This window comes from Salvelinus alpinus, chromosome 9 (genome assembly GCF_045679555.1).
Source record: "Salvelinus alpinus chromosome 9, SLU_Salpinus.1, whole genome shotgun sequence".
Taxonomy (NCBI): domain Eukaryota; kingdom Metazoa; phylum Chordata; class Actinopteri; order Salmoniformes; family Salmonidae; genus Salvelinus; species Salvelinus alpinus.
The window spans coordinates 46,399,116-46,471,204 of record NC_092094.1 but is presented as its reverse complement, the minus strand read 5'-3'; the positions used below and the strand labels follow the sequence as shown (position 1 = coordinate 46,471,204).

Here is a 72,089-nt window from a genome sequence, read left to right as displayed (position 1 = left end):
AATAAAAAAATAAAATAAATGAAAATAGAAAAACAACAATTAAAGAGCAACAATAAAGTAACAATAGCGAGGCTATATACAGGCGGTACCAGTACAGAGTCAATGTGCGGGGGCACAGGTTAGTCAAGGTAATTGAGACAATATGTACTGTACATGTAGGTACAGTGGAGTTAGTGACTATGCATAGATAATAAACAGAGTAGCAGGAGCATAAAAATGGGGAGGGGTGGGGGGGCAATGCAAATAGTCTGGGTTGCTATTTGGTTAGCTGTTCAGGAGTCTTATGGCTTGGGGTTAGAAGCTGTTAAGAAGCCTTTTGGACCTAGGCTTGGCGCTCTGGTACCGCTTGCCGTGAGGTAGCAAAGAGAACAGTCTATGACTAGGGTGGCTGGAGTCTTTGACAATTTTTAGGGCCTTCCTCTGATATCGCCTGGTATAGAGGTCCTGGATGGCAGGAAGCTTGGCCGTACGCACTACCCTCTGTAGTGCCTTGCGGTCAGAGGACGAGCAGTTGCCATACTAGGCAGTGATGAAACCAGTCAGGATGCTCTCGAGGGTGCAGCTTTTTTAAGATCTGAAGACCCATGCCAAATCTTTTCAGTCTCCTGAGGGTGAGTAGGCATTGTCGTGCCCTCTGCATGACTGTCTTGGTGTGTCTGGACCATGACAGTTCGTTTGGGATGTGGACAACCAGGAACTTGAAGCTCTCAACCTGTTCCACTACAGCCCCGTCGATGAGAATGTGGGCATGCTTGGCCCTCCGTTTCCTGTAGTCCACAATCAGCTCCTTTGTCTTGATCATGTTGAGGGAGAGGTTGTTATCCTGGCACCACACTGTCAGGTCTCTGACCTCCCTATACGCGGTCTCATCGTTGTCGGTTATCAGGCCTACCACTGTTGTGTTGTCGGCAAATTTATTGATGGTGTTGGAGTCGTGCTTGGCCTTGCAGTCATGAGTGAACAGGGAGTACAGGAGGGGACTGAGCACGCACCCCTGAGGGGCCCTCGTGTTGAGGATCAGCGTGGCAGACGCGATGTTACCTACCCTTACCATTTGGGGCGACCCGTCAGGAAGTGCAGTTGCAGAGGGAGGTGTTTAGTCCGAGGGTCCTTAGCTTAGTGATGAGCGCTGAGTTTTGAACGCTGAGCTGTAGTCAATGAAAAACATTCTCACGTAGGTGTTCCTTTTGTCCAGGGGGGAAAGGGCAGTGTGGAGTGCAATAGAGATTGCATCATCTGTGGATCCGTTGGGGCGGTATGCAAATTGGAGTGGGTCTAGGGTTTCTGGGATAATGGCGTTGATGTGAGCCGTGACCAGCCGTTCAAAGTACTTCAATCAATCAATCAATTTTATTTTATATAGCCCTTCGTACATCAGCTAATATCTCGAAGTGCTGTACAGACACCCAGCCTAAAACCCCAAACAGCTAGTAATGCAGGTGTAGAAGCACGGTGGCTAGGAAAAACTCCCTAGAAAGGCCAAAACCTAGGAAGAAACCTAGAGAGGAACCAGGCTATGAGGGGTGGCCAGTCCTCTTCTGGCTGTGCCGGGTGGAGATTATAACAGAACTATGCCAAGATGTTCAAGAATGTTCATAAGTGACAAGCATGGTCAAATAATAATCATGAATAATTTTCAGTTGGCTTTTCATAGCCGATCATCAAAAGTTGAAAAACAACAGGTCTGGGACAGGTGGCGGTTCCATAACCGCAGGCAGAACAGCTGAAACTGGACTAGCAGCAAGGCCAGGCGGACTGGGGACAGCAAGGAGTCACCACGGGCGGCAGTCCCGACGCATGGTCCTAGGGCCCAGGTCCTCCGAGAGAAAGAAAGAGAGAAGGAGAAAATTAGAGAGAGCCAAGATTTTCAAAATGTTCATAAATGACAAGCATGGTCAAATAATAATCAGGAATAAATCTCAGTTGGCTTTTCATAGCCGATCATTAAGAGTTGAAAACAGCAGGTCTGGGACAGGTAGGGGTTCCATAACCGCAGGCAGAACAGTTGAAACTGGAATAGCAGCAAGGCCAGGCGGACTGGGGACAGCAAGGAGTCACCACGGCCGGTAGTCCCGACGTATGGTCCTAGGGCTCAGGTCCTCCGAGAGAAAGAAAGAGAGAACGAGAGAATTAGAGAGAGCATACTTAAATTCACACAGGACACTGGATAAGACAGGAGAAGTACTCCAGGTAACCAACTGACCCTAGCCCCCCGACACATAAACTACTGCAGCATAAATACTGGAGGCTGAGACAGGAGCGGTCAGGAGACACTGTGGCCCCATCCGAAGAAACCCCCGGACAGGGCCAAACAGGAAGGATATAACCCCACCCACTTTGCCAAAGCACAGCCCCCGCACCACTAGAGGGAAATCCTCAACCACCAACTTACAATCCTGAGACAAGGCCGAGTATAGCCCACAAAGGTCTCCACCACAGCACAAACCAAGGGGGGGCGCCAACCCAGACAGGAAGATCACGTCAGTAACTCAACCCACTCAAGTGACGCACCCCTCCTAGGGACGGCATGAAAGAGCACCAGCAAGCCAGTGACTCAGCCCCTGTAACAGGGTTAGAGGCAGAGAATCCCAGTGGAGAGAGGGGAACCGGCCTGGCAGAGACAGCAAGGGCGGTTCGTTGCTCCAGAGCCTTTCCGTTCACCTTCACACTCCTGGGCCAGACTACACTCAATCATATGACCTACTGAAGAGATAAGTCTTCAGTAAAGACTTAAAGGTTGAGACCGAATCTGCGTCTCTCACATGGGTAGGCAGACTGTTCCATAAAAATGGAGATCTATAGGAGAAAGCCCTGCCTCCCGCTGTTTGCTTAGAAATTCTAGGGACAATTAGGAGGCCTGCGTCTTGTGACCGTAGCGTACGTATTGGTATGTACGGCAGGACCAACTCGGAAAGATAGGTAGGAGCAAGCCCATGTAACGCTTTATAGGTTAACAGTAAATCCTTGAAATCAGCCCTTGCCTTAACAGGAAGCCAGTGTAGGGAAGCTAGCACTGGAGTAATATGATCAAATTTCTTGGTTCTAGTCAGGATTCTAGCAGCCGTATTTAGCACTAACTGAAGTTTATTTAGTGCTTTATCCGGGTAGCCGGAAAGTAGAGCATTGCAGTAGTCTAACCTAGAAGTAACAAATGCATGGATTAATTTTTCTGCATCATTTTTGGACAGAAAATTTCTGATTTTTGCAATGTTACGTAGATGGAAAAAAGCTGTCCTTGAAACAGTCTTGATATGTTCGTCAAAAGAGAGATCAGGGTCAAGAGTAACGCCGAGGTCCTTCACAGTTTTATTTGAGACGACTTTACAACCATCAAGATGAATTGTCAGATTTAACAGAAGATCTCTTTGTTTCTTGGGACCTAGAACAAGCATCTCTGTTTTGTCCGAGTTTAAAAGTAGAAAGTTTTCAGCCATCCACTTCCTTATGTCTGAAACACAGGCTTCTAGCGAGGGCAATTTTGGGGCTTCACCATGTTTCATTGAAATGTACAGCTGTGTGTCATCCGCATAGCAGTGAAAGTTAACATTATGTTTTCGAATAACATCCCCAAGAGGTAAAATATATAGTGAAAACAATAGTGGTCCTAAAACGGAACCTTGAGGAACACCGAAATGTACAGTTGATTTGTCAGAGGACAGACCATTCACAGAGACAAACTGATATCTTTCCGACAGGTAAGATCTAAACCAGGCCAGAACTTGTCCGTGTAGACCAATTTGGGTTTCCAGTCTCTCCAAAAGAATGTGGTGATCGATGGTGTCAAAGGCAGCACTAAGGTCTAGTAGCACGAGGACAGATGCAGAGCCTCGGTCTGACCCCATTAAAAGGTCATTTACCACCTTCACAAGTGCAGTCTCAGTGCTATGATGGGGTCTAAAACCAGACTGAAGCATTTCGTATACATTGTTTGTCTTCAGAAAGGCAGTGAGTTGCTGCGCAACAGCTTTATCAAGAGATGCTTTATCACTGCCACTTTTAGTGAGTTTGGTACACATCCGGTGGATAGAGAGCTGTTTATTATGTTCAACATAGGAGGGCCAAGCACAGGAAGCAGCTCCTTCAGCAGTTTAGTAGGAATAGGATCCAGTATGCAGCTTGAAGGTTTAGAGGCCATGATTATTTTCATCATTGTGTCAAGAGATATAGTACTAAAACACTTAAGTGTCTCTCCCGATCCCAGGCCCTCGCAGAGCTGTGCAGATCCAGGACAGCTAAGCCCTGGAGGAATACGCAGATTCAAAGAGGAGTCCGTAATTTGCTTTCTAATGGTCATGATCTTTTCCTCAAAGAAGTTCATGAATTTATTACTGCTGAAGTGAAAGCCATCCTCTCTTGGGGAATGCTGCTTTTTAGTTAGTTTCGCAACAGTATCAAAAATAAATTTTGGATTGTTCTTATATTCCTCAATTAGGTTGGAAAAGTAGGATGATCGAGCAGCAGTGAGGGCTCTTCGGTACTGCACGGTACTGTCTTTCCAAGCTAGTCGGAAGACTTCCAGTTTGGTGTGGCGCCATTTCCGTTCCAATTTCCTGGAAGCTTGCTTCAAAGCTCGGGTATTTTCTGTATACCAGGGAGCTAGTTTCTTATGACAAATGTTTTTCGTTTTTAGGGGTGCAACTGCATCTAGGGTATTGCGCAAGGTTAAATTGAGTTCCTCAGTTAGGTGGTTAACTGATTTTTGTCCTCTGACGTCCTTGGGTAGGCAGAAGGAGTCTGGAAGGGCATCAAGGAATTTTTGTGTTGTCTGAGAATTTATAGCACGACTTTTGATGCTCCTTGGTTGGGGTCTGAGCAGATTATTTGTTGCGATTGCAAACGTAATAAAATGGTGGTCCGATAGTCCAGGATTATGTGGAAAAACATTAAGATCTACAACATTTATTCCATGGGACAAAACTAGGTCCAGAGTATGACTGTGGCAGTGAGTAGGTCCAGAGACATGTTGGACAAAACCCACTGAGTCGATGATGGCTCCGAAATACTTTTGGAGTGGGTCTGTGGACTTCTCCATGTGAATAATAAAATCACCAAAAATTAGAATATGATCTGCTATGACTACAAGGTCTGATAGGAATTCAGGAAACTCAGAGAGGAACGCTGTATATGGCCCAGGAGGCCTGTAAACAGTAGCTATAAAAAGTGAATGAGTAGGCTGCATAGATTTCATGACTAGAAGCTCAAAAGACGAAAACGCCATTTTTTGGGGGGTAAATTGAAATTTGCTATCGTAAATGTTAGCAACACCTCCGCCTTTGCGGGATGCACGGGGGATATGGTCACTAGTGTAACCAGGAGGTGAGGCCTCATTTAACACAGTAAATTCATCAGGCTTAAGCCATGTTTCAGTCAGGCCAATCACATCAAGATTATGATCAGTGATTAGTTCATTGACTATGACTGCCTTTGAAGTGAGGGATCTAACATTAAGTAACCTTATTTTGAGATGTGAGGTATCACGATCTCTTTCAATAATGGCAGGAATGGAGGAGGTCTTTATCCTAATAAGATTGCTAAGGCGAACACCGCCATGTTTAGTTTTGCCCAACCTAGGTCGAGGCACAGACACAGTCTCAATGGGTATGGCTGAAATTCTATCAGCATATCGATTGTGCTACCAGGGCTGGAAAAACCCTAGATCATTGTTATACTAATTTCCGCGACGCATATAAGGCCCTCCCCCGCCCCCCTTTCGGAAAAGCTGACCACGACTCCATTTTGTTGATTCCAGCCTACAAACAGAAACTCAAACAACAAGCTCCCGCGCTCAGGTCTGTTCAACGCTGGTCCGACCAATCTGAATCCACGCTTCAAGACTGCTTCGATCACGCGGATTGGAATATGTTCCGCATCGCGTCCAACAACAATATTGACGAATATGCTGATTCGGTGAGCGAGTTCATTAGGAAGTGCATTGACGATGTCGTACCCACAGCAACGATTAAAACATTCCCAAACCAGAAACCGTGGATTGACGGCAGCATTCGCGTGAAACTGAAAGCGCGAACCACTGCTTTTAACCAGGGCAAGGTGACCGGAAGCATGACCGAATACAAACAGTGTAGCTATTCTCTCCGCAAGGCAATCAAACAGGCTAAGTCCCAGTACAGAGACAAAATCGAGTCGCAATTCAACAGCTCAGACACAAGAGGTATGTGGCAGGGTCTACAGTCAATCACGGATTACAAAAAGAAAACCAGCCCCGTCGCGGACCAGGATGTCTTGCTCCCAGACAGGCTAAACAACTTTTTTGCCCGCTTTGAGGACAATACAGTGCCACTGACACGGCCCCCTACCAAAACCTGCGGGCTCTCCTTCACTGCAGCCGAGGTGAGTAAAACATTTAAACGTGTTAACCCTCGCAAGGCTGCAGGCCCAGACGGCATTCCCAGCCGCGTCCTCAGAGCATGCGCAGACCAGCTGGCTGGTGTGTTTACGGACATATTCAATCAATCCTTATCCCAGTCTGCTGTTCCCACATGCTTCAAGAGGGCCACCATTGTTCCTGTTCCCAAGAAAGCTAAGGTAACTGAGCTAAACGACTACCGCCCCGTAGCACTCACTTCCGTCATCATGAAGTGCTTTGAGAGACTAGTCAAGGACCATATCACCTCCACCCTACCGGACACCCTAGACCCACTCCAATTTGCTTACCGACCCAATAGGTCCACAGACGACGCAATCGCAACCACACTGCACACTGCCCTAACCCATCTGGACAAGAGGAATACCCATGTGAGAATGCTGTTCATCGATTACAGCTCAGCATTTAACACCATAGTACCCTCCAAACTCGTCATCAAGCTCGAGACCCTGGGTCTCGACCCCGCCCTGTGCAACTGGGTCCTGGACTTCCTGACGGGCCGCCCCCAGGTGGTGAGGGTAGGTAACAACATCTCCACCCCGCTGATCCTCAACACTGGGGCCCCACAAGGGTGCGTTCTGAGCCCTCTCCTGTACTCCCTGTTCACCCACGACTGCGTGGCCATGCACGCCTCCAACTCAATCATCAAGTTTGCGGATGACACTACAGTGGTAGGCTTGATTACCAACAACGACGAGACGGCCTACAGGGAGGAGGTGAGGGCCCTCGGAGTGTGGTGTCAGGAAAATAACCTCACACTCAACGTCAACAAAACAAAGGAGATGATTGTGGACTTCAGGAAACAGCAGAGGGAGCACCCCCCTATCCACATCGACGGGTCAGTAGTGGAGAAGGTGGAAAGTTTTAAGTTCCTCGGTGTACACATCACAGACAAACTGAATTGGTCCACCCACACAGACAGCGTTGTGAAGAAGGCGCAGCAGCGCCTCTTCAACCTCAGGAGGCTGAAGAAATTCGGCTTGTCACCAAAAGCACTCACAAACTTCTACAGATGCACAATCGAGAGCATCCTGTCGGGCTGTATCACCGCCTGGTACGGCAACTGCTCCGCCCACAACCGTAAGGCTCTCCAGAGGGTAGTGAGGTCTGCAGAACGCATCACCGGGGGCAAACTACCTGCCCTCCAGGACACCTACACCACCCGATGTCACAGGAAGGCCATAAAGATCATCAAGGACAACAACCACCCAAGCCACTGCCTGTTCACCCCGCTATCATCCAGAAGGCGAGGTCAGTACAGGTGCATCAAAGCAGGGACCGAGAGACTGAAAAACAGCTTCTATCTCAAGGCCATCAGACTGTTAAACAGCCACCACTAACATTTAGCGGCCGCTGCCAACATACTGACTCAACTCCAGCCACTTTAAAAATGGGAATTGATGGGAATTGATGGAAATTATGTAAAAATGTACCACTAGCCACTTTAAACAATGCCACTTAATATAATGTTTACATACCCTACATTACCCATCTCATATGTATATACTGTACTCTATATCATCTACTGCATCTTGCCATCTTCATGTAATACATGTACCACTAGCCACTTTAAACTATGCCACTTTATGTTTACATACCCTACAGTACTCATCTCATATGTATATACCGTACTCTATACCATCTACTGCATCTGCCATGCCGTTCTGTACCACCACTCATTCATATATCTTTATGTACATATTCTTTATCCCTTTACACTTGTGTGTGTGTGTAAGGTAGTAGTTGTGGAATTGTTAGGTTAGATTACTTGTTGGTTATTACTGCATTGTCGGAACTAGAAGCACAAGCATTTCGCTACACTCGCATTAACATCTGCTAACCATGTGTATGTGACTAATAACATTTGATTTGATTTTTGAGCTGACTACACTGACTGTGCTATTGGCAGACTCCACTAAGCTGGCAGGTTGGCTAACAGCCTGCTGCCTGGCCTGCACCCTATTTCATTGTGGGGCTAGAGGAGTTAGAGCCCTATCTATGTTGGTAGATAAGATGAGAGCACCCCTCCAGCTAGGATGGAGTCCGTCACTCCTCAGCAGGTCAGGCTTGGTCCTGTTTGTGGGTGAGTCCCAGAAAGAGGGCCAATTATCTACAAATTCTATCTTTTGGGAGGGGCAGAAAACAGTTTTCAACCAGCGATTGAGTGCTGAGACTCTGCTGTAGAGCTCGTCACTCCCCCTAACTGGGAGGGGGCCAGAGACAATTACTCGATGCCGACACATCTTTCTAGCTGATTTACACGCTGAAGCTATGTTGCACTTGGTGACCTCTGACTGTTTCATCCTAACATCGTTGGTGCCGACGTGGATAACAATATCTCTATACTCTCTACACTCGCCAGATTTAGCTTTAGCCAGCACCATCTTTAGATTAGCCTTAACGTCGGTAGCCCTGCCCCCTGGTAAACAGTGTATGATCGCTGGGTGATTCGCTTTGTCTAATACTGCGGGTAATGGAGTCGCCAATGACTAGGGTTTTCAATTTGTCAGAGCTAATGGTGGGAGCCTTCGGCGTCTCAGACCCCGTAACGGGAGGAGTAGAGACAAGAGAAGACTCAGACTCAGACTCCGACTCGCTACATAATGGGGAGAACCGGTTGAAAGTTTATGTCGGCTGAATGAGCGACACCGGTTGAGCATTCCAACAGCATTTCCCTCCAGAAGCCATGAGAAAGTTGTCCGGCTGCGGGGACTGTGCGGGGGGATTTATACTAACGTTACTATCTGTCCTTACTGGTGGCACAGACGCTGTTTCTTCCTTTCCTACACTGAAATTACCCTTGCCTAACGATTGCGTCTGAAGCTGGGCTTGTAGCACAGCTATTCTCGCCGTAAGGCGATCGTTCTCCTGTATATTATGAGTACAGCGACTGCAATTAGAAGACATCATGTTAATGTTACTACTTAGCTTCGGCTGTTGAAGGTGTTGACGAACCATGTCCAGATAAAGCGTCCGGAGTGAAAAAGTTGAATGAGGGAAAAAAGTTGCGATGGAAAAACAAAAAATATAAACGGTAATTAAAAACAAAACAAAACAAAAAACGTAAAGTTGTCAGCTAGCAAAGTAAAGTTGGCAGCAAAACGCACAGCAACAAAACGCACAGCAACACGTCTGCAGATTCAACAGGAAGATTCAACAGATTCAACACTTCATGGCTACAGATGTGAGTGCTAAGGGTCGGTAGTCATTTAGGCAGGTTACCTTTATGTTCTTGGGCACAGGGACTATTGTGGTCTGTCTGAAACATGTTGGTATTACAGTCTTGGTCAGGTTGAAAATGTCAGTGAAGACACTTGTCAGTTGGTCTGTGCATGCTACGAGTACACGTCCTGGTAATCCGTCTGGCCCTGCGGCCTTGTGAATGTTGACCTGTTTAAAGTTCTTACTCACATTGGCTTCGGAGAGCGTGATCACACAGTTGTCTGGAACAGCTGGTGTTCTCATGCATGCTTCAGTGTTGCTTGCCTCAAAGCGCACATTTAGCTTGTCTGGTACTCTTGTGTCATTGGGCAGCTCGCGGTTGTGCTTCCATTTGTTGTCCATAATAGTTTGCAAGCCCTGCCACATCCGACGAGCATCAGAGCCGGTGTAGTAGGATTCAATCCTAGTCCTGTATTGACGCTTTGCTTGTTTGATAGTTCGTCGGAGGGCATAGCTGGGTTTCTTTTAAGCATCCGGATTAGTGTTCCATTCCTTGAAAGTGGCAGCTCTAACCTTTAGCTCAGTGCAGATGTTGCCTGTAATCCATGGCTTCTGGTTGGGGTACTGGCGAGTCACTCGTACTTCCAGCTTTAGTGTTTTCTTGTAAGCCGGAATCAGGAGGATAGAGTTATGGTCCGATTTGCCAAATGGAGGGCGAGGGAGAGCTTTGTACGCACATCTATGTGTGGAGTAAAGGTGGTCTAGGCTTTTTTATTTTCCTGTGGTTGCACGGATTTAAGTTTCCCTGCATTAAACGTCCCCGGCCACTAGGAGCGCCACCTATGGATGATAATTGTGTTGTTTGCTTGTGGCCTTATACATCTTGTTGAGTGTGGTCTTAGTGCCAGCATCGGTTTGTGGTGGTAAATAGACAGCTACGAAAAATAGAGACGAAAACTCTCTTGGTAAATAGTGTGGTCTACAGCTTATCATGAGATACTCTACCTCAGAAGAGCAAAACCTTGAGATTTCATTAATATTAGATTTCGTGCACCAGCGCTTACTGACAAATAGACACAGACTGCCACCCCTTGTCTTACCGGAGGCAGCTGTTCTATCTTGCTGATGCACAGAAAACCCAGCCAGATGTATGCTGTTCATGTCGTCTTTCAGCCACGACTCGGTGAAACCTAAGATATTACAGTTTTTAATGTCCCGTTGGTAGGATAGTCTGATCGGAGCTCATCCAGTTTATTATCAAATGATTGCACGTTGGCTAATAGGGCTAATGGTAGAGGTGTGTTACCCACTCGCCGTCAAATTCTTACAAGGCACCCCGACCTATGAGCCCTATATCTCCATCTCTTCTTCATGCAAATGACAGGGATTTGGTTCTTGTCCAGTGTCTGAAGTCTATCCTTCGCGTCCGACTCGTTAATGAAAAATCTTTGCCCAGGTGAGTATTCGCTCTTCTGATATCCGGAAGCTCTTTTCAGTCATATGAGACAGTGGCAGAAACATTATGCACAAAATAAGGTACAAATAACGTGAGAAAACACACACAATAGCACAATTGGTTAGGAGCCCATAAAATGGCAGCCATCTCCTCCGGCGGCATTATATAACACATCGATTTATCCATGCTGTTAACCTACAGTACAATATACTGTACGTACATGACTGTTCCTGTAGGCACAAAACTCTTTCACAGACCTTCTCACAGGCTATCAACTTGCTTGCTGATGAACTTCTCATTGTATTGAAACTGGTTAGGTAGGTTAAGGCCTCAAAAACGTTCCCATCTGGCACAATGCGCAATCAACAAATAGCTCTCTGGACTTCACAAAGCCTTTGAAGTGAGCAGAAAATTAACACCATTGCGATGCAGTGAGGTCAGTGGCCAGGTAAGCACGAGCTATTATCAAAGACAGATTTACTCACAAACCTTGATGAAGTCTAAGTTCACCAAACAACAGATAGCTCCAACAACCAGTGACATAGGCTATTAAACGAAATTGACAAACAATTTCCACCAAATGTACTATAAATATCAATGTACCCAAGATACACAATTGATAGCCTCCGATGGCGGCATATTTAAATTTCATCCGACAAAATGACACACTTCTCAAAACAGTTCAGCCATAGACCGATGTAGCATCCAGTTACAACTGATAGCTGGCACTGAAATACCAACATATGAACACATTTCATCTGAATAATTCAACGCAAACTCCAAAGCCTTTTACCATGGATCTACATTTCTTCCAATGTCCATGGCTATTCCGTGCCACTAGTTTGAAGTAGACTAGCTGGCTAGCTAGCTAATCAGATACATGGCTTTAAGATCACAGACATCAAAAATATAACACAACATCAATGATACATATACAGTGCCTTCAGAAACTATTCACACCCCTTGACTTTTTCCACACTTTGTGTTACAACCGAAATGTAAAATGTATTAAAACCTCTCTGGGATAGGTGGGACATTAACCTGGCCAAAATCCAGTGAAAATGCAGAGCGCCAAATTCAAATAAATGACTATAAAAATTAAACTTTGATGAAATCACACATGCAATACACCAAATTAAAGCTACACTTGTTGTGAATCCAGCCAACATGTCAGATTTCAAAAATACTTTACGGCGAAAGCAAACGATGCTATTATCTGAGGATAGCACCCCAGCAAACAAACACAGACAATCATTTTTCAACCCACCAGGCGCGACACAAAACACAGAAATACAGATATAATTCATGCCTTACCTTTGACGAGCTTCGTCTGTTGGCACTCCAATATGTCCCATAAACATCACAAATGGTCCTTTTGTTCGATTAATTCTGTCAATATGTATCCAAAATGTCCATTTATTTGGCGAGTTTGATCCAGAAAAACACCGGTTCCAAGTCGCGCAACATGACTACAAAATATCTTATAAGTTACCTGTAAGCTTTGTCCAAACATTTCAAACTACTTTCCTAATACAACAGTAGGTATTTTTTAACATAAATAATCAATAAAATTTAAGACGGGATATACTGTGTTCAATACCGGAGGAAAACAAAGTGTAGCGAGCTTTCAGGTCACGCGCCTCTAACAAAGATTACACTTCCCTCTACCCTCGTTCTGAACAGTGCTGCTTCTTCATTTCTCAAAGGAAAAACCTCAACCAATTTCTAAAGACTGTTGACATCCAGTGGAAGCGATAGGAACTGCAAGAAAGTCGCTTAGAATTCTGGATTCCCATTGAAAAGAGTGACTTAAAAAGAAAAATCGGAATGGTTTGTCCTCGGGGTTTCACCTGCCAAATACGTTCTGTTATACTCACAGACATGATTCAAACAGTTTTAGAAACTTCAGAGTGTTTTCTAATAATATGCATACCTTAGTTTCTGGGCCTGAGTAGCAGGCAGGTTACTTTGGACACGCTTTTCATCCGGACGTCAAAATACCGCCCCCTATCTCAAAGAAGTTTTAAAATTAGATTTTGTTTACTGGCCTACACACAATATCAAACTGGGATTATGAAGTGCCTTGAGTCAATAAGTATTCAACCCCTTTGTTATGGCAAGCCTAAATAAGTTCACGAGTAAAAATGTTCTTAACAAGTCACATAATAAGTTGCATGGACTCACTCTGTGTGCAATAGCGTTTTACATGGTTTTTGAATGACTACCTCATCTCTGTACCCAACACATACAATTATCTGTAAGGTCGCTCAATCGAGCAGTGAATTTCAACCACAGATTCAACCACAAAGACCAGGAGGTTTTCCGATGACTCGCAAAGAAGGGCACCTATTGGTAGATGAGTAAATATAAAAAGAATCTGACATTGAATATCCCTTTGAGCAAGGTGAAGTTATTAATTACACATTGGATGATGTGTCCATATACCCAGTCACTACAAAGATACAGGAGTTTAGTTGTCAGAAAGGAAGGAAACCGCTTAGGGATTTAGGGAGGCCATGAGGATAGATCAACAACATTGTAGTGAAAAGAAGGAAGCCTGTACATAATATAAATATTCCAAAACAAGGCACTTTAAAGTAATATTGATTACAAAGTGTTATGTTTGGGGCAAATCCAATACAACACATTACTGAGTACCACTCTCGATATTTTCAAGCATAGTGGTGGCTGCATCATGTTATGGGTGTGCTTGTAATCATTAAGGACTGTGGGGTTTTTCAGGATAAAAAAAAAAATGGAATGGAGCTAAGCACAGGAAAAATCCTATAGGAAAACCTGGTTCAGTGTGTTTTCCACCAGACACTGGGAGATGAATTTACCTTTCAGCAGGACAAATTACAGTCTTGACGTAAATCTCCTTGAAAATCTATGGCAAGACCTGAAAATGGTTGTCTAGCAATGATCAACAACCAATTTGACAGAGCTTGAAACATTTTGAAAAGAATAATAGGCAAATGTTGCACAATCCAGGTATGAAAAACACTTACAGACTTACCCAGAAAGACTCAAAGCTGTAATCACTGCCAAAGGTGCTTCTACAAAATATTGACTCAGGTGTGTGAATACTTACAGTACCTACTCATTCAAGGGATTTTTTTTTTTTTTAAACTATTTTCTACATTGTAGAAGAATAGCGAAGACATCAACACTATGAAATAACACATATGGAATCATGTAGTAACCAAAAAAGTGTTAAACAAATCAAAATATATGTTACATTTGAGATTCTTCAAAGTAGCCACCATTTGCCTTGATGACAGCTTTGCATACTCTTGGCATTCTCTCATCCAGCTTTATGAGGAATGCTTTTCCACCAGTCTTATTAAGAAGGAAAGAAATTCCACAAATTAACTTTCAGCCATGCACACCTGTTAATTGAAATGAATTCCAGGTGACTTAAATAAAGGTTTAATAAAAAAATAAAAAAAGACTACCTCATGAAGCTGGTTGAGAGAATGGCAAGAGTGTGCAAAGGCAAACAGTGGCTACTTTGAAGATTCTCAAATATAAAATATATTTTGATTTATTGAACACTTTTTTGGTTACTACATGATTCCAAATGTGTTATTTCATAGTTTTGGTGTCTGAACTAGTGTTCTACTATGTAGAACATAGTAAAAACATAGAAAAACCCTTGAATGAGTAGGTGTGTCCATACCTTTGACTGGTACTGTATGTAAATGAGATATTTCTGTATTTCATTTTCAATATATTTGCAAACATTTCTAAAAGCATGTTTTCACTTTGTCATAATTTTTTTAATACAAGCTAGCTACACTAGCTAGCTGGCTGCTAGTGTAGTTTGAAAACAACGATCAAAACAAGTAATCCATAGTAGCTATAACACTCGCATACATATTTTTAACAACATAGCATACACAACATATCACTTTATTTAGCAAAATATAGCTATCTCTTACCTTTTCAGCCATCTGGTTTTGAATCTCTTAGCTAGCTAGCAAGTAAACTCCATTCCTTATGTGCACAAAGTAAAAGTAAATGTCCAAGATGTGTAAAAGTCTGGGTAACAAGTTTTAATTGGTATTGACATTTCAGACAAATGGACAGTCCAGTGCTCACTCTGTTCACCTGCCAACAGCTAGCAGTGAAGGAGATGGTGTCATGGTGGTTGCCTCTGGGCAGCTTACCCCAGGGCAAAACCCAGACAACATGTTGATGCAATATGCATCTCAAAATATGTAATCGTCTCGATTTAAGCTACTACAAGCAAGGCAAAGCAGTGATGCCCATGCTGACCCTGTCTATTAACAGTGACTGGAGTCAGATAAGATCTCGCGTCAAGGATTCTAATGGATTTGAATGGATGGATAGAAAGGCATGAACACCCTGGTGCATTTTCTTAGGTTCTGATGCAGTTTTAGACAATTTTGAGATTTTGAGCATAAAATCACCAGAATCATTGAGAAAATACATTGGATAGCAAAACATTTTTTTCATAACAGCTTTTTTTATTTGATTATCACATGGGTACGCCCTGCCTACCCTGAACGCATGTCACTATTGCAATGTTATTTATAAATCTGATATGATATAATTTCAAAAACTGCAACTTACAGTGCATTCGGAAAGTATTCAGACCACTTGACTATTTACACATTTTGTCACGTTACAGCCTTATTCTAATGGATTAAATAATTTACACACAATAATCAATCTGCACACAATACCCAATAATGACAAAGCGAAAAAAGGTTTTTAGAAGAAAAAAACCCTGAAATGCCTTATTTACATAAGTATTCAGACCCTTTGCTATGAGACACGAAATTGAGCTCAGGTGCATCCTGTTTCCATTGATCATCCTTGAGATTTTTTTCTACAACTTGATTGGAGTCCACCTGTGGTAAAGTCAATTGATTGGACATGATTTGATAAGGCACACATGTGTCTATATAAGGTCCCACAGTTGACAGTCCACGTCAGAGCAAAAACCAAACCATGAGGTCGAAGGAATTGTCCGTAGAGCTCCGAGACAGGATTGTGTGGAGGCACAGATCTGGGGAAGGGTACCAAAAAATGTCTGCAGCATTGAAGGTCCCTAAGAAAACAGTTGCCTCCATCAATCTTAAATTGAAGAAGTTTGGAACCACCAAGACTGAGCTGGCCGCCCAGCCAAACTGAGCAATCGTGGGAGAAGGGCCTTGGTCAGGGAGGTGACCAAGAACCTGATGGTCACTTTGAAAGAGCTCCAGAGTTCCTCTGTGGAGATGGGAGAACAGTCCAGAAGGACAACTATCTCTGCAGCACTCCACTAATCAGGCCTTTATGGTAGAGTGGCCAAATGGAAGCCACTCCTCAGCAAAAGATACATGACAGCCCGCTTGGAGTTTGCCAAAAGGCACCTAAAGGACTCTCAGACCAGGATAAACAAAATTCTCTGGTCTGATGAAACCAAGATTAAACTCTTTGGCCTGAATGCCAAGCGTCACGTCTGGAGGAAACCTGACACCATCCCTATGGTGAAGCATGGTGGTGGCAGCATCATGCTATGGGGATGTTTTTCAGCAGCAGGGACTGGGAGACTAGTCAGGATCGAGGGAAAGATGAACGGAGCAAAGTACAGAGATCCTTGATGAAAACTTGCTCCGTAGTGCTCAGGACCTCAGACTGGGGCGAAGGTTCACCTTCCAACAGGACAACAACCCTAAGCACACCGCCCAGACAATGCAGGAGTGGTTTAGGGAGTGGCCAAGCTGAGCCCGTAATTGAACCCGTTTGAACATCTCTGGAGAGACCTAAAAATAGCTGTGCAGTGACGCTCCCCAGCCAACCTGACAAAGCTTGAGAGGATCTGCAAAGATGAATGGGAGGAAGTCCCCAAATACAGCTGTGCCAAGCTTGTAGAATCATACCCAAGAAGACTTAAAGGCTGTAATCGCTGCCAAAGGTTGAATAAAGTACTGAGTAAAGGGTCTGAATACTATTGTAAATGTGATATTTCTGTTTAAATTTCTTATGAATTTGCATAATATTCTTAACATGTTTTTGCTTTGTCATTATGAGATATTGTGTGTAGATTGATGAGTGGGAAAAAATATTTAATCCATTTTTAAATAATGCTGTAACCTAACAAAATGTGGAAAATCAAGGGGTCTGAATACTTTCCAAAGGCACTGTATATCAATACAGATTTTCCATATCAGTGCCCATCACTATAAATAATTGACCTCTCTTTTTTCACAGGGTGTGAAATTAAAGAAACGCCAAGATGTCGGAGTGAGTAACTTAGAACGAACATTGATTATGATCAAACATTTATTATGACGTAAATGACCCAGTCCAACTTTTCCCTTAACCTTTTTTTAAAATCAAACAATATATTATACCTCCACAGGAAAAAGATGTCTTCGAGTCGGAGGCATTACCTGAAGGTAAACATTTTCAAATATCTGATGTTAATCGTTGTTTTATTATATATTTTTTTTTACTGCAGTAGCAACCATGGGAACATTCTTTGAGTTGGGGGTGCTGGTGGGGGGAGGGGGGGGAGAGTGAAAAAAACTCCTTTATCAATACATTGCATTTGCGTACAGTGGTATACAGTTGAGGCGTTTTTCGGGTCTGAAAAAAAGGCCTTTTAAAAACTAATTCCATGCAATTCTACGTCATTTACATGATAGAAGACATTACCAGAATATATTTTTATGTTTTTTATATATTTTTTATACTCTGACCGTGACAAACTGAGAGCAATAAAAACGACCTGGTCTAAAATTCAAACAATAGCTCTGGCCAATGAAGAGAGCCTAGGCTAGTAAACAAACTTTCCAGTGGCACTGACTCACCCAATGGTGAAGAAGAAGCCTAGGCTACTCACCGGTGATGTTTGATGCGCTCGTGCCTATAGCCTGACAGTGGCCAACCAACCATAGAAATAGAAGTTCCCCTTCAAGTCAGGACTGACAGCCATTGCTAGCTCACCCATGAGTTTAACCGTCAAATTTCCAGGGTTAGAGGTTCCAAAACCCTTCTATGGATTATATGTCTATGGCCACAGCGTAACAATCTGTTCCATATTAGGTGTGCATGCTGCCCAAATTGCGGCCTTCCCGTCTGTAAATGCTTGTGATAAAACTTAATCCACAGTTATTTTTAGAAGCATTTGATCTTCTGTGGCGAAATTATGCTCTCTGGTGTAGTATTTTATTTATGTCTGTACAGACAGGAGTAATATAAATGTAAAAAAAAAAAAATTATACAATTTTGCCCAAATTATTTCAATTAATCAGGGAGTGCTGCAGCACCTCCAGCACCCCTACTTCCTTCGGCTATGTCAGCAACCATAAATACAATGGTTATACTGGAGAACACAAGAATATCATATCTTACGGTTAAGTTTTACACGAAAGCCTGTTTACAAAAAAGGTCTACTTGATTCTGGTCGGGCTAGGCTTTTCATAAGTGTAACCTGCATGCTTTCCATTGTCTCCAGAGCTTGATGCTCTCCATTGCTAAAGGCTTACTGGAAGAAGAGGCAAAGGAGAATGAGCAGGAGAGAATAAGATGGATGGAGGAGAACTGCCCTCCCCTGTCCCTACCAGGGGGTACTCAACAGTTAATGGTAAACCAAACAACTAATCAAATAATTACATGATATTCCTCAAGCAAGGGGGGTGGCCGATTTCATCACATCAGACAAACTCCTTGAATGCCCTACTCATTGAAGTTTGCAGTTGTGTAAAGAAAATGTACTTGGGATATAGTTTTCAACAGGAAAGATTAAAAAATATCTGGAGTGCATCTTTAATGTGGCATTTCACTCCACAATCAAAGTTTGGTCTATCCCTAAATCTATTTGGAGGGGGGGGGGGGGGTGGATGTGCCTTTGTATAAAGATGATTACAACATTTGTTGCTGTATTCAAACGTGTTGAATAACGTTTTCACTATTATATAATAAAAATAATAAGAATATTAGTAGTTGTATTATCATTATGATGCTGATTATTAATGTCTGATATTTGTTGATATCACCTCAGGAGTTCTTGAAAGAGTTACACCATAAGATTGACGTGATAGATGAGGAGAGATATGACCTGGAGAGCAAAGTGAACAAAGCCACTAAGGAGGTATATCAAATTCACTTTCCCTCACACCTCCTAAAACTTGAAATCCATTCCATCAGTAGCAACAATGTGGTGACAGTTGTTGTTCTCTTCTTCCATTGACCAGATTGAAGATTTGAACATTAAAGTTATTGACTTGAAGGGCAAGTTCAAGAAGCCAACTTTGAGGAAAGTGCGTATGTCTGCTGATGCTATGCTCCAGGCTCTGCTGGGCTCCAAGCACAAGGTGTCCATGGATCTGAGAGCCAACTTGAAACAAGTGAAGAAGGAGGTGAAAGAAGAGGTGTGTAACTGTTCAATAACATAACACTATATTGTAGAGTTGTCTCATCGACTAACTTTGTTCTGGTGCACTTATTTTGAGTCACTGATCATTTAGACAAATCACAATTTCGGAAGTCTTTCGAATTTCAGAAGGGGAGGGTACATTTGGACCATAGACTTGCCGAAAATTGTCTGAGAGTTTCCGTTTAGAGGGGTGGAGACTTAACTTGTCTCATTAGCACATTTTCTAACACGTCTCCCCCTCAATCGAGCATCTGACGCAATTACACAAGATTTTAGTTCTGGGTGTCCAAGGTGACCCATTGGGAGACATTGTTATTGTCAAACCTGAGGCCTTGTTATTATGTTCTATTGTAAGAGGTTGGTCTTACTGAAATGTGTTCATAGATAAGCTCAGCAGAGGGTGCCTATGTTAATAAGACTGATTGATTTTGTATAGAGTTGCCCCAAACCCCTAATACAGGGTAAGATATATTTTTATCCCCCTACTGTAAGTAGGATTGGGAGAAGGGTCAAGGCTCATCTACAGTAGATCTGTGGTTAGGGATCATGTGACATGACAAACAAGCCGCCTTCTTTGCCTTCACCACTCTATTATCTCAAGGTTTCATGGACACCATTTAGTGAATTCTAAACCCTGAACCTTTGACTATGTTGCTATTACAGGATAAGGAACTGCGTAATGTTGGAGACTGGCGTCAGAACATTGAAGACAAGTCTGGCATGGATGGCAGGAAGAAGATGTTTGAGTCCGAGAGTTAAATTAGTCCACATATTTTCCCTGTATAGATCCCGATAAGCCAAAGTTATTTGTTCGACCGAATGGGAAAACATTTGTGTGAGCATCTTTAATGGCTCATGCTAGCAATGGCTGATAAGCAACACATAGCTCAGAGTTTGTCATATTTATCACCATGTTATAATTTGCACCAGTGTATGTTTCTGTAAAACAAAAGTACATTTACATTTTATTAGTGGAACAGAAAAGTATTAATACATTATTTTCAGATTGCCAAAGACACACAAAAGATACACGTCAAATAACACTATTTGACGTCACAAAATATTTTTATTTGACACTTCAAAAAACACAAGTCTATTATAGAATGTTGTGTGCACTGAATTTGCATGCGCAATCCATTGAAGTCAAGAGCCACCACTATGGTCAGTAGCACTGTCAAAGCTGTAAAAAAAACTCTGCAAACAGGCACACACACCGCACACGATGTGATTACAATACAGCGTTTGTAATAAGCCAAAGTTATTTGTTCGACCGAATGGGAAAACGTTTGTGTGATCATCTTTAATGGCTGATGGTAGCAATGGAACAGTGGGACAGAAACTTATTAATAAATGCTTTTCAGTTGGCCACAATTTCTTGTCCCTGTGTGATCAAGTCTATGTTTTGTTTATGACTTGTCTCTGTCTTGTCTACACTAAGACATGCTGGTTTAAAAACAACCCAATATGGATTATTTGGTAACCCAGTGCTGGGTGAATATAAAACAGAACCCACGTTGGGTTATTTTGATCCAGCCAGTTGGGTTGCGTGAATAACCCAACATGTTGGGTTGTTAAGATTTCCCAAACACGGGTTCATTTAACCATCAGTTGGGTATTATTTACTTTCATGACGGGTTGACCTAGCAGCTTGTTCTTTTTATATTAATCCTCAGGTTATTTTCAGGAGGCGTGGCTTAGTAGTGGCATGGCTTTCAGACCTTATTGGCCACCCGTGAGAGTACATGTAATTCCTGTTCGTCATGTTAAGTTTACATACTGCACATAACATTTTTCTTTGTGTGCATTTGACACGATGTGATTACAATACCGCGTTTTTAATAAGCCAAAGTTATTTGTTTCACTGAATGGGAAAACGTTTGAGTGAGCATTTGACATAAGATCAGGATTAAACTATCAGGATAAAAAATGTTAGCTAGTTAGTCCAACATTCTCTCCGACCATAAGGTTCCTGACATGCAACCATCCCACAGGCAGAGAAGAAAGGATGGTGATCCTGTTGCTTCGAGAGTCCCTGCTGCCAGCCACATCCCAAGCAGTTGCACTTGATTCATCCTAGCAATTCAAAATCCAGAATAATAATCAAGCATTGTGTCAACATTGATGACAGTTTAGAAACTGGAGGTAGGCCGTCTCCCTACTACATTGACTCTGGTTTTCAGTATGACAAAGTCAGTCACAAATATCTTTGATGTTATTAGCAACTTTTGAGGTAGCTAGCTAGCAAGCTTTAGCTTGGTACTTAGCTACTGTAGCTAGAACAATGCAACTAGCCTGAAAACAATGACCAGAGAAGCTGCAATCATTTTCAAAATTGTTAGCAATTATTTAGAAATCAACGTGACTAAGTACTAGCTAGGCAGCCACTTGTTGTCCTACTATTGAAAATAACAAACTAAACAAGCTAGCCAGCTAGGCAGGCCTCTTGCCCCAAGCTAATATTTATAAGCAGCTACATTCAGTAGCTATCTTCATCTGGCTCGTGTGGCTTGACCGCATCGGGTCCGACCATCATCAACCAAATACGGAAACTGTTATATAAATTACGTTTTTTTTAGATGATGACACCTAGCTAGTGAAACAGATGTCATTTTGCTTTGTTTTTGGCGGAGAACATTGTTTGCATCCATCAGCTAGCTAACTTTTTTTCTAAACAGCACTGTCCCAGAGCCTGGGGAAGTGTGTGAGACTAGGAAAACAATTATAGCTCAATAATCACTCAAAACCCACCCAAAAGGCCTGAAAACCAGCCCCGGTTTTCTTTTCATGGAAAGAGAGTAGTTGCCACGTTTATACAGTAAACCCTTTTCCATAACTTTATTGAACCAATTAAGAAGGAATATCGATGTAACTTCTAATGATGTTAGAAGCTAAATTTTGTTTTCATCAAAATAAAAATATTGCAAACTATGACATGAAGTAATACACCATTTTGAATATGTTGCAAGAGAAAATATAATTTGCCCTTGTTCAACTCGCCAGATAATTTCCCATCAATGGATGTCGATTTAACTAATTTGACTGCTATGATTAAGCAAAACGATATAGCACGGCTTTCAGCTAATCAGCATTCAGGGCTCGAACCCAGTTTATAATCATGAATAAATCCCTTTTGAGAATTTGCATAGCTACAGATAAATTCGATAGGAGAGTTTGAGTGATGAAAGTTGGACAGAGGATCTCAAAATCTCTGAGCAGGAAACACTTGGCAAACTATAAAAAAAACTAATGTTAGGCTATCTTCGGTCACGTCTACCGCCGCTCCCCCTCTCTGGCGCTTGACATCGCCGGAGACAGTTGAGGCTCTGTTCCTATTGTGGCCAGGAGGGGCTTCAGCGGTGTCCGGTGCACCCTAACCTGGGGTCCACTAGAGCAGAGAGGCGGCCTCATGACCTTCCGTATAGAGTATTCCAGTATCATTGTTTTCTCCCAAACCCTTTATGGTTCCTATTTCACTGGCTGGCTGTCCCTCAAGTGTTGTCTCTACAGTTATCGTGGACTCTGGTGCCGCTGAGAACTTCATCGACCAGGCCCTAGCCTCCTCCCTGAACTTAGCCTCGTACCCGCTCTCCTTTTCTTTTCCTTTCCTAGTCCTAGATACGTGGCCTTTGGGATCCAGGACTATTATCCACATCACAGCACCACTCACCCTCACCATGCACCAGGAAAGTCTTCCCTTCTTCATCACCACTGCACCCGAACACAAGGCCATCACTAGCACATTAGAGGCTGCTGCCCTATATACATAGACTTGAAATCACTGGCCACTTTAATAATGGAACACTAGTCACTTGAATAAATTTGACATATTTTGCGTTACTCATCTCATATGTATATACTGTATTCTATCATATTCTACTGTGTCTTAGTCTATGCCGCTCTGACACTGCTCGCCCAAATATTTATGTATTTTTAATTCCATTCCTTTACTTTAGATTAATGCACCTCATCACTAGGCACATCTGGACTTCACCACTTCACTGATTACTTCACCTTTACAGTTGAAGTCGGAAGTTTACATACACTTAGGTTGGAGTCATTAAAAATAGTTTTTAAACCACTCCACAAATTTCTTGCTAACAAACTATAGTTTTGGCAAGTCGGTTAGGACATCTACTTTGTGCATGACACTCATTTTTCCAACAATTTTTTACAGACAGATTATTTCACTGTATCACAATTCCAGTGGGTCAGAAGTTTAAATACACTAAGTTGACTGTGCCTTTAAACAACTTGGGGAAATGATGTCATGGCTTTAGAAGCTTCTGATAGGCTAATTGACATCATTTGAGTCAATTGGAGGTGTACCTGTGGATGTATTTCAAGGCCTACCTTCAAACTCAGTGCCTCTTTGCATGACATCATGGGAAAATCAAAAAAAACTGTAGACCTGTAGAACCTAACAATACGTACATACATACATACAGGGCACATTTGTAAAAGAGACTTAGGTCTCAATATGACTTCCTTCTTAAAATTAATATCAAAATGTCACTTTTTCATATGGCAGTGGTTCCACACATTGCCGTGATGCAAGTTGTGTGGGAAAAATATTATTTGTATTTTATTCTGTCATTTTTCATTATTTTCTTAGCCTACGATAAAATAGCCTATGTGTATTGACTGTGATCAAGGTAGCCTAAGTGTGTCTTGTCTGTTTAATTAACAAAATAACTACTGATATCATGTGCATGGCGCCACCATTTAACATATAGGCTGCACAGACCAGTAACATAATTCAATTCAAAATATGCCATTCTAATATTTTGAAAATAAATTTTTATGTTTCTTAGGACCTGCCGAAAACAAATTAATAATGGATTTATTTGTGATAGAGTATATTCAATGTATTTATTAAAATAGAAGTCCACCCACATCAGCCCACCTTAACTCCCACTACTAAACTTGCCGGCATGTGCACAAAGATATAAGTCTTATCCTGCCAAAAATGTGGTTAAAATGGGACTGTATGAATTGGGCTCTAAAAAAACATGGCTTTTTTTTTTTTTACAGGCAACTGTCACGCCCTGACCAAAGTTTGCTTTGTATGTTTCTATGTTTTGTTTGGTCAGGGTGTGATGTGAGTGGGTATGTCTGTGTTTGGCCTGATATGGTTCTCAATCAGAGGCAGGTTTCTGTCGTTGTCTCTGATTGGGAGCCATATTTAGGTAGCCTGTTTTGTATTGTGGGTTGTGGGTGATTGTTCCTGTTTCTTTATGTATGTCACCATACGGGACTGTTTCGTCTTTGTTCGTTTGTCGGTTTATTGTTTTTGTTCTTTTTTTAAGTATTCTTATTAAAATGAATACTCACCACGCTGCATCTTGGTCCTCCTCTCTTTCGCCCGACGAAGAACGTTACAGCAACACACAGTAAGGTCAGTCTGTAAAGGCTATACAGTGGGGCAAAAAAGTATTTAGTCAGCCACCAATTGTGCAAGTTCTCCCACTTAAAAAGATGAGAGGCCTGTAATTTTCATCATAGGTACACTTCAACTATGACAGACAAAATGAGAAAAAAAATTCCAGAAAATCACACTGTAGGATTTTTTATGAATTTATTTGCAAATTATGGTGGAAAATAAGTATTTGGTCAATAACAAAAGTTTATCTCAATACTTTGTTATATACCCTTTGTTGGCAATGACAGAGGTCAAACGTTTTCTGTAAGTCTTCACAAGGTTTTCACACACTGTTGCTGGTATTTTGGCCCATTCCTCCATGCAGATCTCCTCTAGAGCAGTGATGTTTTGGGGCTGTTGCTGGGCAACACAGACTTTCAACTCCCTCCAAAGATTTTCTATGGGGTTGAGATCTGGAGACTGGCTAGGCCACTCCAGGACCTTGAAATGCTTCTTACGAAGCCACTCCTTCGTTGCCCGGGCGGTGTGTTTGGGATCATTGTCATGCTGAAAGACCCAGCCACGTTTCATCTTCAATGCCCTTGCTGATGGAAGGAGGTTTTCACTCAAAATCTCACGATACATGGCCTCCCGGGTGGCGCAGTGGTCTAGGGCACTGCATCGCAGTGCTAGCTGCGCCACCAGAGTCTCTGGGTTCGCGCCCAGGCTCTGTCGCAGCCGGGCGCGACCGGGAGGTCCGTGGGGCGACGCATAATTGGGCTAGCGTCGTCCGGGTTAGGGAGGGTTTGGCCGGTAGGGATATCCTTGTCTCATCGTGCTCCAGCGACTCCAGTGGCGGGCCGGGTGCAGTGCGCGCTAACCAAGGGGGCCAGGTGCACGGTGTTTCCTCCGACACATTGGTGCGGCTGGCTTCCGGGTTGGAGGCGCGCTGTGTTAAGAAGCTGTGCGGCTTGGTTGGGTTGTGCTTCGGAGGATGCGTGGCTTTCGACCTTCGTCTCTCCCGAGCCCGTACGGGAGTTGTAGCGATGAGACAAGATAGTAATTACTAGCGATTGGATACCATGAAAATTGGGGAGAAAAGGGGAGAAAATAAAATAATTTAAAAAAATTAAAAAATCTCACGATACATGGCCCCATTCATTCTTTCCTTTACACGGATCAGTCGTCCTGGTCCCTTTGCAGAAAAACAGCCCCAAAGCATGATGTTTCCACCCCCATGCTTCACAGTAGGTATGGTGTTCTTTGGATGCAACTCAGCATTCTTTGTCCTCCAAACACGACGAGTTGAGTTTTTACCAAAAAGTTATATTTTGGTTTCATCTGACCATATGACATTCTCCCAATCTTCTTCTGGATCATCCAAATGCTCTCTAGCAAACTTCAGACGGGCCTGGACATGTACTGGCTTAAGCAGGGGGACACGTCTGGCACTGTAGGATTTGAGTCCCTGGCGGCGTAGTGTGTTACTGATGGTAGGCTTTGTTACTTTGGTCCCAGCTCTCTGCAGGTCATTCACTAGGTCCCCCCGTGTGGTTCTGGGATTTTTGCTCACCGTTCTTGTGATCATTTTGACCCCACGGGGTGAGATCTTGCGTGGAGCCCCAGATCGAGGGAGATTATCAGTGGTCTTGTATGTCTTCCATTTCCTAATAATTGCTCCCACAGTTGATTTCTTCAAACCAAGCTGCTTACCTATTGCAGATTCAGTCTTCCCAGCCTGGTGCAGGTCTACAATTTTGTTTCTGGTGTCATTTGACAGCTCTTTGGTCTTGGCCATAGTGGAGTTTGGAGTGTGACTGTTTGAGGTTGTGCCATTAATACAGGTAACGAGTGGAGGACAGAGGAGCCTCTTAAAGAAGAAGTTACAGGTCTGTGAGAGCCAGAAATCTTGCTTGTTTGTAGGTGACCAAATACTTATTTCCCACCATAATTTGCAAATAAATTCATTAAATATCCTACAATGTGATTTTCTAGATTTTTTGTCCTCATTTTGTCTGTCATAGTTGAAGTGTACCTATGGTGAAAATTACAGGCCTCTCTCATCTTTTTAAGTGGGAGAACTTGCACAATTGGTGGCTGACTAAATACTTTTTTGCCCCACTGTATGTAGGCTATTACATTATCAGCCACTGTTGTTATTTTGGATGTGCGTAAACAAATGTCAATGTGGGCTACAGTATATGTCATGGAAGGAGAAATGCGATAATCCGTTGACATTTGTATTTAGAAACATTTAAGTTATTTTCCAAAAATTGCTTGTTTTCCATTTACTTTGATTAAAAAACAAGCCCTTAGTAGGCTACCCTTACCCTACTATAACGAAAGCTGGTTCAACAGTAATGCTTCTCGTGTCTTTTGTATCCTGGCCATGCATTAGCCAAGTAGCTTGTCCATAACATGTTTCTAAATGGTCTACTCCTAAGGCTTTTGCCAACATGCTTTTGCATTATTCACATAGGCCTACCTGCAGTGCTTACTCCATTCGGCTTGTATCCATCCCCATTTCCAAAGAGTGCCTCTTGTCCAGTTAAGAAAGACGCACTACTCCAAACATAGGCTATTCAAATTTGTCAGTCCTACACTCTGAAAATTAGGGGTTCAACGAGGGTTCTTCAAAGATCCTCAAAGTTCTTTGAAGAACCTTAGGGTTCTTGGCACTGAAAATTGCCCCCAAAAGGTTCTTTCAAGAACACTATAGGAGACAGGGTTCATTGAGGAACCTCCTTAGTTCGTGTTTTCTTTTGCAGGAACCTAACTGCCCAAGAGAAACATTTGGATTTAAATTTGAAAGGACAGCAGGTGTAGTCACTTAACTGAAAAATGTAAAGATCTCAATTTAAGATAAGGTTTGTCGGTTGTATGATCTAAATTGATATTGATTTATGATGATAACATCTATCTTTTCATATTTGTACCAATCTTTCTAAAGCAGAAAATGGACACAATTCAATGGATATCAATCAACAGAGGTAAGAATATGTAGGCTATAAGAATATGTTGAAGTCTAGCTGTATTGGGTGCAGATGACTGAACTGCTCACTTTTGTGTCTGTGTCTGCAGGTATACAGACGAGGAGGCATACAAAGGCATTTGTAGCTGGGGATTTTAACAAGTCTAATCTGAAAACAAGGCTTCCTAAATTTTATCTTCCGCGACGCATACAAAGCCCGCCCTCGCCCTCCTTTCGGCAAATCTGACCACGACTCCATTTAGTTGCTCCCAGCCTATAGACAGAAACTAAAACAGGAAACGCCCGTGCTCAGGTCTGTTAAATGCTGGTCCGACCAATCTGATTCCACGCTTCAAGATTGCTTCGATCACTTGGACTGGGATATGTTCCGGATAGCATCGGACAACAATATTGATGTATACGCTGATTCGGTGAGCGAGTTTATTAGCAAGTGCATCGGTGATGTTGTACCCACGGTGACTATTAAAACTTTCACCAACCAGAAACCGTGGACTGATGGCAGCATTCACGCAAAACTGAAAGCGCGAACCACTGCTTTTAATCATGGCAAGGTGACCGGAAACATGACCGAATACAAACAGTGTAGCTATTCTCTCCGCAAGGCAATCAAACAAGCTAAGCGTCGGTATAGAGACAAAATAGAGTCGCAATTCAACGGCTCACACACGAGACGTATGTTGCAAGGTCTACAGTCAATCACGGATTACAAAAAGAAAACCACCCTCGTCGCGGACACCAATGTCTTGCTCTCAGACAAACTAAACAACTTCTTTGCTCGCTTTGAGGACAATACCGTGCCACTGACATCAATCCCTATCCAAGTCTGCTGTTCCCACATGCTTCAAGAGAGCCGCCATTGTTCCTGTTCCCAAGAAAGCTAAGGTAACTGAACTAAACGACTATCGCCCCGTAGCACTCACTTCCGTCATCATGAAGTGCTTTGAGAGACTAGTCAAGGATCATATCACCTCCACCCTACCTGACACCCTAGACCCACTCCAATTCGCTTACCGCCCCAATAGGTCCACAGACGACGCAATCGCAATCACACTGCACTCTGCCCTAACCCATCTGGACAAGAGGAATACCTATGTAAGAATGCTGTTCATCGATTACAGCTCAGCATTTAAAACCATAGTACCCTCCAAACTCGTCATTAAGCTCGAGACCCTGGGTCTCGACCCCGCCCTGTGCAACTGGGTCTTGGACTTTCTGACGGGACGTCCCCAGGTGGTGAGGGTAGGAAACAACATCTCCACCCCGCTGATCCTCAACACTGGGGCCCCACAAGGGTGCGTTCTCAGCCCTCTCCTGTACTCCCTGTTCATCCATGACTGCATGGCCATGCATGCCTCCAACTCAATCATCAAGTTTGCAGACGACACTGCAGTGGTAGGCTTGATTACCAACAACGATGAGACGGCCTACAGGGAGGAGGTGAGGGCCCTCGGAGTGTGGTGTCAGGAAAACAACCTCACACTCAACGTCAACAAAACACAGGAGATGATCGTGGACTTCAGGAAACAGCAAAGGGAGCACCCCCTATCCACATTGACGGGACAGTAGTGGAGAAGGTGAAAAGTTAAGTTCCTCGGCGTACACATCACGGACAAACTGAAATGGTCCACCCACACAGACAGCGTGGTGAAGGCGCATCAGTGCCTCTTCAACCTCCGGAGGCTGAATAAATTTAGCTTGTCACCAAAAACACTCCCAAACTTTTACAGATGCACAATCGAGAGCATCCTGTTGGGCTGTATCACCGCCTGGCACGGCAACTGCTCCGCCCACAACCGTAAGGCTCTCCAGAGGGTAGTGAGGTCTGCACAACGCATCACCGGGGGCAAACTACCTGCCCTCCAGGACACCTACACCACCCGATGTCACAGGAAGACGAAAAAGATCATCAAGGACAACAACCACCCGAGCCACTGCCTGTTCACCCCGTTATCATCCAGAAGGCGAGGTCAGTACAAATCTCTAGCCACTTTAATAATAAAAAATTGTATGCAAGAAATGTATCACTAGCCACCTTAAACAATGCCACTTTATTTAAACAATGCCACTTTATATAATGTTTATATACTGTCAAACTGTGTTTGTCTATTGTTGTGACTAAGATGAAAATCAGATCGAATTTGATGACCAATTTATGCAGAAATCCAGGTAATTCCAAGGGGTTCACATACTTTTTCTTACCACTGTAAGTATGCCCCAATGCAATGCCCCCAGTGCGAATTCAACTAACAATTGTATTTTGTTTAATGTATATAACAACACTCCAACCTTGAGTAGTATTATTTAGTCCAATTGTGGCATTTTCTTTCTCACAATTTCTATAGGTTTGCATCAGTTGTAATGGGGGGCTTTTATTTTGAATTCCAAATTCCATTATTGTTGCTCATGCAAATGTTGTTCAAGACACACTGGTGTCAATAACTTACAAAACTTGAGACAAATGAATGCAGTATTAAGCCATGGAATGTCGTGAGTGGACAAAACCGTGTCACACCTCCAACTTGTTTATTGATCAAAACCCAGCCCTTTTGCACCACCTTCAGCTATTGCACTCATGGTAATGGCTGTGAAAATAGCCAAAATATTTGACATACACCCAGACCTATAGTGCTACTGTGAGCGCCTAGATTTACCATTGCATTAGGTTTGTTAAAATAGAGCGCTCAATGTGAGAACTGATTACAAATGTTAGTATTTAGGTAGTGCTGATGAATGTTTCCAAGTAGCCCTCAATATGTTTCCAAGGTTAATTCTTACATCCATAATGAAAACTTGAGTTTGTAGCAAAATAAATATCCATAAATCATCCTTGAAATCCTTGTCTATCTTACTTTTCTTTCAGTAAGAGATCCGAAAGTGACAGAACTGTCATCAGGTCCTTTGGGCGCCTCAGGAAGCACGGACATCAATCCCAGACACATGACGCCTCCGAGGTATGACCAGTTTAATAGTTTGTCATCCTTTTACAATATACAACATGGATGCCAGACAGTTGCACGTCTGGTGTTCTGAACATACTGCATGTGTGTGAATTACAGCATTCTCTATTACTGTTGATGTGAGTGGCCTTTAAAGTTCTACCCCTCTCTGCTTCTTATGGGTGATGGCATATGCTAAATAAAAGATAATGAAATAAGAACAACAATCTTGAAGGACGAGTTATTTATAATGGAGACGCTGGGGAGGGGAGCGAACAGGGAAACACTGTACTGTATTTCATGACCTTGTCAGCCCATTGGTTTGGTCTGTAATCCGCTTCCATAAAGAGAATTTAGGATTATAGAGAGTGATCAGAGAATGCAATATATACCTTCTTAACACTTGAGCTGCCTGCAGTCAGTCAGTCAGTTGGACATCCCTTAACAAGCCTGTGCTGCTCTCCTCAGTTCCAAGGTGAGAACCATCAAGTCTGTCTCTGTTCTGTACTTCTATCTAGTTAGACACTATCCAGAGGAAAGAAGAATCATTTAGAGATTTTGATTTTCGGAGAAACTTAATTACTATATAGCAGCATGACGTCTTTGCGCCAACTTATTCATGAGTACTTGTAGTATTATAGTGATATGCCTATTACAGATTTAATGTAATTACCTAGCTGTTGGTTGAGAAAAAGATTTTAGCATGTGAAATGCATTTGAATTTGTGAAATGTATGAGAATTGTATTGTGCATTGGAATTGTATTTGAATGCGATTACTCATTTTTTAATTGGCTATTAACATTGGCTATAAATTAAGGTTTTTGGATCGTTGCTTCACATGGTAATGCTCTCTGTCTATTACATTTTATTCCTATTTAAACAAATGTAATGTCTTTCACTAATACATATTTTCATAGTCGGCTGGATTGCAATAAAATGATCCATGTTTAAATGACTCAAATGTAAATGATAAAATATTGACATCAGTGTTTTAAAGTGCACACATACATTTCTTAATTACTTGGTTTATTTCAACACATTTGACATTTCAGTTGTTTTGTACAGTATTTCTTGATTTATGTTGTTGATGGATCTTAATGTGTAACATTTCAATAGTAGTATTTGCATAAAGAAAAGTTTCTCAGGTACCAGTAGTGTATTAAATATGTTTTAGTGAGCAGACATCAACTGTATAATTGTCCACGGGGTGGTAAATGATTGATATATGGACTGATGATTTGACATGCTGAAAGGGTACACCACCACAAGACATGGATCTGAAAGTGATCTACAAATGTTTTCCTTCCTGTCAACATATTTTGGACATAACTAAACAGCCTGTTACAACATCGTAGACATCTCTGATACATCACCTAATTCGCCATCTGAACATACACTGAGTGTACAAAACATTAGGAACACTTTCCTAATATTGAGTTTGCACCCACTTTTGCCTTCAGAACAGCCTCAATTTGTTGGGGGATGGACTTTACAAGCGTTCCACAGGGATGTTGGCCCAAGTTGACTTCAATGATTCCCACAGTTGTATCAAGTTGGCTGGATGTCCTTTGGGTGGTGGACCATTTTTGATATACACAGGGAATTGTTGAGTATGAAAAACCCAGCAGTGGTGCAGTTCTTGACACACTCAAACCGGTGCACCTGGCACCTACCACACCCCTTTCAAAAGCACTTAAATAGTTTGGCTTGCCCATTCACCCTCTGAATGGCACACACACACAATCCATGTCTCAAAAATCCTTCTTTAACTTGTCTCCACTCCATCTCCACTGATTGAAGTGGATTTAACAAGTGACATCAATAAGGGATCATAACTTTCACTTGGATTCACCTGGTCAGTCTGTCATGGAAAGAACAGGTGTTCCTAATGTTTAGTACACCCAGTGTATAACCTAATTCACAGTATTTGCTCCACTACATTTTCGGAGCCGCAAAAATGTCCTGCGTTTTGATTTTCGATATGACTAAAGCACTTGAGTTACTGTACTGGAGTTCATGGGCATAGTGAGGATATGTCTTTGTTAATAGATGAGCTCATACCACGGCAAGTTGAACAGCTGACATGTCAGCACCCAAGAGTTGCTGTATTGTAAATACCTCTATGCCTGTGTCATTGAGCTTATTGAAGCTGGAGTTATACTATTCCAATTTTAAAAGTACTGTGCAGCTCTCTGAAGTACCCACTCTTCTGCAGGTCTGAAATGTACTGTCTAGGACTGGAGTTTTTGAGAACTCTACTCCTTTTAAATATCATTATGAGACATTCATGGCTTTGGTTTATTACACAGTAAACTAATCTGAATTTGAATCTGAACAATAATTACCCTCGAAAGAAAAAGAGAGATGCTTATAACATCTATTCAGTGTATGTAATCATGAAGAGTGGAGACAGTTGAGGTAGTGCACTGAACAGACCTGATAGAGCAGAAGCAGTTATTTTTGGCCTAACGTGGCCTAACGTCTTGGTCATCTAAGGGATGTTCTAGAAGGCACCACCAGCTGTCGTGTTGGCTTACTGTGACCTCTCGGAGACAAGTCTGCCATAAAGTAGAGCCACTTAAGACAAGATCTAGGACCAATTTAGATCTCCTCCACTCAACTCAAGATAACGTTCCCATCTCCGGGGACACCCTGAGCCCAGACCAAAGATTGTGTCGGCTGAGTTTAAGGGATTCGGAATGTATTCTAATTACTTGTCTCCATTACAAACCCAAGCAAAGACGTCCATTGTCAATGCTGGCTGCATGGCCCCTGTTGGAAGTATAGGAGAGTGGGGACAATTATAAGAAGGGACAGACTCAATAACACTAATTAGAAACAATCTAGAGAGCTGTTATTCGATGTGCTTGAAAAAAGTGAAACTGTTTTGTATTGACCTGTCTAACATTCTCAATTTACCTAAACCTACAGTACCAGTCAAACTTTGGACACACCTACTCATTCCAGGGCTTTTCTTCATGCTTACTATTTTCTACATTGTAGAATAATAGTGAAGACATCAAAACTATGAAATAACACATATGGAAACAGAAAGTAACCGTAAGTGTTTAGCGAATTAAAATATATTTTAGATTCTTCAAAGTAGCCACTCTTTTTCCTTGACGACATCTTTGCACACTCTTGGTAATCTCTCATCCAGCTTCATGAGATAGTCACCTGGAATTAATTTCAATTAACAGGTGTGCCTTGGAATGTCTTTCCTTCTTAATGCGTTTGAGCCAATCAGTTGTTTATGACAAGATAGGGGTGGTATACAGAAGACAGCCCTATTTGGTAAAAGACCAAGTCCATATTATGGGAAGAACAGCTCAAATAAGCAAAGTGAAACGTAGCCACCCTTTGCCTTGATGACAGCTTTGCACACTCTTGGCATTCTCTCAACCAGCTTCATGAGGAATGCATTTCCAGCAGTCTTGAATGAGTTCCCACATATGCTGAACACATGTTGGCTGCATTTCCTTCACTCTGTGGTCCAACTCATCCCAAACCATCTCAATTGGGTTGAGGTCAGGTGATTGTGGAGGCCAGGTCATCTGATGCAGCACTCGATCACTCTCCTTCTTGGTCAAATAGCCCTTACACAGCCTGAAGGGGTGTTTTGGGTCATTTTCCTGTTGATAAATAAATGATAGTCCCACTAAGCTCAAACCAGATGGGATGGCGTATCACTGCAGAATGCTGTGGTAGACATGCTGGTTAAATGTGCCTTGAATTCTAAATAAATTACTGACAGTGTCACCAGCAAAGTGACACGGTGAGAACTACACATGCGGAGATCGTCCGTTCACCGACTCCGCTGCGTCTCACAAAGACACGGCGGTTGGAACCAAAAATATCAAATCTCAAATTTAGACCAATGGACAGATGATTTCCACCGGTCTAATCTCTATTGCTTGTGTTTCTTGGCCCAAGCAAGTCTCTTCTTCTTATTGGTTGGTGTCCTTTAGTTGTGGTTTCTTTAAAGCAATTCGACCATGAAGGCCTGATTCGCACTGTCGTCTCTGAACAGTTGATGTTGAGATGTGTCTGTTACTTGAACTCCATGAAGCATTTATTTGGGCTGCAATCTGATGTGCAATTAACTCTAATGAACTTATCCTCTGCAGCAGAGGTAACTGGGTCTTCCTTTCCTGTGGCGGTCCTCATGAGAGCCAGTTTCACCATAGCGCTTGATGGTTTTTGCGACTGCACTTGAAGAAACGTTCAACGTTCTTGAAATGTTCCGGATTGACTGACCTTCATGTCCTAAAGTAATGATGGACTGTCGTTTCTCTTTGCTTGTTTCAAATCAAATCAAACTTTATTTGTCACATGCGCCGAATAAAAGAAGTGTAGACCTTACCGTGAAATGGTTACTTTCAGGCCCTTAACCAACAATGCAGTTCAAGAAGAGTTAATAAACTCTTAAAAATATTTACCAAATAAATTAAAGTAAAAAAATATAAAAAGTAACACAATAATATAACAATAATGAGGCTACATACAGGGGGTACCGGTACCTGGTCAGTGTGAGGAGGTACAGGTTAGAGGTAATTTGTACATGTAGGAAGGGGTGAAGTGACAATGCATAGATAATAACAGCGAGTAGCAGCAGTGTACAAAACAAATGGAGGGGGTCAATGTAATAGTCCAGTGACCATTTGATTAATTGTTCAGCAGTCTTATGGCTTGGGGGTAGAAGCTGTTAAGGAGCATCTTGGCACTCCGGTACCGCTTGCCGTGCTGTAGCAGAGAAAACAGTCCCTCGTCACGACTGTCTTGGTGTGTTTGGACCATGATAGATCATTGGTGATGTGGACACCAAGGAACTTGAAACACTTGACCTGCTCTACTACAGCACCGTTGATGTTAAAATGGGACTGTTCGGCCCGCCTTTTCCTGTAGTCCACGATCTGCTCCTTCGTCTTGCTCACATTGAGGGAGAGGTTGTTGTCCTGGCACCACACTGCCAGTTCTCTGACCTCCTCCCTATAGGCTGTCTCATCGTAGTTGGTGATCAGGCCTACCAGTGTTGTGTAATCAGCAAACTTAATTATGGTGTTGGAGTCGTGTTTGACCACGCCGTCATAGGTGAACAGGGTGTACAGGAGGGGACTAAGTACACACCCCTGAGAGGCCCCAGTGTTGAGGATCAGCGTGGCAGACATGTTGTTGCCTACCCTTTCCACCTGAGGGCAGCCTATCAGGAAGTCCAGGATCCAGTTGTAGAGGGAGGTGTTTAGTCCCATGGTCCTTAGCTTAGTGATGAGCTTCGTGGGCGCTATGGTGTTGAACGCTAAGCTGTAGTCAATGAACAGCATTCTCGCATAGGTGTTCATTTTGTACAGGTGGGAAAGGGAAGTGTGGAGTGCGATTGAGATTGCGTCATCTGTTGCCATAATATGAACTTTGTCTTTTACCAAATAGGGCTATCTTCAGTATACCACCCCTACATTGTAGGGGCAGCAGGTAGCCTAGTGGTTAGAGTGTTGGACTATTAACCGAAAGGTTGCAAGATCAAATCCCCGAGCTGACAAGGTAAATATCTGTCATTCTGCCCCTGAACAAGGCAGTTAACCCACTGTTACTAGGCCGTCATTGAAAATAAGAATTTGTTCTTAACTGACTTGCCTAGCTAAATAGAGGTAAAATAAATTGTCACAATACAACTGATTGGCTCAACTGCATTAAGAAATTCCACAAATTAACTTTTAAGAAGGCACACCTGCTAATTGAAATGTTTCCAGGTGCCTACCTCATGAAGCTGGTTGAGAGAATGCCAAGAGTGTGCAAAGCTGTCATCAAGGCAAAGGGTGGCTACTTTGAAGAATATAAAATATATTTTGATTTGTTTAACATTTTTTGGTTACTACATGATTCCATATGTGTTTTTTCATAGTTTCGATGTCTTCACTTTTATTCTACAATGTAGAAAATAGTAGAAATGAAGAACAACCCTGGAATAAGTATGTGTGTCCAAAGCTGTTATAAGTACACATTTCATGATTATTATTGTTTTTCATTTTTTGGAATAGAAGACACCAAACACTTAAGATGGCTGAGTAAGTATATGCCAATTCATTTGCATGTTGTGTTTCAAAGGGGTCTTTCACTCATTTTTACATGGCCTTATTTTCACTCTCTCTGGGCTTGTAGTTGATCCCCCAAACCATTGTTTTATATCTTATTTCTTACAGAGAAAATTGGTTGTCACATTTTGCTGAGTAATCAATTGCCTTTGACTACAATACATTATGAAAATGTGTCTAAAGCATGATGGAAAACGCTCCAAAACATTCCAAACCAACTCATATTAAATCAGAATCCCATTCTGAATTGTCTCTGCACCAAATAAATAAAAGGTGTCCACTGTGCCATAAATCCATGTTTGAATGATGCTGTTTATAGCAAAAACAAAAATATGCAAGTATGAAAGTATGGACAGTGAAACACTTAAAACAAAAATTGTGCAGAGACATCATTCAGAATTGGATTATGATATAATATGAGTTGGTTTGTAGTGTTACTAAACCTGACTTTCTCTCCTTTGTCCAATAGCAAGAAAGGCAATGTGTCCTCAAGCCGTAAGCATACTCTGAAGGTAAGGAATCCCACTCAGCCCTTCCTTTAATGCTTTGTTTTTTATGTAATAAAAACGTAAATAATGTATAAAAATATTAATAAAAGACACTTTTTTATAAAATAGTAAATCAAAGGGAGATATTGGTCAATCGTCTTATCAACTGTCAAAATATAGGTTGTCATAAATTTGTCTTCAGAGTTGTATGCTGGCAGTTGCTAAGGATTTGCTCGAAGCTGAAGCATTAGAGAAAGTTAAAGAGAGGGAGAGATACATGGACGAGAACTGCCCTCCTCTGGAGATTCCCCACTCCAAGGATGATTTGGTGGTATGATATTCAGATATTCACAGATATTATGAAAACATATCATACCTGCTTGATACAGTGTGCTGTATGAGTTGTGCTTCTATCAGGTTCAGCTGTACCGAGGAAGTTAAGGTATTATATGCTGGTGGTAACATTTTTCTTTGTTTAATTCTTTCATTAGGACCTTTGCACAAAGATGTACGACAAAATTAATGTGATTGATGAGGAGAGATACAACTTAGAATACAAAGCAGTCATGGTTTGCAATGAGGTAAGCAACCCTCTTTTAATTGATTTATGTTTCAATATAAATAAATTTACAGTGCCTTCAGAAAGTATTCACACCGCAACAAACATTTTAACAGATTAAAATGGATTTAATTGTCATTTTTCGGTCTATCTACAGAAAATACACTAATGTCAAAGTGGAAGAAAAATTCTAACATAAAAAACATTACAAATAAAAATAAAACACACTAATATATAATTAACATAAGTATACACACATTAGAATCACCTTTGGCAGCAATTACAGCTGTGAGTCTTTCTTTGTAAGTCTCTGAGAGTTTGGCAAACCTGGATTGTACAATATCAGCACATTATTCTTTTTTTTTAATTCTTCAAGCTGTATCAAGTTGGTTGTTGATCATTGCTAGACAACCATTTTCAAGTCTTGCCATTTTAAGTCAAAACTGTTACAAGGCCACTCAGGAACATTCAATGTTGTCTTAGTAAGCAACTCCAGTGTTAATTTGGCCTTGTGTTTTAGCTTATTGTCTTGCTGAAAAGTGAATTTGTCTCCCAGTGTCTGTTGGAAAGGAGACTGAACCAGGTTTTCCTCTAGCATTTTGCCTCTGGTTAGCTCTTTTCCATTTATTTTTATGTAAAAAAAAACTCCTTAGTCCTTGCCAATGACAAGCATGATGCAGCCACCACCATGCTTGAAAATATGAAGAGTGGTACTCAATGAGATGTTATGTTGGATTTGCCCCAAACGTAACATTTTGTATTAAGAGCATGAAGTTCATTTCTCTGCCACATTTTTTGCAGTTTTACTTTAGTGCCTTGTTGCAAACATGATGCATGTTTTGGAATATTTTTTATTCTGTACAGATTTCTTTCTTTTCACTCTGACATTTAGGTTAGTATTGTGGAGTAACTACAATGTTGTTGATCCATTCTCAGTTTTCTCATCACAGCCATTAAAATTGGTAGCTGTTTTAAAGTCACCATTGGCCTCATGGTGAAATCCCTGAGCGCTGTCCTTCCTCTCCATCAACTGAGTTAGGAAGGGCGCCTGTGTCTTTGTAGTGACTGGGTGTATTGATACACCATCCAAAGTGTAATTAAAAACTTCACCATGCTCAAAGGGATATTCAATGTCTGTCTTTCTGTTGTTTTTTTTTTACCCATCTACCCGTGATGTAGTCATTGCGTGCTAGGAATATGGGACCAAATGCTGAACCTTTGAGTACTTAATTTATAAGAATCTTTAGGGTAGTCAATAATTTTGTCCCCTAACTTTTTGAGAAAAAAACGATATTAATCGTTAAACAATATCTCTTTCTCTGAGCAATTGTATTACTATAAAACAATATAATTTCCTTTTTTTTGTTGCATAAAATTTAGCTCAAATTTTTTATTATATATTTTATACAGTCATTATTGCTCATCTTTATCAAGGGTGTCAATAATTTTGAACCTCACTGTGTGGTAGATAGAACAGTGCCTTCAGAAAGTATTCACACCGATTGACTTTTTCCACATTTGTTGTGTTACAGCCTGAATTGTACATTTATATGATTTAGATTTGTTTGTCACTGACCCACAAACAATACCCCATTATTTCAAAGTGGAATTATGATATTTCTAAATGTGTACAAATTAATAAAACATGGAAAGGTGAAATGTCTTACAGTATGTCAATAAGTATTCAATCCCTTTGTTATAGCAAGCCTAAGAAAGTTCAGGTGTAAAAACATGCTTAACAAGTCACATAAATTGTATGGGCACACTCACTGCGCAATAATAGTGTTTGAAATAATTTTTTTGAATGACTACATCATTTCTGTACCCCACATATACAGATAATTGTAAGGTCCCTCAGTCGAGCAGTGAATTTCAAACACAGATTCAACCACAAAGACCAGGGAGGGTTTCTCACGTTTGGGACCGTACAATCTTGTTGGATGCATTTCAAGTTCGTTTTCATAGTGTTTCAGATTATTTTGTGCCAAATAGAAATGAATGTTAAATAATGTATCCTGTCATTTCGGAGTCACCTTTATTGTAAATAACAATATATGTTTCTAAACACTGCTACGTTAATGTGGATGCTTCCATGGTTACGGAAATTCCTGGATGAATTGTTACTGGTAATAGGGAGAGGTTAGCATGTCTTGGGAATATGATCTTTGACCCACCTTACTCACTCATCATTTTTCACGATTCATTCAGGATTATCCGTAATCATTGTAGCATCCACATTAATCTAGAAATGTTGAGATACATATTCTATTCTTATTTACAATAAAGTATTTGTGTATATACAGTACCAGTCAAAAGTTTGGACACACCTACTCATTCCAGGGTTTTTCTTTTTTTAAACTATTTTCTACATTTTATAATAATAGTGAAGACATCAAAACTATGAAATAACACATATGGAATCATGTAGTAACCAAAAAAGTGTTAAACATATCTAAATATATTTGAGATTCTTCAAAGTAGCCACCCTTTGCCTGGATGGCTACTTTGCTACTAAATCTGCCGTTTCCAGCTACAATAGTCATTTACAACGTTAAGAATGTCTACAATGTATTTCTGATCAATTTGATGTTATTTTAATGGACAGAAAACAAGGACATTTCTAAGTGACCCAAACTTTTGAACGGTAGTGTATATACACTGCTCAAAAAAATAAAGGGAACACTTAAACAACACAATGTAACTCCAAGTCAATCACACTTCTGTGAAATCAAACTGTCCACTTAGGAAGCAACACTGATTGACAATACATTTCACATGCTGTTGTGCAAATGGAATAGACAAAAGGTGGAAATTATAGGCAATTAGCAAGACACCCCCCAATAAAGGACTGGTTCTGCAGGTGGTGACCACAGACCACTTCTCAGTTCCTATGCTTCCTGGCTGATGTTTTGGTCACTTGACTTTGTTGTCCTTAATCCATTTTGCCACAATTTTGGAAGTATGCTTGGGGTCACTGTCCCTTTGGTAGACCCATTTGCGACCAAGCTTTAACTTCCTGACTGATGTCTTGAGATGTTGCTTCAATATATCCACATCATTTTCCTGCCTCATGATGCCATCTATTTTGTGAAGTGCACAAGTCCCTCCTGCAGCAAAGCACGGCCACAACATGATGCTGCCACCCCCTTGCTTCACGGTTGGGCTGGTGTTCTTCAGCTTGCAAGCCTCCCCCTTTTTCCTCCAAACATAACGATAGTCATTATGGCCAAACAATTCTATTTTGTTTCATCAGACCAGAGGACATTTCTCCAAAAAGTACTATCTTTGTCCCATTGTGCATTTGCAAACCATAGTCTGGCTTTTTTTATAGCAGTTTTGGAGCAGTGGCTTCTTCCTTGCTGAGCGGCCTTTCAGGTTATGTCGATATAGGACTCGCTTTACTGTGGATATAGATACTTTTGTACCTGTGGATATAGATACTGTTTCCCCCAGCTTCTTCACAAGGTCCTTTGCTGTTGTTCTGGGATTGATTTGCACTTTTTGCACCAAAGTACGTTCATCTCTAGGAGACAGAACGCGTCTCCTTCCTGAGCAGTATGACGGCTGCGTGGTCCCATGGTGTTTATACTTGTGTACTATTGTTTGTACAGATGAACATGGTACCTTCAGGCGTTTGGAAATTGCTCCCAAGGATGAACCAGACTTGTGGAGGTCTACAATTCTTTTTCTGAGGTCTTGGCTGATTTCTTTTGATTTTCCCATGATGTCAAGCAAAGAGGCACTGAGTTTTGAAGGTAGGCCTTGGAATACATCCACAGGTACAACTCCAATTGACTCAAATGATGTCAATTAGCCTTTCAGAAGCTTCTAAAGCCATGACATCATTTTCTGGGATTTTCCAAGCTGTTTAAAGGCACAGTCAACTTAGTGTATGTAAACTTCTGACCCACTGGAATTGTGATACAGTGAATTATAAGTGAAATAATCTGTCTGTAAACAATTGTTGGAAAAATGACTTGTGTCATGCACAAAGTAGATGTCCTAACCGACCAGCCAAAACTATAGTTTGTTAGCAAGACATTTGTGGAGTGGTTGAAAAACGAGTTTTAATGACTCCAAATTAAGTGTATGTAAACTTCCGACTTCAACTGTGTATATATATATATATTGAGTCTACAAAATATTAGGAAAACCTTCCTAATATTGCATCCCCTTTTGCCATCAGAACAGTCTCAATTCGTCGGGGTATGGACTCTACAAGGTGTCGAAAGCGTTCCACAGGGATGCTGGCTGATGTTGACTCCAATGCTTCCCACAGTTGTATCAAGTTGGGTGGATGTCCTTTGGGTGTTGGACCATTCTTGATACACATGGGAAACTGTTAAGCATGAAAAACCCGGCAGCGTTGCAGTTCTTACTCAAACCGGAGCGCCTGGCATCAACTACCATAGCCCGTTCAAAGGCACTTAAATATTTTGTCTCTCAAGGCTTGTCTCTCAAGGCTTAAAAATCCTTCTTTGTCCTGTCTCCTCCCCTTCATATACACTGAATGAATGTACTGTATATACTGTAATTACAGTAACAGTCAAAAGTTTGGACACACCTACTCATTCAAGGTTTTTTCTTTATTTTGACTATTTTCTACATTGTATAATAATATTGAGGACATCAAAACCATGAAATAACACATGGAATCATGTAGTAATACAAAAAAGTGTTAAACAAATCTAATTATATTTTAGATTCTTCTAAGTAGCCACCCTTAGCCTAGGCAAGTCAGTTAAGAACAAATTCTTATCTTCAATGATGGCCTAGGAACAGTGGGTTAACTGCCTTGTTAAGGGGCAGAACAACAGATTTGTACCTTGTCAGCTCAGGGATTTGATCATGCAACCTTTCAGTTACTAGTCCAATGCTCCAACCACCAGCCTTGATGACAACTTTGCACACGCTTGGCATTCTCTCAACCAGCTTCACCTGGAATGCTTTTCCAACATTTTTGAAGGAGTTCTCACATATGCTGAGCACTTGTTGGCTGCTTTTCCTTCACTCTGTGGGCCAACTCATCCCAAACCATCTTAATTGAGTTGAGGTCGGGTGATTGTGGAGGCCAGGTCATCTTATGCAGAACTCCATCTCTTTCCTTCTTGGTCAAATAGCCCTTACACAGCCTGGAGGTGTGTTGGGTCATTGTCCTGTTGAAAAACAAATGATAGTTGCACTAAGCTCCAACCAGATGGGATGGCGTATCACTGCAGAAAGCAAGACAAGACAAAGGGTGGCTACTTTGAAGAATCTGAAATATAAAATATATTGGTTACTACATGATTCCATATGTGTTATTTCATAGTTTTGATGTCTTCACTATTATGCTGCAATCCAAACTTTGTATATGTTTCCTCCGTTGAGCCCTCCTGAATCACTGATTTTCCTGTATAAAAATTACACCCACCAGGTTATAGACCTAAACATAAAAATCGTTGACATGAGGGGCAAGTTCAAGAAGCCAGCCCTGAAGAAAGTACGTATGTCTGCTGATGCTATGCTCCAGGCTCTGCTGGGCTCCAAGCACAAGGTGACCATGGATCTGAGATCCAACCTGAAACAAGTGAAGAAAGACGAGAAGAAAGAGGTGAGTATCTGTCCTTTAGGCTAACACAATATATTACAGAGATATTGCATAGGGAGACATTGTCAATGTTGAATGCACTTTAGGCCTTAATATTCCACCCTTCGATGTCTTCTCACCCTTTCTATCATCACAGGATAAGGATTTGCGTGACGTTGGTGACTGGCGTAAGAATATTGACGACAAGGCTGGCATGGACGGCAGGAAGAAGATGTTTCAGGGAGATTCTTAGATCATTGGGATGTGTTTGTGTGATGTGGCTGACTACTGTCCTGTAATGTCTAGCTGTCAACCACATACTGATATTCATTACAACTAATATCAGAACTATGTAATACATCTTTGTTTCTTTTGAAGACAGAAAGAAACAGAAACAAGATGTGTGTAATTGTTTGACAGTTGGTTTACTGTAGTAGAGGTAAAGGTGGACAACTTTTCTAATAAATTGCCTTTAAAGGAAATCTTTCTTAGTTTGTGTTATTTATATTTTGTCATGCTGATACACTAAGAGAACTAAAATGCTATATCTCGGAACCACTATCCTGTACTATTACCGTATAGGGTGTTTTAGAGATTTTGTATGTATTTTAAGAGCTTGAAAAATTGGGCACAGCTTTTTTCTGTTGCATTCTGTACCCGTTTCTACTTTGAGGTCGTTGTAGCTTTTTTCCCATAGAGATCCTGCTATTCTGCATATGCTAATTCCTAATTATGTTTGTTTTTTTACCACTAGGGCAACTGAAAATAAGGTGAGTTTCTTTATTCGTTTTTCTTTTTCTTTGCATCACAAAGTTATCAAGTATATTATTAGTCCATTGTTGAATTGTTTTAAAAGTAACACATTGACTAAGCAATTTTATGTTTTCAAAATCAGAGTTAAATTGTTTCAAATGAGCTTTCCCGTCTACATTGCCATTTACTGTAATTTATTACTTTCCTACTCTCAACAGAAACAGTCCCTTAATCAGCAGATGGAGTCTTCAGTGGTAAGTGTCTATATATTGAGGATATCTATTTATTCTCCAACCATCACATCTCCCACCATCTCACCATCATCATTTGGGGCGGCAGGTAGCCTAGTGTTTGGATCTTCGAGCCAGTAACCGAAAGGTTGCTAGATTGAATCCCTGAGCTGACACGGTATAAATCTGTTGTTCTGCCCCTGAACAAGGCAGGGCCTTCATTGTAAATAAGAATGTGTTCTTAACTGACTTGCCTAGTTAAACAATGGTTAAATACATTTTTAAAAATCACATAAATATGTTTTACATTTAGCAGACGTTGTTATCCAGAGCGATTTACAGGAGCAATTAGCGTTAAGTGCTCAAGGGAAAATCTATTTTATTTTTTATCTCCCCTAGTCAGCTCGAGGATTCGACCCAACAACCTTGCAGTTACTGGCCCAATGCTCTTAACCAGGGTGGCGGGCAGCCTAACTGTTATGTCAGTTCACATGCATATTATATTCTCAGAAAGAGTTGTTTTAATATTAGGCCAATGCTTATCTCTTTATCAAGATTGTACAAAAATGTAGAGTTGAACTATCCGATCTGCACTGTAATTATGTAACTCATCAAAGCTTAAATAAACAAGCAATAAAACTAGAATAACAATCTTGAAGGGTTGGTTATTTATATGCATGGAGGTTAGGTTGTGGCTAGAGTTTCAGCAGCTTGCTGAACCATTGGTCTGGAGTGGGACTCCGTTCCAATTTCCTAAAGAGAAATGCAGAGTTTTGCTGACCCATCATAGAAACCCATTAAAACCCTCAGAGCATTTCAGTTGCCTGTCCCAGTCCCAAGCGTGTGTCCTGCTTGATCGCCAGCCTTCTCTAATAGGTGAGAACCTCTCACCTGTCTATCCTGACTCTATCTGCTCTCTGTTCTCGGCTTGGTTAAGCATGACAGGATTTCAGCAACTCCACCGGCTCTCCCGTTCTGGATTAGCACAACTTTTTCTATTTGGAAACCCTGCAATCAGCTGCACACGTGAGATCAGACCATGTGTCTCTCTATGTGCAAAATGACTTGTTCAAATTGGTATATATAAAGCTTGGATGATAAAGTAACTAGGACATAGTCCTGTCACAACACACATATTATAGAGCATGAATGACTTTGCTCACTTGTCTTTTAGTCATAAAATTGATAAGCCATCCATGTATGCCTCATACCTGTTGATGTAAACCTACTGTACCTGAATACATATTCAGCTATTGCGATAATAGAGAAAGAGACACACTTTATTGCCATTGTGATTGTGTGAGTTGATTTGAACTAACCTACTGTATGTGATTTAATTTGCATGTTAGACTGTTTAATATTATTATTGCAGAGCTGCATTGTGCTATGATGTTTTTGTTTTTTAATTGAAAGGTGGCATGACTGCAATAGCTATGTATTTTATATTGAGCATGTCCTATTAGTATTCCACATTTACCATGTGTAGAGGGCATTAGAAGTATTGACCCTGACAAGCAAATTGGTCTTCCTAACATATGCAGCATCATACACTCCATACATAATTAAAATTTGTAAGCACATTTAAAAGAAAATGTGGCTCTACTCTCCAGCATTTTGGATTTGAGGTACAATGTTTCATTTGAGGGTATTTTCATAAATATATATTTGATCATTTAGAAATATAAGCACTTTATGTATCTAGTCCCCCCCAACTGAATATGTAGGTTTTTTTCATAAGTATTTGAACAAATTCACTTACAGTGTATTAAAGTAGTTCAAAGTTTAGTATTTGGTCCCATATTCCGAGCATGCAATGACCACATGAAGCTTGTGTCTCTACAAACTTTTTGGATATATTTGCAGTTTGTTTTGGTTGTGTTTCGAATTATGTTTTGCCCAATAGGATTATTGTAAATTTGAATAGAAGATGTTTCTGAACACTTCTACATTAATGTTGATGCTACCACGATTATGGATAATCATGAATAAATAGTGAATAATGATGAGTGAGAAAGTTAAAGGGAACAAAGATTATACCCACCCAAAAAGACTAACCTGTAACCGTTTCCAATAACCAAGAAAGTTAGCATGTTTTTACCTTTCTCAATCATCATTATTCATTATTCATTTATGATTATCTGTAATCATGGTAGCATCCACACTAATGTAGAAATGTTCAGAAACAACTTATATTGTTAAAAGTGACAATAAAAGTTACTCCAAAATGCATTTATAATGGGCACAACGAAATCCAAAACTCAACCAAACAAACTTCAAATGCATCCAAAAAGTGTGTGGAGTCACAGGCTTGATGTAGACATTGTGTGCTAGGAATATGACCAAATACTAAACTTTGACTAATTGAATACACTAAGTGAATTTCTCCAAATACTTATGACACCTTCAAATGGGGGGACTAGACATATTCATTTCTAGGAAAATAAAAGTTGATATTCTGTACTTTCACCTCATAAAACATATTATCGAAAACCAAAATGCCTGAGTATGGAGCCAAGTTAAACGTGTCACCTTCAATCGCCAAACAAATATGTAGGGGAGTGTATATTATTTAAACCTGGAATTCATTTAGAAAAATGAAGTCATACAGGGGAAAAAACTGCTGGGTAAAACATGGTGATCTCATTTAATACGTTTGTTTGAGTTCCATATACTCTGGAATATAGTGTTACATGTATCATATTCTTTCCAATTTTGTGACTGACGTGACCGAATCAGATTCCAATTCTGGAGAACATCGCTGTCTGATGAAGTGTAGCAAATTCTTGGGGACATTGCCAGCTATTTGATATATGAACTGTTGATGTGACATTCGGAAACCAGACTCCTACACAAGCAATTTGTTTAGAAAGCTACAGTGCCTTCAGAAAGTATTCATACCCCTTGACTTTTTCCACATTTTGTTGTGTTACAGCCTAAATTTAAAATGGATTAAATGTAGATTTTGTGTCACTGGCTTAACACACCCATAATGTGAAAGTGGAAATATGTTTTTCATTTTCAAATTTTTATTAGTTAAAAATAAAAAGCTGAAATGTCTTGAGTCAATAAGGATTCAACCACATTGTTGTGGCAAGCCTATATATGTTCAGAATTAAAAATGTGCTTATCAAGTCACATAATAAGTTGCATGGACTCACTCTGTGTGAAACAATAGTGTTTAACATTATTTTTGACTACCTCATTGACTACCTCATCTCTGTACCCCACACAAACAATTATCTGTAAGGTCCTTCAGTCACGTAGTGAATTTCCAACACAGATTTAACCACAAAGACCTGGGAAATGTTCTAAAGCCTCGCAAAGAAGAGCACCTATTGGTAGATGTGTAAAAAAACAAAACAGACATTGAATATCCCCTTGAGCATGGTTAAGTTTTTTATTACACTTTAGCTGGTGTATCAATACACCCAGTCACTACAAAGATACAGTCGTACTTCCTAACTCAGTTGCCAGAGAGGAAGGAAAGTTCTCAGGGATTTAGTAACTTTAAAACAGTTAAGGAGTTTAATGGCTGTGATAGGAGAAAACTGAGGATGGCTCATCAACATTGTAGTTACTCCACAATACTAACCTAAATGTCAGAGTGAAAAGAAAGAAGCCTCTTCAGAATATTCCAAAACATGCATCTGTTTGCAATAAGGCACTAAACATCTAGTCAAATGGCTACCCAGACTATTCACATTATCCTCCCCTCTCCACACCACTGACACTCTCTGTTGTCATCAATGCATAGTCACTTTAATTAACTCTACCTACATGTACATACTACCTCAACTAACCGGTGTCCCCTTACATTGACTCTGTACCAGCACCCAGCGGTATATATTGTTATTTTTTACTATTCCTCTTTATTTACATGTTACTTTTAACTCTTATTCTTATCTGTATTTTTTGGGAACTGCACTGTCGGTTAGGGGCTCGTAAATAAGCATTTCACTGTAAGGTCTACACCTGTTGTAATCGACGCATGCGACTAATAACATTTGATTTGATTTGAAGTACAAAGGAAAAAAACGGGGCAAAGAAATTAACTATACAATCTGAATACAAAGCATTATGTTTCGGCCAAATCCAACACATCACTGAGTACCACTCTTCATATTTTCAAGACTGGTGGTGGCTGCATCATGTTATGGGTATGCTTGTCATCGGAATAGAGCTAAGCACAGGCAATACCCAAGAGGAAAACCTTATTCAGTGTGCTTTCCAACTGACACTGGGAGACAAATTCACCTTTCAGCAGGACAATATCCTTAAACACAAGGCCAAATATACACTGGAGTTGCTAACTGTACCAAGATGACATTGAATGTTCCTGAGTGAACTACTATCATATTTGGACGGCATTTTCCTCCCCAAACTATCAGAACCAGATCAGCTGCTTCGCAATTCTCGTTTTACACATGAGGAAGTGTTAGTAGCTATTAAGTCCATGCCTGCTAATAAATCCCCAGGCCCAGATGGCTTCCCAGTCTAATTTTACAAGCAGTCCTGGCCAGAACTATGTCCTATATTTATGGCTATGATAGACAACTTTTGTACTAAGGGAATTTTGCCTGATTCTATGAATAGAGCTTGTATCACTGTCTTGCTTAAAAGTGGAAAGACCCATTAGAATGCTCTTCATTTTAAGTTTGTTGAATTTTGATTATAAAGTGATTACTAAATTGATAGCCAGATGACTAGAGTCCCTATTACACTCGCTTATTAAACCCGACCAAACAGGATTTATAAAAAAAAAAGGGTATTTATCGGATAAAGTCAGGACTGTTTGACGTTATCGACCACTTAAATGAGTATAAGACTCCTATACTGTTGTCAAAGCAGCAGCTACTCTTCCTGGTGTCCAGCAAAATTAAGGCAGTTTAAGGAATTTCCTCTTTTCTATTCTGCAAACATTTTATACATGAGCTAATTTCTTGAAATGGGTCAAATCGATTCATACCAGTCCCAGAGCTATGGTCTCCACTAATGGTTTAAGGTCACAACAACTCCCACTGAGTGGGGGCAAGGCTGTCCTCTGTCTCCCCTCCTCCTTCGATGGCTGTAGAACCATTGGCAGAGTCCATACGTTCCAATGAGAGGATCAGAGTTCCCTCTATTACTCATCAGCTACAGTATCTTTATACGCAAATAATATGATATTGCATGTTGTTAACCCAATGAACTCTATTCCACATATCTTTGATATTCTTGCCCAATTTGGTAAATTCTCTGGCTACAAAGCAAATCTAATGCTTGTTTTTTAAATAGCCAGCTATCAGATGAGTTGAGTTTAGTCTGCCCTTTCTCTTGGAAACCAAATGGATAGAAATATCTGGGAATAAATGTTACCACAGACATAAAGAATCTGTTTAAAGAATTTAACACTCCCCTCGTTAGCAAAATTAAAGAAGACCTGATCAGTTTCTCCACTCTCCCAGTAACAATGATTGGATGGATTAACATAATCAGGATGTTTTTATGGTGCAACAAAAAAACGCAGAATTAAGTACTCTACTCTGGTCAAACCCGAGTCTATGGGGGTTCTGGGTCTGCCCAATTCCAACTTTACTATTGGTCAGCCCAAACTTGCAATTTGCTGTCCTGGACTTTGGGCAGACTGTACTCCCTATGGGTTCAGATTGAATTTACCTCTGAAGATATTTGTGATAACAGTAAGACCTTCACTATGTACAACACATTAATGGCATGGGTAGACTGTAGAAAACACTTGGGTATTTCAAACACCTGCTCCTATTTCTTCTAACCCTGAGTTGACAAATGTGTCTCTAAAAGGTCGGCCTTCATAATTGATGCTTATGGGGTCTTATGAGGCATTGTATGCTGCTGAGGGGAGGACGGCCATAATAATGTCTCTAACGGAGCGAATGGAATGGCATCAAACCCATGGAAACCATATGTTTGATGTATTTGATACCATTTCACTCATTCCGCTCCAGCCATTACCACGAGCCCGTCCTTCCCAATTAAGGTGCCACCAACCTTCTAGTGGCTTGCGAAAGTATTCACCCCCCTTGGCATTATTCCTATTTTGTTACCTTACAATCTGGAATTATTATTATTATTTTTTTAGATTTGTATCATTTGATTTACATAACATGTCAACCACTTTGTAGATGCAAAATATTGTTTTGTGTAAAACAAACAAGAAATTAGACAAAAAAACAGAAAACTTGAGCGTGCATAACTATTCACCCCCCCCCCCCCAAAGTCAATACTTTGTAGAGCCACCTTTTGCAGCAACTACAGCTGCCAGGCTATTGGAATATGTCTCTATAAGCTTGGCACATATAGCCACTGGGATTTTTGCCCATTCTTCAAGGCAAAACTGCTCCAGCTCCTTCAAGTTGGATGGGTTCCGCTGGTATACAGCAATCTTTAAGTCATACCACAGATTCTCAGTTGGACTGAGGTCGGGGCTTTGACTAGGCCATTCCAAGTCATTTAAATGTTTCCCCTTAAACCACTCAAGTGTTGCTTTAGCAGTATGCTTAGGGTCATTGTCCTGCTGGAAGGTGAACCTCCGTCCCAGTCTCAAATCTCTGGAAGACAGAGAATTTCCTTGTATTTAGTGCCATCCATCAATCCTTCAATTCTGACCAGTTTCCCAGTCCCTGCCGATGAAAAACATCCCCACAGCATGATGCTGCCACCACCATGCTTTACTGTGGGGATGGTGTTCTCGGGTGATGAGAGGTGTTGGGTTTGCGCCAGACATAGTGTTTTCCTTGATGGCCAAAAAGCTCAATTTTAGTCTCATTTGACCAGGGGAGTCTCCCACATGCCTTTTGGCGAACACCAAACGTGTTTGCTTATTTTTTTCTTTAAGCAATGGCTTTTTTTCTGGCCACTCTTCTGTAAAGCCCAGTTCTGTGGAGTGTACGGCATAAAGTAGTCCTAAGGACAGATACTCCAATCTCCGCTGTGGAGCTTTGCAGCTCCTTCAGGGTAATCTTTAGTCTCTTTGTTGCCTCTCTGATTAATGCCCTTCTTGCCTGGTCTGTGAGTTTTGGTGGGCGGCCCTCTCTCTTGGCAGGTTTGTTGGGGTGCCATATTCTTTCCATTTTATAATAACGGATTTAATGGTGCTCCATGGGATGTTCAAAGTTTCAGATATCTTTTTATAACCCAACTCTGATCCACTACCCACTTACTAGTCCCAATATTAAAGAAACTAACTACAAATTCATCTTAAAGCTGTATTTTACTCCTGTTTAATTAAACCGTATGTTCCCAGACACTTCACCAAATTGCCTGAAATGTAAGGCTGAGAAAGGAACTTTTTTAGCAGTGCGATAAACAAATGGATTTCTGGCACTCTATTCATACAACTAGTCAGACAGATTATTTAAATACAGAATGGTACAATCCCCAAGCCTTTACCTTGTTAATTACATGCTTGTTTCAGACAAGGTTGCTGATAACTATTTCTACTTTGCAAAGAAACGTATTCTTGTGTGTTGGAAGATTACATCCCACCAACTGAACATTGCCATTTGTGTAGCTTCAATGCGTCTTACAGAAGTGTATGAGTTCCCTAAAAAACTATGTAAATTGTTGGGATGCAATAAGGTGGTATACTTTATGATAATATGTAATAAATAACTGTAATATTATAGAAGAATTTGTGAAAAAAAATGCAGTGTGTGAACTTAACATGATGAACAGGAATGACGTTTACTCTCACGGGTGGTCAATAAGATCTATCGGAAAGCCATGCCCTTAACTTTTTCGGGATCGTTGTCCCTTCCACGGATCCATACATTTCAAAGTGTTTCCTTTCAAATCGTACCAAGAATATGCATATCCTTGCTTCAGGGCCTGAGCTACAGGCAGTTAGATTTGGGTATGTCATTTTAGGCGGAAATTGAAAAAAGGGGGCGGAACCTTAAGAGGTTTTAAGGACAATAGCGGGGAACATACACAATAAAAAAAAATGCTGGGTTAAAACCAACCCAATTTGGGCTATTTGGTAAACCAGCGCTGGGTAAATATTGGACAGAAGTAATGGACAGAACGGTTATTTTTACCCAGCCAGTTGGGTTGCGTGAATAACCCAACATGTTGGGTTGTTGAAATTACCCAAACACGGGTTAATTTAACCATTGGTTGGGTATTTTTTACTTTCATGCTGGGTTAACCATGCAGCTGTTTTTTTAACGTAATCTTTAGGTTATTTTCAAGAGGCGTAGCTTATTAATAGAACAAAGCTCTTCAAAAGTGTCCAGCATCCTGAGACCCAGCAAGTACCCCTATTTGAAATTGTATCTACATTTATAGTACTTGTTTGGATTTACTCTGAAAATATATCTGTATTAACAACATTAACAGTATTTTGAAATTATATCTGCTGCCATCTACTGCTAAGTTGTAATACTAAGGCCTAGATTCAAATCAGATCCAGCATTAACTGGCGATAGCAGACAGTCGCATAGCGGATATTTTGCGGTGTCAGAGGTGGAACTGTGTTAGAGCCATCAAATTTGTGAGCAGCTGCCCCTGTGATCATTGTCCAGAAGCCACATTCGCCCCACTCGTAGGTGTAATTCCGGTAGCTACTTGTGGATATGACAGCTCTAACGAAGTTTCACCTCCGACACCTCCAAAACAACCACTATTGCAGATGTTGGCTGAAGATCCTATTGAATCGAGCCCTAACTGTACTTTATATATTATGTGCATGTGATAGTCTTTCTGTTTATTTTCTGTTTGTCTTTATAATTGTTATAAAAACATATATATATAGTATATAAAGAAAAGGATAAAATTCAATTGCACCATTGGCAATATTCAAGCAAGTTTAAGTCGTGATCTTATCTGTTACATGACAAAGCACAATGTTACATCTTGTATTTTTTATTTTAGTCGTGATCTTATCTGTTACATGACAAAGCACAATGTTACATCTTGTATTTTGGCAATATTCAAGCAAGTTTAAGTCGTGATCTTATCTGTTACATGACAAAGCACAATGTTACATCTTGTATTTTTTATTTTAGTCGTGATCTTATCTGTTACATGACAAAGCACAATGTTACATCTTGTATTTTTTATTTTATTTAACCATTACTTAACTAGGCAAGTCAGTTAAGAACAAATTCTTATTTACAATGACGGCCTACCAAAAGGCAAAAGGCCTCCTATGGGGAAAGGGGCTTTGATACATTTTAAAAATAAATAAATACATTATATCAGACAAAACACACATCACGACAAGAGAGACATCACAACACTACATAAAAAGAGACCTAAGACGGCAACATAGCAAGGCAGCAACACATGACAACACAGCATGGTAGCAACACAACATGACAACCACATGGTAGCAACACAACATGGTAGCAGCACAAAACATGGTACAAAAATTATTGGGCACAGACAACAGCACAAAGGGAAAGAAGGTAGAGACAACAATACATCACGCAAAGCAGCCACAACTGTCAGTTAGAGTGTCCATGACTGAGTCTTTGAATGAAGAGATTGAGATAAAACTGTCCAGTTTGAGTGTTTGTTGCAGCTCATTCCAGTCGCCAGCTGCAGCAAACTGAAAAGATAAGCGACCCAGGGATGTGTGTGCTTTGGGGACCTTTAACAGAATGTGACTGGCAGAACGGGTGTTGTATGTGGAGGATGAGGGCTGCAGTAGATATCTCAGATAGGGGGGAGTGAGGCCTAAGAGGGTTTTATAAATAAGCATCAACCAGTGGGTCTTGTGACGGATATACAGAGATGACCAGTTTACAGAGGAGTATAGAGTGCAGTGATGTGTCCTATAAGGAGCTTGGTAGCAAATCTGATGGCGAATGGTAAAGAACATCTAACTGCTCGAGAGCACCCTTACCTGCCGATCTATAAAGTATGTCTCTGTAATCTTGCATGGGTAGGATGGTCATCTGAATCAGGGTTAGTTTGGCAGCTGGGGTGAAAGAGGAGCGATTACGATAGAGGAAACCAAGTGTAGATTTAACTTTATCTTGGAGCTTTGATATGTGCTGAGAGAAGGACAGTGTACCATATAGCCATACTCCCAGGTACTTGTATGAGGTGACTACCTCAAGCTAAACCCTCAGAGGTAGTAATCACACCAGTGGGGAGAGGGGCATTCTTCCTTCTTGTTCAGAACAAGGTTAAGGGTAGAGAAAGTTTGTTGGACACTAAGAAAGCTTTGTTGTAGAGCATTTAACACAAAATCCGGGGAGGGGCCAGCTGAATATAAGACTGTATCATCTGCATATAAATGGATGAGAGAGCTTCCTACTGCCTGAGCTATGTTGTTGATGTGAATTGAGATGAGCGTGTGGCCTAGGATTGAGCCTTGGTGTACTCCCTTGGTGACAGGCTTTATATACTGCACTCTTTGAGAGAGGTAGTTAGCAAACCAGGTCAAAGACACCAATATTCCTTAGCCGGCCCACAAGAATGTAATGGTCTACCGTATCAAACGTTTTGGCCAAGTCAATAAAAATAGCAGCACAACATTTCTTAGAATCAAGAGCAATTGTGACATCAATGAGGACCTGTAAGGTTGGAGTGACACATCCATAACCTGAGGGGAAACCAGGTTGCATACCAAAGAGAATACTATAAACATCAAGAAAGCCAGTCTGTTGATTATTGACAAGTTTTTCCAACACTTTTGATAAACATCTCATTCATTGAAGTCAATTATTTTTGGTCAAAGATTGCTATTGGTATTCAAATGCTTTTCGAAAAAAGAAAAGGTTGTCAACAGTACAAAATTATTTGCAAGTGAACTGTATATTCTGTGAGTTTTTTACATTGTTGTATTGTTTGCTTCAGAACCCTTTGGAAAGAAACAAGAGTCCAAGATGTCTGAGTAAGTTCCAATATGTTTTTATGATATCAGTATACAGTCGTAAGCGGAAGTTTACATGCACCTTAGCCAAATACATTTAAACTCAGTTTTTCACAATTCCTGACATTTAATCCCAGTAAAAATTCCCTGTTTTAGGTCAGTTAGGATCACCACTTTATTTTAAGAATGTGAAATATCAGAATAATAGTAGAGGGAAAGATTTATGTCAGTTTTTATTTCTTTCATCACATTCCCAGTGGGTCAGAAGTTTAATACACTCAATTAGTATTTGGTAGCATTGCCTTCAAATTGTTTAACTTGGGTCAAACGTTTTGGGGATCCTCCCACAAGCTTCCCACAATAAGTTGGGTGAAATTTGGCCCATTCCTCCTGACAGAGCTGGTGTAACTGGGTCAGGTTTGTAGGCCTCCTTGCTCGCACACGCTTTCTGCAGTTCTGCCCACACATTTTCTATGTGGACTGATGTCGGCACTCCAATACCTTGACTTTGTTGTCCAAAAGCCATTTTGCCACAACTTTGGAAGTATGCGTAGGGTCATTGTCCATTTGGAAGACCATTTGCGACCAAGCTTTAACTTCCTGACTGATCTCTTTATCCTCCTCTCCACCCTCTCCGAGCTGGGCATCTCCGGCGCGGCCCACGCTTGGATTGCGTCCTACCTGACAGGTCGCTCCTACCAGGTGGCGTGGCGAGAATCTGTCTCCGCACCACGTGCTCTCACCACTGGTGTCCCCCAGGGCTCTGTTCTAGGCCCTCTCCTATTCTCGCTATACACCAAGTCACTTGGCTCTGTCATATCCTCACATGGTCTCTCCTATCATTGCTATGCAGACGACACACAATTAATCTTCTCCTTTCCCCCCTCTGATAACCAGGTGGTGAATCGCATCTCTGCATGTCTGGCAGACATATCAGTGTGGATGACGGATCACCACCTCAAGCTGAACCTCGGCAAGACGGAGCTGCTCTTCCTCCCGGGGAAGGACTGCCCGTTCCATGATCTCGCCATCACGGTTGACAACTCCATTGTGTCCTCCTCCCAGAGTGCTAAGAACCTTGGCGTGATCCTGGACAACACCCTGTCGTTCTCAACTAACATCAAGGCGGTGACCCGTTCCTGTAGGTTCATGCTCTACAACATTCGCAGAGTACGACCCTGCCTCACGCAGGAAGCGGCGCAGGTCCTAATCCAGGCACTTGTCATCTCCCGTCTGGATTACTGCAACTCGCTGTTGGCTGGGCTCCCTGCCTGTGCCATTAAACCCCTACAACTCATCCAGAACGCCGCAGCCCGTCTGGTGTTCAACTTTCCCAAGTTCTCTCACGTCACCCCGCTCCTCCGCTCTCTCCACTGGCTTCCAGTTGAAGCTCGCATCCGCTACAAGACCATGGTGCTTGCCTACGGAGCTGTGAGTGGAACGGCACCTCCGTACCTTCAGGCTCTGATCAGGCCCTACACCCAAACAAGGGCACTGCGTTCATCCACCTCTGGCCTGCTCGCCTCCCTACCTCTGAGGAAGTACAGTTCCCGCTCAGCCCAGTCAAAACTGTTCGCTGCTCTGGCACCCCAATGGTGGAACAAACTCCCTCACGACGCCAGGTCAGCGGAGTCAATCACCACCTTCCGGAGACACCTGAAACCCCACCTCTTTAAGGAATACCTAGGATAGGATAAAGTAATCCTTCTAACCCCCCCCCCTTAAAAGAGTTAGATGCACTATTGTAAAGTGGTTGTTCCACTGGATATCATAAGGTGAATGCACCAATTTGTAAGTCGCTCTGGATAAGAGCGTCTGCTAAATGACTTAAATGTAAATGTAAAATCTCTTGAGATGTTGCTTCAAAATATCCACATAATTTTCTTGTCTCATGATGCCATCTATCATATGAAGTGGAACAGTCCCTCCTGCAGCAAAGCACCCTCACAAAATAATACGGCCACCCCCGTGCTTCACGGTTGGGATGGTGTTCTTCAGCTTACAAGCCTCCTCCTTTTTCCTCTAAACATAACTATGGTCATTATGGCCAAACAATTCTATTTTAGTTTTTTTCATCAGACCAGAGTACATTTCTCCAAAAAGTACGATCTTTGTCCCCATGTGCAGTTGCAAACCGTAGTCTGTTTTTTTATGGCAGTTTTGGAGCAGTGGCTTCTTCCTTGCTGAGCGGCCTTTCAGGTTATGTTGATATAGGACTCGTTTTACTGTGGATATAGATAATTTTGAACCTGTTTCCTCCAGAATCTTCACAAGGTCCTTTGCTGTTAATCTGGGATTGATTTGCACTTTTCGCACCAAAGTACGTTAATCTCTAGGAGACAGAACGTGTCTCCTTCCTGAGCGGTATGACAGCTGCGTGGGCCCATGGTGTTTATACTTGTGTACTATTGTTTGTACAGGTGAACGTGGTACCTTCAGGTGTTTGGAAATTGCTCCTAAGGGTGAACCAGACTGTGGAGGTCTGCAATTTTTTTTCTTAGATCTTGGCTGATTTCTTTAGATTTTCCCATGATGTCAAGCAAAGAAGCACTGAATTTGAATGTAGACCTTGAAAGACATCCACAGGTACAACTCCAATTGACTCAATGACCTCATTAACCCTATCAGAAGCTTCTAAAGACATGACATCATTTTCTGGAATTTTCCAAGCTGTTTAAAGGCACAGTCAACTTAGTGTATGTGAACTTCTGACCCACTGGAATTGTGATAGTGAGTGAAATAATCTTTCTGTAAACAATTGTTGGAAAAATTACTTGTGTCATGCACAAAGTAGATGTCCTAACCGACGTGCCAAAACTATAGTTTGTTAGCAAGAAATGTGTGGTGTGGTTGACAAACGAGTTTTAATGACTCCAACCTAAGTGTAGGTAATTTTCGACTTCACCTGTATATTTTATGCCCTGTTTGAATTATATTAACATCACCTTTATATTGGTGTTCATCTATGTAATATCCTCCTATTAGAGGAGAGATGCTCAATGTGGAAAAGGAAATATAGTATTCACTCTAATTATGATATCATCTTCAGGATCTTGGGCATCCATGGAAATCAAGAAACTGCCATTTTTTTTAATTAATGGTTAGAAACTCATCTTTACCTCCCCAGTGTCAGAAATGTGTACCTTTCTGGAAAATTCACACGTCTTTTCATGAACTATTTTAGGAAAAAAATGCCATCGAGTCGCAAGCATCATCTGAAGGTAAATGGTCACTAGTAACATTGAATTGTTATTTTTGTAATGAAACTTAATCTTGAGCAAAATATATTATATTATTATTATTATAAAAGTCTCTGTGTGTTGTGTATTCCCCTGTTAACCATAATCCAGTTGTGTCACTATTCATGCTTCTCTCTCCTCCAGAGCGTGATGCTCCAGATTGCTAAGGACTTGCTAGAGGCAGAGGCCATAGAGGCAGTGGAAGAGAAAAAAAGGTACATGGAAGAGAACTGCCCCGCATTGGACCTGCCTGGGTCATTGGTGGAACTGCAGGTACAGTATCACCAATAGTTGAAAACACCAGTGTTTACCATAGCTTCACAAAGCAGTGCTTAAACAGCTGTTCATAACGGTCCAATGCAGGCATGATTTATGGGTAATAATTAAGTACTTTACTGTGATTGTTTTCAAATACAATGGTCAAAAGGAAACAAAAATAGCTTCTTAGCAAAGAACAATTTCTTTTTTTGCGAGAACTGTGTTGGAGTGGTCTGAGTGGGGAGGGCAGAGAGGCAGAGAGGTTTGGAACTCTCTTATCGGTCTGTTAATTCATGTAGTATATCAGGCCAAAACTCCATCCCACCAAAACAGGATGAAATTTCATGTGGTCTTACACTTAAGCATTAGCCCCTTTTCCCCCCCAATTTTCACCTAAAATGACATACCCACATCAAACTGCCTGTAGCTCAGGCCCTGAAGCAAGGATATACATATTATTGGTACCATTTGAAAGGAAACACTTTGAAGTTTATGGAAATGTGAAAGGAATGTAGTAGAATATAACACAATAGATCTGGTAAAAGATAATACAAAGAAAAAAAAAAACGTTCTTTTGTATTTTTTTTGTACAATCATCTTTGAAATGCAATAGAAAGGCCTTAATGTACTATTCCAGCCCAAGTGCAATTTAGATTTTGGGCAGTAGATGGCATCAGTGTATATGCAAAGTTTTAGACTGATCCAATGACCATTGCATTTCTGTTAAAAATGATGTATCAAGACTGCCCAAATGTGCCTAATTTGTTTATTAATAACTTTTCATTTTCAAAATTGTGCACTCTCCTCAAACAATAGTATGGTGTTCTTTCACTGTAATAGCTACTGTAAATTGGACAGTGCAGTTAGATTAACAAGAATTTAAGCTTTCTGCCCATTACAGATACGTCTATGCCCTGGGAAATGTTCTTGTTACTTACAACCTCATGCTAATCGCATTAGCCTACATTAGCTGAACCGTCCCGAGGAGGGGACACCGATCCCAAATAAATTTTAAAGGGAATTATCATAATTTTCACAATTTTACAGTATTATTCCAACCTCATTGTGTGGAAATATACACTGAGTGTACAAAACATTATGAACACCTTCCTAATATTGAGTTGCACTCCCTTCTGCCCTCAGAACAGCCTCAATTTGTCAGTGCATGGACTGTGTCGAAGGTGTCAAAAGCACTCCACAGGGATGCTGGCCCATGTTGACTCCATGCTTCCCACAGTTGCGTCAAGTTGGCTGGATGTCCTTTGGGTGGTGGACCATTCTTGATATACACAGGGAAACTGTTGAGCATCAAAAACCCAGCAGCATTGCAGTTCTTGACACACTCAAACCGGTGCGCCTGTCACCTACAACCATACCCGGTTCAAAGCACTTAAATCTTTTGTCTAGCACATTCACGCTCTGAATGGCACATATACATAATCCATGTCTCAATTGTCTCAAGGCTTAAAAGTCCTTTAACCTGTCTCCTCTCCTTCATCTACACTGATTGAAGTGGATTTAATAAGTGACATCAATAAGGGATCCTAGCATTCACCTGGTCAGTCTATGTCATGGAAAGAGCAAGTGTTCCTAATGTTTTATACACTCTGTTTTTTTTAAACACAGGTAAATCATGTTTTTGACTGCACTGGGCCTTTAAACTGGATTTTCAATCTACGCTGTCAGTAAATTCACTGTAACCCCACAGTACTGTTGTTGAAGGTTCCTTTTGTTGATAACCAACTGCAGGAAATGTGCAAGACAATCCATCACCAGCTTGATAAAGTGGATGAGGAGAGATACGACCTGGCAGGCAAAGTGGGCAAGTGTGACAAAGAGGTATTTTCATCCAGTTGAGGTCGATTACATTTGTTGATTTTCTCTCTTGTTTAGATTGAAGACCTGAAGATAAAAGTGCATATCTTGCGTTTTTCCTGATCTTTTCTCTTTACAGATTGATGATTTGAGGATTAAAGTGGTTGAGATCCAGGGCATTAAGAAGCCAGCCCTGAAGAAAGTACGTATGTCTGCTGATGCTATGCTTCAGGCTCTGTTGGGCTCCAAGCACAAGGTGACCATGGATCTGAGATCCAATCTGAAACAAGTGAAGAAGGAAGTCAAAGAGGATGTGAGTAACATGGAGGCATAATAATGTTCAAATATACAGTGGGGAGAACAAGTATTTGATACACTGCCGATTTTGCAGGTTTTCCTACTTACAAAGCATGTAGAGGTCTGTCATTTTTATCATAGGTACACTTCAACTATGAGAGACGGAATCTAAAACAAAAATCCAGAAAATCACATTGTATGATTTTTAAGTAATTAATTTGCATTTTATTGCATGACATAAGTATTTGATACATCAGAAAAGCAGAACTTAATATTTGGTACAGAAACCTTTGTTTGCAATTACAGAGATCATACGTTTCCTGTAGTTCTTGACTAGGTTTGCACACACTGCAGCAGGGATTTTGGCCCACTCCTCCCTACAGATCTTCTCCAGATCCTTCAGGTTTCGGGGCTGTCGCTGGGCAATACGGACTTTCAGCTCCCTCCAAAGATTTTCTATTGGGTTCAGGTCTGGAGACTGGCTAGGCCACTCCAGGACCTTGAGATGCTTCTTACGGAGCCACTCCTTAGTTGCCATGGCTGTGTGCTTCGTGTCGTTGTCATGCTGGAAGACCCAGCCACGACCCATCTTCAATGCTCTTACTGAGGGAAGGAGGTTGTTGGCCAAGATCTCGCGATACATGGCCCCATCCATCCTCCCCTCAATACGGTGCAGTCGTCCTGTCCCCTTTGCAGAAAAGCATCCCCAAAGAATGATGTTTCCACCTCCATGCTTCACGGTTGGGATGGTGTTCTTGGGGTTGTACTCATACTTCTTCTTCCTCCAAACACAGCGAGTGGAGTTAGACCAAAAAGCTCTATTTTTGTCTCATCAGACCACATGACCTTCTCCCATTCCTCCTCTGGATCATCCAGATGGTCATTGGCAAACTTCAGACGGGCCTGGACATGCACTGGCTTAAGCAGGGGGACCTTGCGTGCGCTGCAGGATTTTAATCCATGACGGCGTAGTGTGTTACTAATGGTTTTCTTTGAGACTGTGGTCCCAGCTCTCTTCAGGTCATTGACCAGGTCCTGCCGTGTAGTTCTGGGCTGATCCCTCACCTTCCTCATGATCATTGATGCCCCACGAGGTGAAATCTTGCATGGAGCCCCAGACCGAGGGTGATTGACCGTCATCTTGAACTTCTTCCATTTTCTAATAATTGCGCCAACAGTTGTTTCCTTCTCACCAAGCTGCTTGCCTATTGTCCTGTAGCCCATCCCAGCCTTGTGCAGGTCTACAATTTTATCCCTGATGTCCTTACACAGCTCTCTGGTCTTGGCCATTGTGGAGAGGTTGGAATCTGTTTGATTGAGTGTGTGGACAGGTGTCTTTTATACAGGTAACGAGTTCAAACAGGTGCAGTTAATACAGGTAATGAGTGGAGAACAGGAGGGCTTCTTAAAGAAAAACTAACAGGTCTGTGAGAGCCGGAATTCTTACTGGTTGGTAGGTGATCAAATACTTATGTCATGCAATAAAATGCAAATTAATTATTTAAAAATCATACAATGTGATTTTCTGGATTTTTGTTTTAGATTCCGTCTCTCACAGTTGAAGTGTACCTATGATAAAAATGACAGACCTCTACATGCTTTGTAAGTAGGAAAACCTGCAAAATCGGCAGTGTATCAAATACTTGTTCTCCCCACTGTATATATGTACTATGGATTGATATCAGTGCATAGCCGCCGGAAGATGTTTTAAGTTGGTGGGGTACGTCTATCATCTTATTTGAGTATAGTGGCATAGAGTAGAGCAGAGGTGTTTCTAGAATTTTCACACATGGGGAAAAAGGAATCCAGACTTTTAGTAAGGTCCAGGGAAAATGTGGCATTTTAAAAACGGATTTCATGCAATTCTACATAATTTTACGTGTGGAGAAGTTACCAGAGTATGTTTTAATACCACACAAATGATCAAGTGGACAGGGTTCTACAGCTAAAGAAGCTATTGATCCTCTCTGGCTAAATTATGCTCTCTGGTGTAGTAATTTGAATGATTTGATTATATTTCTGTACAGACAGGAGTAGTTCTATAATTTTGGTTAACTGTGTTTCATTTATCAGAGGGTGCTGCAGAACCTCCAGCACCCTTACTTCCCAAGGCTATGTATCAGTGCCAATATACATTACATTTGTAGTCAATCATTTTACTCAAATCCAATTATTTTGGCACAAATATGACTTCATATTGACTAATATCATCCTATGTATTTATTTTCCTTTTATAAACCCCTTAAAGCTCAAAATAAATCATTTCCTTGACCTAAACAAATAGCTTATAGTCACTCTTGACCTGATATCTCTGCTGTAACACCCACTTTCCATTAAAGGACAAAGATACAGTTGGTGACTGGCGTAAGAACATTGACGACAAGGCCGGCATGGACGGCAGGAAGAAGATGTTTGAGGCCGCATAAACGCTATGGCAAGACCATTTCCCCTGCTTTTTTCTGTGTCTTAATAAATCAGTTGTTAGCCATGGCCGTCTTTTGTGTTGGATATATAAGGTAGTATTGTGGTTAAGTCACAGGTGGATTTGTATGACCTTGTTATCGATTTCACTGCTTCCTTTTTGTCTGTATACCCCAGACCCAGGTAATTACCTCACAGCAACTTAAACACATTTTGAAAAGCACTTACTGTATATTAAATAAATATTTCCACACTTACACCTGGAAAAGCAGTTTTATTTTGCTTGCACGTCTTCATAATGTGTGAGATTAAAAAACGGAAACTACTTATGCAGTAGACTACTTGATTTGGGTAGGATTAGTATACTATTCAATGTTATTCAATAGAAGATAATGGGCATGAAAAGCTAGGTGTGAAAAAAAACTGGAATAACTAAAGGACTTTAAACCTAGGACTTGATTTATTGGAACATATCACACACACCAAAAGGCATATTCTCTGTGCATGTACTCTTTTGCTCTCATATAATGAATAACAATTTCATGAATTAATCATTGCATAACTTTTTAAATAATATAACAATAAACTATTTATATATATTAACCAAAACCACAAGATGTCAGTGGAGCACCTGTTATCCTTGCCTCCTCTCTCCCTCTCCCGTTTCTCTCTCGTTCTCCCTCTCCCCCTGTCTCTCTATCTCTGTGTCAATCTGCTGACCTATTGAACTTGAGGTAATTATGACTCCTATAACTGGTATGGCAAATTATTATTGTGTGAGCATTTTGTGCATGGAAACTGATAGAAACATATTTAAGCTAGGATTTAATCAAATGTTGATGTTTTATCAGTACTAACACTAAAATACAACACTCATTTGATGTAAGTAATGAAGAATGAATATAGACTAACATGTTGTAACACATTTTATGAATGTCTTAATTAACTATTTACAATCTATTATTTGTAAACATTTATAAACTTTTATATGCAGAAACAGCATTACAATTCATAAGCATTTATAACATGTATGATCATTTAGGCCTATAAAGTTTTGTAAGCATTTGTAATGGCTTATTCATGAGAGTTATTTTAAAGGGGCAATCTGTAGTTGCTACAGTACATACATTTTTGGAATCCTAAATTAATTATATATACCCATTGACTCTTGAAGAATAATACTTATAAATGCCTCATGAGCTTAGTTCAAGTGTCATTCCCCATCAGAACCCAAAATATAAGCTTGCTTTACTCCAATGTTTGTAAACAAAGTACATTTAAATACATGCTATAAAGCTTAAAGAGTTACAGAATATAGGATTGTTAGTATTTCTCACACAAAAATCAGCATGCATGTGTTGACCAGGGTAGTTGAGTATTCATGATGAAAAAGTTATGTTTTGTTGTATCTTGTGACACCATAGGTTGGTGCTGCATCTTGTGACATCTCCGATGCAGTGAGAGCAAGACAGTGGAGGACTAGCATGGATATGATGCCCTCTACTGCCCCACCATAGCTCACACAACTGCAGGTAAGGAAGAAATAAGAAACCTGTTTGCTGGATGATGTAAAAATGAATCAGTACATCGACCATCAATGTAGTACACTTATCTTTACCTTTCACTTACAACAGCTTCGATGTGATTTATTGACAAGTGCCTTGGTTTTATTGTCAATTACAGTGTAGAATTCAGTCGGGGTACATGAACAATTGAGACATCTGATGGAAAAAGGATATTGGGTGAGTGATGTAAGTACTGTTTAGATCATGGTGCTTTATGAGGTGAAAAGGAAATGGTTGTGTGATTGCATTGTTGAAGCTTACAGGATCATAACTCTGTGTAAGCAATGCGTGACAAAATCTTCTATATAGAAACTGATAAACCATAGGGTCCATGATTCCCCTGTCTCGACGTCTTGGTGTCTGTCTTGGTCTCTGCCTCTACTTCTTGCTTGCTGTAAGGCCCATTTGCAAAATCGTCCCTCTTAATTTCAAGGTGACACTTTTCACTGGATATCAAATTTAACCGACTGTGTCTTTAACGGACAGATTCCCTTACAGTTTCACATTAAGCAAACGTTGCATTCCAAGTTTGCATGTCACTAATACAGAGGAGCCCTTCTCCCCAAAATAGAGGACGCCTGCAATATCTTATAAGAGCTGCAGAAATATTTGCCACCACATATTCCAATTCATTTGTCTAGGAGGGACCATTACATTTTGGCAGATCATTTTGCCAGACTTTATGCCTTTAGTTACATGGCCGGGGAATATAGGACTAGGCCTACACGGTTAGCAAGCTAATTCTGGCACCAAATTACCTACAGTAAATAAACAGTATAGATGTGGTCAAAGTATGGATCATACCCCCTACCTATCCTACCATAAGATCCTGAAGCACCGCCGCAATACATAATATTTTACCGCGAAATGTGTCAGCGACTCTAAATAGTAAGATCCACTCTTTCCAACACGTATAACATCTGGCCCTGTAGTGTAGGCCAACTATGACCACATTATTTAGCATTAATTGATTAAAACTCAATCACAACAAGAAAGCTATAGAGGGATATATAAATAGAGAGAGAGAGGGATGAAATTGTGACAAGCAGTTGCATGTTGTTTTTTATTGTTTACGTTACAGAGCAAGACGTGAAAATATTATTGATACTGTAGTTATCTGGTTGGTCAGTGTGGAGCCTATTTTAAGCTTGGGGCTCAGACTGACCCTCATGACATGTGTTACCTCTCATGATGTAGAATAATGCAAGAGCCAATGTTCGCTTGCGGATGGCAGGATATGATGATATTACAGGGCATGACAGGGCAGTATATCAGGCTGACAGGGGGCCGGCAGCATAATTTTCTATTACCATAAAGACCGTAGGAAAAATTACCATGTAGAGGGGCGGATAAACAACTGGCATCCACTATTAGCATTTAATACTGTGTACTGCCTAGTTCATCTGCCAGTGGCTTGCCATCCTTTCACAGCTGCTCTTCATTTCTCATCATTGTTTCTCTCATAGGTGAGGATTATAGTGGGATCTGATAGTGTTCCAGCATCCATAATGTGCTCCTGTCTCTTGACTGTTTTGAACTTTGTCTAGTATTGCAGTTGTGTATTAACTGTTGGTTTCTGCATATTGTGAGGTATTAGGATCTCAGTTGAAGTGTGGTGCTTTATGGCTCAGTTGGTAGAGCACAGCGCTTGCAATGATAGGCTTGTGGGTTAAATTCCCAGGGCCAGCCACGCAAAAAATCTATGCATGCATGACAGCTAAGTTGCTTTTGGTTAAAAGCGTCTGTTAAATGGCATACAGTATAATTGTGGAAGTAAATATAGATCTGTATCCACACCTTAGTTAGTTTTGTATGTAAAATATGTTAATTCATTATGTGCACATGATTGACAGATATTAAGGAATTTAAATGCTTAATTGCTTTTATTTCATTGCTGGATTGTTTTGCGTCACCAAATGTGAATCTAGCTATTCAGGAAGTATAGCTAGCTCAATAGTTTGAGCCGTCTTGGTCACTAAGAATAGTTTACTTCGTAGGCAGATTGCATGCATGAGGATGCTCAAGGGAACCTTGTTACCTGGATGTTTTACTTCCGCTATGTCTGTGTAATCTCATGCAAAAATGTATTTTCCTGAATAGATTGTCTCTAGATGTCGGGAATGCATAGGAATGAAATATAAACAATGATCAGAATATGAAACCTTGTATCATGAGTTAATACAACAAGTTGCATTTTGTTTGAGTAAGATTGTAGCATTCTTTAAAAAAATTACTGATATTTAACTTTTTTGAACTATTCGCATATTTTCGACTTCTTTAGAGTGTTGTCATTTCTCCAAACTGTATGTAAATTGTATTTTCGAAACAGTCAGGAGGAAACAACAACAATTTAGGGAAGTTGAAAGAAAAGCAAATAAAAATATATACACTATAAGTAAAAAGTTTTAGAACACCTACACACCTACTCAAAAAGTGCTAAACAAATCAAAATATATTTTATATTTGAGATTCTTCAAATAGTCACCCTTTGCGTTAATGACAGCTTTGCACAATCTTGGCATTCTCTTAACCAGCTTCACCTCGAATGCTTTTCCAACAGTCTTGAAGGAGTTCCCACATATGCTGAGCACTTGTTGGCTGCTTTTCCTTCACTCTGCAGTCAAACTCATCCCAAACCATCCAAACTTGGTTGAGGTCGGGGGATTGTGGAGGCTAGGTCATCTTATATGGGGCAGCAGGTAGGCTAGTGGTTAGAGTGTTGCACTAGTAACCGAAAGGTTGCAAGATCGAATCCCCGAGCTGACAAGGTAAACATCTGTCGTTCTGCCCCTGAACAAGGCAGTTAATCCACTGTTTCTAGTCCATCATTGAAAATAAGAATTTGTTCTTAACTGACTTGCCTAGTTAAATAAAGGTTAAAAATATATATAAAAATACAGCACTCCATGACTCTCCTTGGAGGTGTGTTGGGTCATTGTCCTGTTAAAAAACAAATGATAGTCCCACTAAGCCAAAACCAGATGGGGTGGCGTATCGCTTCAGAATGCTGTGGTTGCCATGCTGGTTAAATGTGCCTTGAATTCTAAATAAATCACAGACAGTGTCACCAGCAAAGCACCATAACACCACCTCCTCCATGCTTCATGGTGGTAAATACACATGTGGAGATCATCCATTCACCCACACCACATCTCACAAAGACTTCTTCTTTAGTAGTGGTTTCTTTGCAGCAATTTGACCATGAAGGCCTGATTCACACAGTCTCCTCTGAACAGTTGATGATGAGATGTGTCTGTTACTTGAACTCTGTTAAGCATTTATTTGGGCTGCAATTTCTGAGTCTGGTAACTCTAATGAACATCTCCTCTGCAGCAGAGATAACCTTCCTCTGTCGGTCCTCATGAGAGCCAGTTTCATCATAGCACTTGATGGTTTTTGCGACTGCACTATAAGAAAGTTCTTGAAATCTTCTGTATTGACTGACTTTTATTTCTTAAAGTAATGGTGGAAGGTCATTTCTCTTTGCTTATTTGAATTGTTCTTGCCATATATGGACTTGGTCTTTTACCAAATAGGGCTATCTTCTGTATACAACCCCTACCTTGTCACAACACAACTGATTGGCTCAAACGCAATAAGAAGGAAAGAAATGTCACAAATTTCACAAACAGGCACACCTGTTCATTGAAATGCATTCCAGGTGACTACCTCATGAAGCTGTTTGAGAGAATGTCAAGATTGTGCAAAGCTGTCATCAAGCCAAAGGGTGGCTATTTGAAGAATCGGAAATATAAAATATATTTTGATTTGTATAACACATTTTTGGTTACTACGTGATTCAATATGTGATATTTCAAAGTTTGATGTCTTCACTTTTACTCTACAATGTAGAAAATAGTAAACATAGGTGTTCTAAAACTTCTGACCGATAATGTATGTATATTTATAAACTCAGCAAAAAAAGGAACGTCCTCTCACTGTCATCTGCGTTTATTGTCAGCAAACTTAACATGTGTAAATATTTGTATGAACATAACAAGATTCAACAATTGAGACATAAACTGAACAAGTTCCATAGACATGTGACTAACAGCAGATTAATAATGTGTCCCTGAACAAAGGGGGGTCAAAATCAAAAGTAACAGTCAGTATCTGGTGTGGCCACCAGCTGCATTATTAAGTACTGCAGTGCATCTCCTCCTCATGGACTGCACCAGATTTGCCAGTTCTTGCTGTGAGATGTTACCCCACTCTTCCACCAAGGCACCTGCAAGTTCCCAGACATTTCTGGGGGGAATGGCCCTAGCCCTCACCCTCCGGTCCAACAGGTCCCAGACGTGCTCAATGGGATTGAGATCCGGGCTCTTCGCTGGCCATGGCAGAACACTGACATCCCCCTCTTGCAGGAAATCACGTACAGAATGAGCAGTATGGCTGGTGGCATTGTCATGCTGGAGGGTCATGTCAGGATGAGCCTGCAGGAAGAGTACCACATGAGGGAGAAGGATGTCTTTCCTGTAACGCACAGCGTTGAGATTGCCTGCAATGACAACAAGCTCAGTCCGATGATGCTGTGACATACCGCCCCAGACCATGATGGACCCTTCACCTCCAAATCGATCCCGCTCCAGAGTACAGGCCTCGGTGTAACGCTCATTCCTTCGACGATAAATGCGAATCCGACCATCTCCCCTGGTGAGACAAAACCGCGACTCGTCAGTGAAGAGCACTTTTTGCCAGTCCAGTCAGGTTCAGCGACGGTGGGTTTGTGCCCATAGGCGACGTTGTTGCTGGTGATGTCTGGTGAGGACATGCCTTACAACAGGCCTAAAGCCCTCAGTCCAGCCTCTCTCAGCCTATTGCGGACAGTCTGAGCACTGATGGAGGGATTGTGCGATCCTGGTATAACTCGGGCAGTTGTTGTTGCCATCCTGTACCTGTCCTGCAGGTGTGATGTTCGGATGTACCGATCCTGTACAGGTGTTGTTACACGTGGTCTGCCACTGCGAGGACGATCAGCTGTCCGTCCTGTCTCCCTGTAGCGCTGTCTTAGGCGTCTCACAGTACGGACATTGCAATTTTTTCCCCTGGCCACATCTGCAGTCCTCATGCCTCCTTGCAGCATGCAAGCATACCTCGACACCGGTGCCCCCTGTACAGTATATGACCCTGCTATTGTTATTTACAGCTGCTCCTTAATTATAAGTTTTTCTTATCTCTTACTTTTTTTTAGCTATTTTCTTAAAACTGCTTTGTTGGTTAAGGGCTTGTAAGTAAGCATTTCACTGTGAGGTCTACAACTGTTGTGTTCGGTGCATGTGACAAATAACATTTGATTTGATTGTCAGATCTCTATCATGTCACAATTTGTCTACATCTTCATCTCACAGGAAAAAGATGACATCGAGTCGCAGTTGTCATCTGATGGTAAATATACTGATCTAATCCAATTTTCCCCTACAATATGGAAAGCTGTTTTGTTCTTGCTCTCTTATTATATAACTTTTATCTATACAGGTAATTCAATTATTTAAAACAAATATGAATGTCAAAAGGCGAGCACAGCAGCAATATAAAATACAAATATCTTTCCTTATTTAATCAAATAACCACAGAGTAACTATGTTTACAAATGGTAGCACAAGATGGTATCAAGAGAAATACAAACTCTGCACCAAGCCACCTTGTTTCCATTGGTGAGTCCCACATGTTTTTGCCTAGTCTTGGTCTGTGTTAGCTGCTCTAACACCCGTTCTCCCCCTGTTCTCTAGAGCTTGATGCTTTCGATTGCCCATAACCTGCCGGAGGAAGAAGCAGTATAGGAACAGGCAGCGTATATGGAAGATAACTGCTCTGCTCTGATATGCTTGGGGGTCTTCCTGAGCTGCAGGTATCTTACCACTCTGACCAGTTTTTTCTCATTTGATCTGCTTTGAATACCTGACATATGAAATCATCCATACAGCCATACAATGGGTACCACAAAATCCTTACTTAATTATCTTCAGTGCTACATATTGATTTTGCAGTATGTGTTAAAGCTTCTTTTGGATGGATTTGATTTGCATAGAAATGAAATGAATTGAATGAAATGTATCTATCTTAAACTTCCTCCTTAGAATCTGTGCAAAAGCTGAACCCGACCATTGAGAGACACACTGTGTAGACACTGATGCCACATTGCTTACAAATTTGGCCCAGACCATCAACGAGTTTGATGAGGACAATATATATATTTAACATTTATTTAACCAGGCAAGTCAGTTAAGAACACATTTTTATTTACAATGACGGCCTACCATGAGGCAAAAGGCCTCCTGCAAGGACAGGGGCTCGGATTAAAAAGAAAAATGTAGTACAAAACATACATGACAAGAGAGACACCACAACACTACATAAAAGGAGACCTAATACAGCAACACAGCATGGCAGCAACGCATGACAACACAGCATGGTAACAACACAACATGACAACAACACGGTAGCAACACAACATGACAGCAGTGCAACATGGTAGCAGCACAAACTGGTACAAACATTATTGGGCAGACAATAGCACAAAGGGCAAAAAGGTAGAGACAACAATACATAACGCGAAGCAGCCACAAGTGTCAGTAAGACTGTCCAGTTTTAGTTTTTTTTGCAGCTCACTCCAGTCGCTAGCTGCAGTGTTACTGAAAAAAGGAGTGACGCAGGGATGTGTGTGCTTTGGGGACCTTTAACAGAATGTGACTGGCAGAACGGGTGTTGTATGTGCAGGATGAGGGCTGCATTAGGTATATCAGATAGGGGGGAGTGAGACCTAAGAGGGTTTTATAAATAAGCATCAACCAGTGGGTCTTGCGTTGGTTATACAGAGATGACCAGTTTACAGAGGAGTATACTTTAGAGTGCTGTGATGTGTCCTATAAGGAGCATTGGTGGATAATCTGATGGGGAATGGTAAAGAACATCTATCTGCTCGAAAACACCCTTACCTGCCGATCTATAAATTGCATCTAGGTAATCTAGCATTGGTAGGATGGTCATCTGAATCAGGGTTCATTTGGCAGCTGGGTTGAAAGAGGAGTGATTACGATAGAGGAAACCAAGTCTAGATTGAACCTTAGCCGGCAGATTGGATATTTGTTGAGAGCAGGACAGTGTACTGTCTAGCCACACTCCCAAGTACTTGTATGAGGTGACAACCTCAAGATCTAAACCCTCAGAGTGAGTAATCACAACGGTAGGTAGAGGGGAATTCTTCTTTTCTGAACCACATGACCTTTGTTTTGTAGGTGTTCAAAACAATGTTAAGGACAGAGAAATCTTGTTGGACACTAAGA

General features: G+C 41.1%; 3 protein-coding genes across 4 annotated transcripts in view; all 3 read left to right on the top strand.

Annotated features, from left to right (window-relative positions):
* Nucleotides 1–20,763, top strand: part of LOC139530218 (troponin I, fast skeletal muscle-like) — a 24,299-nt gene extending 3,536 nt beyond the window's left edge. Inside the window, exons 2-7 of the mRNA XM_071326424.1 lie at nt 17,223–17,255; nt 17,374–17,410; nt 18,472–18,600; nt 19,018–19,107; nt 19,211–19,387; nt 20,056–20,763. Coding sequence (XP_071182525.1) covers nt 17,248–17,255; nt 17,374–17,410; nt 18,472–18,600; nt 19,018–19,107; nt 19,211–19,387; nt 20,056–20,151 — 537 coding nt within the window. The 5' untranslated portion in view covers nt 17,223–17,247 and the 3' untranslated portion in view covers nt 20,152–20,763. The remainder of the gene's footprint in view (nt 1–17,222; nt 17,256–17,373; nt 17,411–18,471; nt 18,601–19,017; nt 19,108–19,210; nt 19,388–20,055) is intronic.
* Nucleotides 20,764–31,056: 10,293 nt separating this feature from the next.
* Nucleotides 31,057–44,177, top strand: LOC139530216 (troponin I, fast skeletal muscle-like). The gene is made up of 7 exons (XM_071326423.1): nt 31,057–31,154; nt 36,716–36,742; nt 37,239–37,281; nt 37,460–37,588; nt 37,749–37,838; nt 43,233–43,409; nt 43,543–44,177. The coding sequence occupies exons 2-7, from the start codon at nt 36,735–36,737 to the stop codon at nt 43,636–43,638; spliced, it is 543 nt and encodes a 180-aa protein (XP_071182524.1). The 5' UTR covers nt 31,057–31,154; nt 36,716–36,734; the 3' UTR covers nt 43,639–44,177.
* Nucleotides 44,178–44,354: 177 nt separating this feature from the next.
* On the top strand, nt 44,355–63,966 carry LOC139530219 (troponin I, fast skeletal muscle-like). Of its 2 annotated transcripts, XM_071326426.1 has the most exons (7): nt 44,355–44,392; nt 55,193–55,229; nt 58,393–58,429; nt 58,592–58,720; nt 60,455–60,544; nt 60,660–60,833; nt 63,157–63,966. In XM_071326426.1, the coding sequence occupies exons 2-7, from the start codon at nt 55,222–55,224 to the stop codon at nt 63,241–63,243; spliced, it is 525 nt and encodes a 174-aa protein (XP_071182527.1). In that variant the 5' UTR covers nt 44,355–44,392; nt 55,193–55,221; the 3' UTR covers nt 63,244–63,966. The 2 variants fall into 2 exon arrangements, with proteins under 2 accessions (XP_071182527.1, XP_071182526.1); XM_071326425.1 differs by lacking the exons at nt 44,355–44,392; nt 55,193–55,229 and having other exon boundaries at nt 58,379–58,429.
* Nucleotides 63,967–72,089: the final 8,123 nt, after the last annotated feature.

Bases quoted from the DNA above. Each gene is read 5' to 3' on its own strand.
- LOC139530216 (XM_071326423.1), top strand. The intron at 37,282-37,459 runs GTAAGGAATCCC...ATTTGTCTTCAG, and splicing joins GCCGTAAGCATACTCTGAAG to AGTTGTATGCTGGCAGTTGC. The intron at 43,410-43,542 runs GTGAGTATCTGT...CTATCATCACAG, and splicing joins AGAAAGACGAGAAGAAAGAG to GATAAGGATTTGCGTGACGT.
- LOC139530219 (XM_071326425.1), top strand. From the start codon at position 58,379: ATGAACTATTTTAGGAAAAAAATGCCATCGAGTCGCAAGCATCATCTG. The intron at 58,430-58,591 runs GTAAATGGTCAC...TCTCTCCTCCAG, and splicing joins GTCGCAAGCATCATCTGAAG to AGCGTGATGCTCCAGATTGC. The intron at 60,545-60,659 runs GTATTTTCATCC...TTCTCTTTACAG, and splicing joins TGGGCAAGTGTGACAAAGAG to ATTGATGATTTGAGGATTAA.